This window comes from Suricata suricatta, chromosome 12 (assembly GCF_006229205.1).
Source record: "Suricata suricatta isolate VVHF042 chromosome 12, meerkat_22Aug2017_6uvM2_HiC, whole genome shotgun sequence".
Taxonomy (NCBI): Eukaryota; Metazoa; Chordata; class Mammalia; order Carnivora; family Herpestidae; genus Suricata; species Suricata suricatta.
In genome coordinates, this window is record NC_043711.1 from 15,389,334 (window position 1) to 15,456,324 (window position 66,991).

The 66,991-nt window shown below is 50.5% G+C and overlaps 2 protein-coding genes across 2 annotated transcripts in view; one reads left to right on the top strand and one right to left on the bottom strand.

The window, feature by feature from the left end:
- Nucleotides 1–14,976: 14,976 nt before the first annotated feature.
- On the bottom strand, nucleotides 14,977–29,579 carry LZTFL1 (leucine zipper transcription factor like 1). The gene is made up of 10 exons (XM_029917600.1): nucleotides 29,428–29,579; nucleotides 27,044–27,168; nucleotides 24,619–24,813; nucleotides 23,100–23,160; nucleotides 21,675–21,746; nucleotides 20,244–20,309; nucleotides 20,080–20,157; nucleotides 17,656–17,832; nucleotides 16,392–16,495; nucleotides 14,977–15,385 (listed from the first exon to the last, which is right to left on the bottom strand). The coding sequence occupies exons 1-10, from the start codon at nucleotides 29,428–29,430 to the stop codon at nucleotides 15,367–15,369; spliced, it is 900 nt and encodes a 299-aa protein (XP_029773460.1). The 5' UTR covers nucleotides 29,431–29,579; the 3' UTR covers nucleotides 14,977–15,366.
- A 36,718-nt stretch (nucleotides 29,580–66,297) lies between these two features.
- CCR9 (C-C motif chemokine receptor 9) overlaps nucleotides 66,298–66,991 on the top strand; it is a 16,577-nt gene continuing 15,883 nt past the window's right edge. The window contains exon 1 of the mRNA XM_029918582.1: nucleotides 66,298–66,406. The gene's annotated coding sequence lies outside the window, so the exon portion shown is untranslated. The remainder of the gene's footprint in view (nucleotides 66,407–66,991) is intronic.

Below are 66,991 nucleotides of genomic sequence, written 5' to 3' on the forward strand. Positions count from 1 at the left end.
CGCTCGGCCCTGGGGTGGCCCCGCGCCGCCGCCGCCGCCGCTGCAGCCTCGCTCGCTTTTTAATTGCTAATCTCATTAACGCGCGCCCGCTGGAAGGCGAGGCTGGTAAATGGATGACAGCGGGCCCCACCCCGCGGGCCGCTGAGGCCGGGAAGGCCACCGGGATTGCGCGGCACGAGATGGGGGGCGGCGCCCGGGGCGTGTTGCTGCGCGGCAGCTCTTGGGAGCCGTCAGGTCCGCCCAGCCCACCTACCCATCCTTTACTGGGTGCCTACTGGGTGCCAGGCTTGGCCTGGGGACGAGGCTGTGAACAGTGGACATCATCCCTGACCCTCTGGGAATGGGCATTCCCAGCAGGGAAAAGCTTACATTGGACGGGATAAAATGTCCTACAGAAGGGACAATTTCCTATTGTCCTGGGGCAGGAAGAAGACAGCTGAGGCAAAGGAAAAGGGTGAGCAGTGCCGGGACATAGGCGGGGGTGGTCAGGGAGGGCTTCCCAGAGTAGGAGAAATAACGTTTGACCAGAAACTGGGAGGGAGGCACTTTCCACCGCTCCACCCTCCAAAGACACACACTTCCAGGAGTCAAGAGGCGTCCAGGCTTCCCTCCATCTGCAGGCAGGCCCTACTTGCCTACTGCGTACGGAGCAGGGAGTTCTGCTCTGTAGTGCAGGGTGGGGCCAGGAACCCTGTCTGAACAACTTCTGTGAAATAGTCTACTGGTTGGCTGAGTCTAAGGGCTAGAGATTCTGATTCATGACACTGACATTGAGGCCTAAGAGACCAGTCTGGAAAGGTTATTTGGTTCAGGGTGGTCACTAGACATGTCTAAGCCTGGTGCTTTGGAGAAGTGCCAGAGCTGGCTTTGAGTCTCAGTTTTGCCACTGACTTCGCTGTGTGCCCTTGGGCAAGTCACTTAACCTCTCTGAACCACTTTTGCCTCATCTGTAATGGAAACAAACCTATCCCCCTCCTGAGGGATCATGTGAGAATTAATCGATTGCTTTTAGGTGGCATTACAGTAAGTGGGCGGTGAAGGGGCCACTGTTCTAAGTCCCCAGTAGTGTGGATGAATGAATGCATAATGTGCTAAATCGGCTCATTAATAATATAGTTTGAACAGTGCCTGGCACATAGTCAGCGCTATGAAAATTCTTGATACATAACTAAAATTAAAGAGAGATGATGGTTGGAGTCGCTAGGGGAAATCTTCCTTGAAGCCAAAATGAAATTAGGCTGGCATCTGCCCGGCTGCTGGGAGAGAAGGCAGTGTGGTGAGGAAGGCGGAGGCTTCTCAGACGCGCTACCCGCCCTTGAACTTTCTGTCTCCAAAAGGCAGAGCAGAAAAAGTCCACAGTGCAGCACAGGGGGGCGGGGGTGTACTATTTTTATTTTTAAACTTTGGATTCTGGTATTTTTCCTACAATTGGCCTCCTCCCCAGAGGGACCCACCACCCCAGGCTAGTTTCTGCTGCTTTTGCACGTGAACATGGCACACATGAACCCGTGCGGAATGTGCACCGCCCTGCCTGGCGTTCTCGTGCGATTCAGTCCTCTGCAGCCAGCGTGCGGTTCTAAGGCTGTTCTTCCTCACGGCTACACAGTATTCTATGCTGTGAACATACCCTACTCACTGACCCCAGGACGTTTGAGGCTGCTGTGACCAAAGCAGTGAGGAATATTCTAGTACGTGCCTTTGGGCGGACGAATACACTCAATGCTGGGAACTTCCGGGCCAGGCGGCAAGTGTCTGTGCAGCTTTGGCAGCTGTTGCCCAACTCTCTTCCCGAGAGGTAGTGCCGGCTCACGCTCCCATGGGAGTTTCGGCTGCTCTGTGTCCTCACCAACGTCTGTCATTCTGTTCTCCAAGTGCCACCCAGTTTCGGGGGTGGGCGTGTAGTGATAATTTTCACCTCCCGAATACTAATGAGGCTGCATGCCTTTCCATAGGCCAGCTGGGTCCTCTGGAGAACCTCTTTCACAGATCGCACGGTCCTCCGCCGCTTTGTAGTTGGCTGGTCTCTTTTCCTTCTGACCTAGGACATTCTGGACGAGCCCTCTGTCGGGTTTTACGCACAGTGGGAATGTCTTCCCTCCGTCTGTGACTTGCCTTTCTATTCCATTAAATTCTATTAAATTCTTTGAATTTAACAAAGTGCAATTGGCCAATCTTTCCCTTTTGGTGGTCTCCGTTAGTTGTTTGTTTGTTTGTTTGTTTGTTTGTTTTGACAGAGGTCCTGTTTGAGAGATGTCTCCCTCAGCAACGCCGAGGTCGTGAAGGTATTCCTGAGAATTTAAATTTGTGGCAAAAGAAGGCAATCTGTAGACGGGGCCACCGTTTGAGTGCTGCTGGCGAGTTCAGACAGAAAGCACGTTGCCGCCTCTAGCTGTCTGCTCGGCGCGTTCTTGTCCCCGTAAATGAGTTTTCCCTGGAGGGTGCCCGGCCACTTGGCGGCATTCAGGAGCTGGGCACCCCGGAGGGATGTCCGGCACAGTTGCCCGCCACCTGTGAGCTGTTGGGGGGTCATCGGCTTGACAAAGGCGAGGCCCCTCTGCCCTTTCCCACCCACTGGTCTGCAGCCTGTCCAGGGCGTGAGGCCCTGGGTGGGGGCTCTGGGATGCACGAGGCGGGACCCCACGGTAGGACTGAGTGAATCTTTGGGGGCGGATGCTCAGAGCTCCTGCCAGGGTCCTCACACCTTCCTGACACCCGCCTGCTGGCTCTCTCTAATCTGGCAAGATGAGTTGTGCTGCTAGAAGCATAAAGAACAGGGCTCCTCAGGAGCCCAGGGAGTGGGAAGCGGTGGAGGTTAGTGGGGGCGGATGCTGAGGACCCTGCTCTCTCTGGACTCCGCCTTGTGGCCTCACCGATTCTGCTGGTGTCCGTACTCCCACCGCAGCCACTTGCAGGCTTCCGGCGTGGGGCTGCGGCCCGTGGAGCTTTGCGGCTCTCCGTTACGCATGCGCGCAGTGCACACAGCCTCAGGAGTGTGATGGAGGGGTAGTAGATAGGGAGTGGGGGCGTTTGAGTATTGTTGCTTCTGTTTTAAATCATTCAACTGTTAGTTTCCATAACTTAAGTTTTAATAATGGCTCTGTTTTTTTTAAAACGTTTGTTTGAGAAAGAGAGAGAGGAGAGAATCCCAAGCAGGCTCCGTATTGTCAGCGCACAGCCCAACGTGGGGCTTGAACCCAGGAACTGTGAGATCATGACCTGAGCCAAGATCAAGAGATGGGTGCTTAACCAACAGAGCCACCCAGGCACCCCAATAATCGCTGTGTTTAACAATCAGCTCATGGTTGGTCTCTCAGTCAGTGGGCTCGAGCCCTGCTTTGGGCTCTGTGCTGACAGCTCAGCGCCTGGAGCCTGCTTCGGATTCTGTGTCTCCCTCTCTCTGTCCCCTCCCCCCATCGTGTTCTGTTTCTCTCTCTCTCAAAAATAAACAGTAAAAACAATCAGCTCTCAAAATTCTGGAAGAGGTTTCAGCTGGCTCCCACAAGCCCCCCACAGGGCCTTGGGGTTGGGGGAGCAATGTGCGTTTGTGTGGCTGGGGGTGGAGGGGGTAACGTGGGGGGGGGCTAGGAGATCAAGTTCAAGTGCGCAAGGGCAGCAGGGTTCTAGGCTTGGCAAAATCCTGCCTGAGTGCTCCCCAGGGGGTCTCCCTGCCAGAATGGGAGAAATCTTCCCCTCTGACCTGAGAATCTGTCCCGTCTCATCCCAGGACCCGTCACTGAGGACACAGCTTGGGAAGGAGAGAAGGCCCGCCCACTGCGGTTGGTTATCCGGTTTGGGGAAACAGATGGAGAAGGCGGGGCGGTCCTGACTCTGCGCGTAGGTGTGGTCACGGATTGTAGGATTCCCGATCCTTGCCCCCCTTCTTGGCGCCACGCAGCTTTCAATCATGTGCTCGCCCCAGCGATAATGCTCTTCCTCACCCCCCACCCGTCCCTGGCTCCCCACAAGATAAAGTCCAAACTCCTTGGCCTGCTCTGTAAGGCCCTGAGGAATTTATTTCTTAATGGGGCCAAGAGGAATTTGATCCTTGCTCACCTAGCTTCCAGAGAAACTAGACTTTTCACCTTCTGGAATACAATGTGCTTTTTTATATTGTGGGCATTTCCCTTGGCCAGGAACACCTTCTCCCTTCTTGACCTGGGAAAAGCCTCCCCCTCCTTCCTGACCCAGATGGAAGATTACCCCTTCTGGGGAGCCCAGCACCCCACGCCCAGCCAGACTATAGTGCTGCCTCTGGGCTGAGTGTGTGCCTGCATGAGGATGTGTGTGCACATGCCTGTGTGCACATGTATTTGAGTGTGTGTGCGCATGCACGCACATGTGGTGCTGAGGAGGCAGGAATTACCATGAGACCTGAGCCTCTCCCAGCTGCGAATGGGGCCCCGGGGCTCAACCCCTGGACTCTAAGTGCGCTCTGCAAGCATCCAGATGCCCACAGATGCCCTGAGTTATCATTAAAATGCAGGTCTTTGGGGGCACCTGGGGGGCTCAGACACTTAAGGATCGGACTCTTACTAATTTCGGCTCAGGTCATGATCTCACGGTTCATGGGTTCGAGCCCTACATCAGGTTCTGTGCTGATCGTGCTCTCTCCCTGCCCATCTCTCTCTCTCTTTCTCTCTCAAAAAATAAATAAATAAACTTTAAAAAGTATGCAGGTCCTGCTCGGGCCGCCCCAGGATGGGGCCTTCACGTATGCAGTTCCAATCAGCTGCCATGGGGCCCTTGCTACCGGCCCAAGGCCCCGTGTCCCCACATCAGATCCTCTGTGCTTCCCACACTACAGCCATGTCTGCTATTTTGTCACATTTGTGAACCATGCAGGCTATTATTTTATTATTTTCCTTTAAGTTAATTCACCTTTTCACTGAAATCCATTTAAAACTGTTTTTTAACATTTATTCATTTTTTTTCAAAAAAATGTTTTATGTTTTTTATTTATTTTTGAGAGAGTGCAAGCAGGGTAGGGTCAGAGAGGGAGATACAGAATCTGAAGCAGGCTCCAGGCTCTGAGCTGTCAGCACAAAGCCTGACATGGGGCTCGAACACACAAACTGTAAGATCATGACCTGAGCCGAAGTCGGATGCTCAACTGACTGAGCCACCCAGGTGCCCCCATTTTTGAGAGAGAGAGAGACAGAGCACAAGCAGGAGAAGGGCAGAGAGAGAGGGAATGCTGAATACCACACTTTCTCCTTGCACCTGGGATATGCCCCAGGGAGCTCTGTCCCCTGAAGCCATTCCAGCTACAAGATGGAAACCCCAGCCCCCACCTCTCCCACTGCCTTTCAGTCCCTGAGGACCAGGATCCCTGCTTCCTCAGTGTCTCCCTCTCTAGCCTGGACCTTACGGTCAGTCAGTTCCATGTACTGCCCTCCTACCCGTCTCCTACCCCCAGTTCTTTTGCTGTTTCTCAGCCTTATACCACCCAAATTCGAGCCTCTCTGGGCTTCCCAGACTGCTGGTGGATGCTTCTGGAAAAACCTTGTAGAGCTGGGACTGGGTCTGCTGCAGATACAGGCCGGGGGAGGGGGGGGCTTTGCTGTGGCTTGTTGTGCTGATGTCCATGTCCTGTCTCATGGCCCTGGGCCGGGGCCCAGATCTTCTCTTTGTGCCCCTCTGTCCATCCCCCCTCTTCCCACTGATGACTTAACGTCTACCACTAGCAAGATGTGACATTTTCAAAGTCGAACACAACGAATAAACTACCTTCAAAAAACTGGAAGCAAAGATTGATAGGACCCCGGGGAGAAAGGGACATATCTGCCATTAGGATAGAGGTTTCTATCTTTGTTGGTCCATGATTCATAGTCAAAGCAGGAGATAGAAAGTGAGGAGCAGAGAATGGAAAATTATACAGATCATTGGAATATGAACCAAGTGGAATTTCTAAAAATAAAAAAATGCCATAAAAATGAGACATCAGAAACTCAGTGGATGGGTTTCAAAGTGGGTTAGACACAGCTAGAGAGAGAGTCAATGAATTCGAAGATACATCAGGAGAAATTTCCTGGAACCCTGCTCAGAGAGACAAAGTGGTTAAAAAAAATTATAAAAGATTAAGATATGTAGACCAATGAAGTAGTAACATATGCTTCCCTAGGATTCTAGAAGAAGGAGAGGGAGAAATTGAGACAGAGCAATATTTAAAGTATGAAGAGCTCAGCATTGCCCCCTACAGACTCCCACAGCCTAACAAATCTCGCGTAGGGTTAAAAAAAAGAAAAATAGATATGAAAAAGTACCACGACGCCGGAAGCTCATGGTCAGCCCTGAATCCACACCAAAGATCTCACTGCAGAAGAATGTTTCCTTCGTGGGATTTTGAAAAAATAAAAACGTAGAAGTTAAATCCTGGGCCCACAGCTTTGCATGACGAGCGTTACAATATTCTGAGGAGGTAACTTCAGACCTGGTCAAAGGATGCAGCGTGAACGTTTCAGGGAGATGTCCCCACATGCCATTTTTTGGCCATCCAGGAGCTGGGCAGGGTTCACACATCACATGCAGTTTTGCAAATACAGCTGCTTTTAGGATGGTCTCCTCACCTTTTTGTTTTCATGACACGAACTTTCTGGAGAGGCCCGGTTAGTGGTTTTGATTGCAGAACAGCCGACACTCAGCGTCTGTCTGATTGTTTCACGGGGGGTCATTTCAGACTTTTTTTTTCCTCCCCAAAACTTGTAGAAAATGTGTTCAACTTAGTCCCAATGTGGCACATGAGACGTCTATTACAGCACGGTATGAGCACTCAGGCAATTAACTGTGTTGTTACTGATGGACTTTGGGGGGAAAACCGAGCGTATAACCTTTCTGAGTTCACATTGTACATTTGCAAAAGGGGAAAGACCCCTGGCCTCCCTCGCTGAGCAGTCCCAAGCAAGTTAGACCGTCTGGCCAGTCATGGCACGGCCGTGAGCCCCCAGGATGGTGGAGATACGCCAGCTAGACCCAAACGCCTGCCTCTTGCTGTGACACATGAGAAAGTAACAGACAGAGATGACTTCGATGGCAGCCTTCAAAATGAAAGAAAAGAAAGACGAAAAGAGGCCTAAGGCTTGCAAGCAGAGGAGATCTGACAGCGATGTCGGAAATGCTCAAGTGAATGGTGTGAAATCCTACGCTTTAGAGTGTATGCATGCTGGTGAAAACGCGGAGCCTGGAGAGACTCGGAGTAGGGTTAGAGAAAACATGGGAGTTAACACACGGGGTCCCTTAGTCCGCATGAGCACTTTCCAAAGGACAGGTCCCTCTGCAGAGTAACCTGAAGGGATCGTCTGTAAATTAGTCGCTGACTTGCGGTGTCGGGAGTAGCTAATTTGCGTGAACACCACCGGGTGGGCGTCCTTCCGAAAAGCCCTGAGTGGAACCGACGGGCGTTTTTCAGGCCAGAGAAAAAAGATGCAGAAGTGGGTTGATGGGGAAACACTGCGGCCTCCTCCCACGATGGCTCAGCTGGTCGCCCGTGGGGAGAGGCAGCCGCGTGCTCTGAAAACACTAGGCCCCGAGGCGCGGTGGAGAGTCCCCTGCGTCCTTCCTGTTGGTGTTGGCGGAAGGTACCTCTTGGCCCCGCATATTTGTGCCGGGAACAAACACTTGAGAGCAGCAAGAAGGCGTGATCTGCTGAGGAGGAACAGACGGGCCGTTGTGAAAATATTTTCCAGCGCCGGAGCCGACCTGGGGCCGCGCTGTCCCGGTCGGCGACCCCCGAGGCCCTTCCCTGCGGCCTGCTGGGCTGCTGTGCACTCGTGCTTTGCTCTCGCGGCGGGAGATGCCCCCCACATCTCACTCTGCCAGGACACACCCGCGCTTCATTGCTCAGGCTGTGGTTCAGGTCGTATTGGATTTCTTTGGCCTGTTGATACTCAGAACGTGGTCTATGGCCGAGCAGGGGCACCACTGGGGCGGGGGTCCCTCCCCAGGCCTCTTAAGTCAAAACCGACCTGCTCTAGCAGGACCCCCGGGCAGGGGCGTTGGCACGTTAGAGTCTCCAGGGCACACTGCGTCCATACACCCCGCAGCCTATCAGGACCATTTGCGGAGGTTTTATATTAATTAAAAACAAATGTTTTGAGAGAGAGAGAGAGAGTACATGAGCAAGTTGTGGGGGGAGGAGCAGAGGGAGAGAGAGAGAATTAGAGAGAGAATCTCAAGCAGCCTCCATGTGCAGTAATGAGCCCGACTCTGGGCTCGGTCCCATGACCCTGGGATCATGACCTGTGCCGAAATCAAGAGTCAGATGCTCAACCGATGGAGCCCCCAGGGGCGCCCCACCTATGGAGTTTTAGGACAGAGTCCCCCTCCATGTGCCTTCCCCCACCGTTCCGAGTGCTTCTTTGTGAAAGGCCCCCTTCTGCCCGGTTTTCCTACCTTTTCAGCTTTCACTACAACAATGTGCTCAGAGTCAACACGACCACGTCGGGCTGCCTTCTGCCCAGGGGAAGACCAGATGCACGGGGCTCCCCACACAGTCCCTTTGCTCGACACCACTTCCCCCAATGGCTTCTGCCCTGTTTGTTCTTGTGTTTATATCGGCTCTTTGATGGCCAGACTCGGGAGGCATGGATAGTGGCGCAGGCTTCTCTCCTCCTGCACCAGGCCCACCTCCCCCAGGCTGACGGAACTGTCTTGTCACGGTCACCAGTGACCCCTTGTGGCTCAGTCGAAGGTCGGCTCTGCCCCGGGTGATGGCTGCGTCCCCAGGTGCGCCACCCCTCGGTGGGCACCAGCGAGGGCTCCTGTGGGGGCTGCTGGTGTCCTCTGCGGAGTCTTCCTGTCTCTGAGGTCACACGACACTGCAGCGCCCCGGCTTTTCACCCTCGCTCACCCCTTCCGCGCCTCTTCCTCTCTCCTGGCTTCAAGCCACATACACACAACACCCACACTGTCTCTCCAGCCCCGCTCGGGCCTCAGGCATCTGTTTAGACTTGAATGCCTGCCGTCTCTCCCCCATCCTCATTGGCCCGTCTGCGAGGCACAGGCAGAATTCCCACCTTCACCTCCCTGGAGCCTGCTCCTCGTCTCCGCTGATGCCAAGTGTCACCGAGCAGTTGCTCAGGCCGAACCCTCTGGAGTCATTCTGGACTCCTCTCTCTGAGACCCCAAGAGAAATGTCTGCTCTCAACCCAGCCACAGGCCTGTCAAGTTTTCTCATCCCAAGGCTCACTCCCAGCGTTTCCTTTCAAGTAAAGTCTCGAATCTTCCCAGTCGCCCCCAAGGCCGACATGACCCAGCCCCGTGGCTCCTTGCTGCCTTTCCACAGGCCGGGCCACTCCCGTTCAAGGCCCTCGTCTGCTGTTCCCTCGGCCTGGGGTGCTCATCGAGGAGGGGACCCCCACTGACCTTGCACTCAGCATCCCCAGCTCTCTTGTTCTTCCTTCTTTGACTCCACTATTGTTCCTTTCACCTAGCACCTTCTTCTTCCAACACACTGCATGGCCCGAATGCCCCCCTGCCAAATGTCCACCCAGATGCTAGGGCTGTGACCTCACTTGGAAAAGAGCCTTTGCAGGTATAATTAGGGATGTGGAGATGAGAGCATCCTGATTAGGGAGGGCACGAACCCCACAAGTGTCCAAGGGGAAGTGCAGACAGGGGCAGAGATGGAGGTGATGGGTCTACCAGCAAGGATAGCTGAGCGGAAGGAGCCAGATGTAAGAGAGCGTATGATGTGATACTGTCTGAGCTATCACGAGAGAAAGCGGATCTCTGGGCGCCCAGGGCCCAGGAGAGTCCCTGTACGGGACAACGTTTGGGGGCGATGAGAAGGGCCTATGTCCTGCCTGTGATGTGGCACACGGGGACCCACGTTTGTCCAGAATCATCAAGCCAGGCATGCGATTGTATGTAAATTCTATCTCCAGAAGGGGGTATAAGAAGGTGGCTTATTAGTTTGGAAAAACGTAATAATTATCTAGAGTAAATACCCACCGTGGACCCTGGGACGGGTCTAAAGATGTGATTTTAGAATCTCAAAACATGTGGCAAGGATGTACAGTGCCAGGAAGCGAAAAACATAAAACCGAAGGGTCTGAAAACAGACGGCGCTGACTGTTTGGAGCCTGACCCCAGACACACCTGCGAGATGGCGCCGCTGGCAGAGTCCACAGTTCAGACCGCGCGCCTGCAGCCCAGCGCGCGCTGCGTCAGGTGCCTGTGGGCAGCCCCGGCCAGGCAGGAAGGCCCGCACTGGGTTGGCAGCACAGCTGTCCTGGGGGCCCTGGCGCAGGGGCTTCTCACCCCCTCCCCGTTACTCATCTATCTAGTCTCTTCTTGGGGGGCGTGGCTCCAGGCTGACAACAGATCACCGATTTTAGTTACAAAGTGGGAGAAGCACGGGTCAAGGGATTCAAAGGTTTTGTTGCAAGTGAACCGGGGTTTGGTTTGGAACGCCCTTGGTGGCTTTCAAACACCAGCTGTTTGACGAAGAAGGTAAGTCCACGTCGATCGCTAACGTGAACATGGATGCAAACCCCCCAAATAATAGGAGCCAGCAAGCTACGGAAGGAAGGTGCCTCGTGACGGCAGCGGGCCGGGCCCGCAGGGGCAGACTCTGAGGCAGGTTGGTGGACAGGACCCCAGTTGGGGGGGAGGGTCCCGGGCAGGCCCGGTGGAAAGGCTCTTGACCCCGGGGTGGAGAAGGGGTGCCGAAGGGGGGTGGGAGGGCCTGGCCTTTATACTTCTGCACTGACCACTGTCAGATGGCATCGCCCTGCGGGGTGTGTAAACCAGGCCAGGTGGTCGGTTCCCTTTAGCTGGGCAGCTTGCAAAGAGGGAACAGCAGAGGACCGACTGCCAATGACATTGCCAGTAGCCGGGGCCACGGTCCTGTCTTTATCCTGAAGGGGATCACCAAGCACATGGCAGCAGCCAAGGCGGGGCCAAGTCAGACAGTGAGGTCACGATTTAGATTCCGGCAGTGTGGGCGTGAAAGGAAGAGGGCGAGGCAAAGGTGCAGGCTCCCTGGGTCCTGCCCCCACGTGCCTCCGGCTCCCATCACAGTGACCAAGAATGTGGCAGGACTCTGAGGACAGCTGAACACCAGAAAATTAAGTGGTGTACTTTGCGATATTAGTGGAGGGGTGGAGAGAGGGGGGGGAGGGGAAGAGAGAGAGAAAGAGAGGGAGAGAGAGAAGTCTGTCACCTCCATAGATGCAGAAAAGACATCCGGCCAACTTCAATACCCATTTCTAATTTTCATAAATGCTCTTAGCAAACTGGGAATACAAGAGAACGTCTCTAATCTGGTAGGGAACATTGCAAATCCTGTTCTTATTCATAAAGCTATTTAAAGTGTTGCCCTGGAGACCGGGAAAGAGGCAAGTACGGCCTCTGTTACCTTCTATTTGACATTGAACTAGCGTTCCCAGACAGTGCAATAAGGCAAGAGAAATAAATAAAAGACATACTATTCCACTTATCCAGACTTATTTACCTGCAGATGGCAACTATTTAATGCAAATCTCGCAGGTTAACGTTCTCTTATAAAAAGCATCTAAGCCAGTCTCGGAGTTGTCAGGATGTACAGGTCTATGCACTTCACTCGTGGAAGAGGAGTCCCTTGAGCCCTCACTCTGGGGACACACAGAATTCTAATAAGCTTCTCTTTTTGTCTTGCAAACCCACACCACTTAGAAACAGCCAGCGATCGGCACGCTGGTCAAAATCCAAGTGTGCGCAGCGTGATAGGAAATGACAGGAGTGGGCGTGGGTGAGCCGTAACAAAACCAACACAATAGCTCAAAAACACAGCGCTCGCAAACCCCTTGTTACCGGGGCCAACGGCGCTCGAGCCGAGGCAGCCCGAGGCCGCTGCAGTACAGGACAGCCGCTCCCACTTGTGAGAGTGACTTCACGTTGTCGGGAAAAGATAAAATCGTGTTTATGTCTCACCGTCTACAAAGGATGGGAATTATGCTCTTTTTCTAGCGGCAGAGTTTTCAACAATTTTGGTCACTGGTATGGGGAGATTTTGGTATTAGAAAACTTCTAGGTGGTATCTAATATCTCGAGCCACCCACCCAAGGGTTTTCATGGCTTAAGCAATGCTTGTGCAGGAAGCAAACACTGGGATTGAGCTCCTGGAAGGGGCCCTCATGCTTGAGTCCCAAAGGGGAGGTCTGGTCTGTGCTCAGTCCAGGGATACCCTCTCTCTCAAGAGCTGTAGCTATGGAAGGCAGCTGCGGCCTGGCCGTGTGAGCGCACTGGGCCGAGGAGGGTTTGGGATTTCTTCTCTGATTTGCTCTTTCACCGGGAAGTACTGACAGCATAGAACGTCTGCGGCGTCTGGCCTTCTGGGTCCTCAGTTCACAGCACAAGCTATCAATGCCCCACACGCATCCACTGCACCTCGCCTGGAGGTGACCGGCGGAAGGTTCTTTGTGTCTCTTCACTGGGAGGCCTTTCTTGGGCCCTGGGGCACGCTCAACCCCGGTGCGAGAAGTGGGGGACGTTAAGGCTCCGCCTGGTAAATGGGGCCAGGGTGCCACCCTAACCGCCCCGCTCTTGAGTGGGAGGGAGGCCGGCGGGGCCTGCAGGTGACCTGTGCGCAGACACGCCCTTTCTTGGCGTTCTTCCCTTCCCGCCTCGTGCCCCCATGCCCTCACCGTGCTTCCTGGTATCCCCTCGCAAGTCAACTGTTCAAACCCGAACCCTCGTCTTAGGGGAGCCGAACAATGGACCCGGACGCCAGCTGGAGGACACAGGAGCCCACTGCTGACCTTGAGTGCGGCGGTGAGGCCCAGAAGCGTGCTCCAGCCTGGGCAGACGGGGGTGAAGGAGAGCGCGGGGGGCTCTGGTCAACCGACTGTCACCACAGGAGGTGCGTGACAATTCAGATGCCCCAGGGCACACTGAGAGAGACCCACATCTCCTACGTGCAGAAGAACGTGCTGAGAATCAGGCCAAGGGGGAATCCGGGTGGTGAGCAGGAAGTGGACCAGATGCGCAGGCCTGGAGAGTCTTGTTGGCTCGAGCCAAGGTTAGGAAGGAAGGGGACTCTGAGATGTGACGGCCCGTCCGGGCGGATGCCCTCGAGAGCCTGGCCATCCCAGACCCCCCAGAATGCTTGGGGCTAGCGAGCAGCTCATGCCTGTTCCAGAGGGCAGCCTCCCCTCACCTGGGAATCATCTGAAGGCCTCTCTTGACAGAGAAGAGTGGCCAGTGGCCCTCCCAAGGTCTGTCCCCGCTCGCACTCATCACTCCTGAGCCAGACAACAGGGGCGAGCACCCGCAGGGCCTGTGGAGAGAAAGCCTGTCCTGCTGGGGAAGGAGGTGAGCTGCTCCCCAAGGCGCGGAGGACGCTGGCCGACGCGGACTGGCACGGGCCGGGCGTGCGGGCGCCGTGGGCAGAGGCCGCCCCGCCCTGGGACAACGCCATGCCATGCCGAGAGGATCGTATTTGTTTACCTTCACGTGGGATGGTGAGGTTTTAAGGGTTCAGGGACGCTTCTGGGTTTATTATTGATCTGGGACACACTACACAGAGTATTTCAAAGTCGCTACCGAAAACCAAGTTGAAACCCCAGTTAGCGATACAGGCTTCTCAACGCCGCGTCCTTCCCTGCGGGCATCAAACAGAGGAGGGTGCAGGGAGAGCATGATGAGAGGGTTTCTGACCGATAGCCTAGCATGCCGTTTTCCAAATACCCTGGGCCTTAAGTGGCGGAATAGATTTTTGGAAAGAGGATCAGTTTTGGACTAAAGAAACACGCGGGTGAGTCTGAAAGTTCTAGAAGGAACAGAGATTGAGGAGTGACGTCCACAGTGAGAGGTGAGTGGGGAAGGAATGCACCATAAGGCTGGCCTGTTGGGTTTCCCCCTCCCTTCTCTCATTCATCCAACTTTTTAGGACTGCCTTGCGTGTCCTTCTTGAGGTGGGGATGGGGGGCGGGGAGATCTGTCTCACCCCCCATCATCTGTTCCTTCGATATTTCAACAGAAAGCCTACGAGAAGAACAACAAATTCCAGGCTAGTATTAAAAGCGCAAATAAAAATGGTTAACGGGCCTTATCATGTCATCAGTAAGCTCTTGGTGAATAAAATCTTCACGTTTGTGGAAGGGAGATGGCCCCGTAGCAGAGGGCAGTCACTTAGGGCGTGACACTCTGCTTTTGGAAATGGAACAACTACTTTCTAAATAACGTGGTAAGAGTACGTGCTTGCTTCCTGACGCGTTGCCGCTCCGTGGATCGTATTTTATCGGTCCTTCTGGCCTGTCGTTGCACAGAAGACACCTAATTTCTGATGACTTATCCGAAACCACTCAAGGAAAAGCAGAACCAGTGGAAACAGAATCAGAACTGCTTGAAAGCGCAGTTACTGTGGATGCATATAAATAAACTATGATCAAAAGTTGAGTCTTTGGTCTGGGAACTGAGTTCATGTTGCACAGAAGTCATTTTACAAGTATTCTTATTTAACATGTAATTTAAAAGAATATCCTGGAAACTGATATTTATTCTGAATCCAGATACTTTTTTAAAAAATATTAATGTTTATTTATTTTTGAGAGAAAGAGAAAGACCGACCGTGAGCAGGGGAGGGGCAGAGAGAGAAGGGGACACAGAATCAGAAGCAGGCTCTCGGCTCCGAGCTGTCAGCACAGAGCCTGATGTGGGGCTTGAACTCACAGACCGCGAGATCGTGGCCTGCGCTGACGGCGGGTGCTTAACAGACTGGGGCACCTGGGCGCCCCCCTGAGTCCAGACACTTTCTTAAACTGGGCGGCGCAGGACGGATCTGACGGCTCCAGCAGTAACGCAGATTCACGCAAGCTGCGTTGCAAAAAAAGTCCGCCCCTCCTCTGAGAAACACGGCGTCTCACTGGAGAGATGGGCGTTAACTGAACCGTGGTGGCTGTTCATTTTCCTTTTAACGGGTAAAAGTGCTGCCTACAAGAGCTGGTGGTCACATTTTCAGGGCATTCATGTATTTTTTTATGACACAGAGAAAAGGAATTAAATTTTGAAAAATAAGGTTTATTGGTAGTAACTATCTTTAGTAACTTTTTATAACACTCAGTGAAACGGTGTGCACTGTGAGCTAATGCGGAAGGAGAAGGCTCTTCCTCCGCTCTACAAAATCTCTTCTGCACCACACAGAAACCTCACTGCACTGGAGAGCTGGGCAAGGGGTCGGGCCATCGGCCGGGATCGGCCCGCAGGCTCCCCTCTGCTCCACCAGGTAACTGAAACGGGGGGTGGGGCTCTGAACCGTAGGAGCAAAGTCTATATGTTAGAAAAATAAAGAGAGGGGATATAACAAACTGCTTCAAAGTACGTGCCTGAGGGGAGAGACCGCTTGGATTTCTAGCTGTGGCGGCTTCCGGGAGAACTCCTCTTTGGGTTTTAATCTTCAGGTTCGTATCTGGAAAGAGATAAAAAAAAATTCAGTGAAGACCATGTCGTCACGATACTTTCTGTTGTTACCGTCGTCAGCAAATGAGTTTATGCACCACATCTCCGGTGACCAACCCAGTGACGTTCATTTTTCACTCGCTACCATGGCTCCAGGGGAGCCCGGCCCAGCGCGACGGGGACACCGAGGCGGCTGGCAGCAGGCGGGAGAAAGGAGCGGCCGAGCGTGAAGACACCTCCGGGCCCCACGTGGCCCTGGCTGGCACTGAGGCCCGTGACAGCTGAGCCCGGGGGGGAACTCAGGAATCCCCCGGACCGGCAGATGGACAGAGGGCTGATAGGGCCAGGCGAGGGAAAGATGACCAACGCTCTTCTTTAAAGATGAGCTGGGTCTTGGATTCACTCTCCAGCCCCGTGCCCCTGGGAGCCAGGTAAAGGTAACGCGCCGCTGCGTTTCCCGCCAAGGGAAACGAGCGTGCTGAGCAGACCCCATGGGGACGGGGCGGCTGCGGCTGCACGGTGCCCACGTGGCGGGGACTACAGCTGCAGGCTTCCCTGCGCAGGGTGGGCTCCTGGAACCGGGCCCGGCGCTCCCTGGGCGTCGTGCGGAGCCGGGACTCCTAGGCCACGCTGGCCACGGTGCCCACCCGCTGGGGCTTCAGCTCTCTAGCGCCCAGCGGTCACAGCGGGGACCGTGCGGCCCGGTCTCAGGCCCGGTCTCTCCCTCCCGAGGAGGAAGGCCCAAGGCCTCGCGTGAGCCGGCTGGGTTTCCTTTCTGATGTTCTGCTTCAATGACGCCCTGCCAAGAGCGGCCTAGCGTAGTCGTGTGCGCCTCTGGTTCTAGCCCCGGCGGGTGGTCCGGACAAGGCTCTCCTTGAACGCAGGCTGCTGGACAAGATGACGGAGCCACCAGCCGCTGGCCTGACCTCTCTGGACACAAGCTGAGATTTCACGAAGAACAAGCATCAGCCCGGCAGGGGGCAGACCCAAGAGCCACACGGGATCGGGAGGCTTACTTGGCCAGTCTTCTCCTCAGGTCTTTGATTTGGTCATTCTTCCTGGTGAGAATCTCTTTCATGTTTCGATAAGCTGCTGTCTGTTGGAATTTCTTGTCTAATTCCTGTGCAGTGAAAAAGGGCAGTGCGCTACTAAGAGACGGTAAAGGAGAGAAGGAACACATCTGATAAAAACACATATTTTGGCTTTATTTTTACTAATACTCTTATGCTTATGTTGTTTTCTAATTTCTTTCTTAAATTTACTTATTAAAAATACATTCCTTCAAGTGAGAAGGAACACTGTCAGCATAGAACTGCATATGCGTACAACGTTAGCGGAGCACTGGGGCGAACTGTACCCTAGACGCGGGGCATCTGGTTGAGACAGTAAACGCCTTCTCAGGAGAAAGAAGCACGAGCTTCCCCCAGACCCTGCAGTCATGTCAGTATTCCTGGAGGATTTTTCATTGTTACATGTTAGTGCCCGGACGCTTAAGAGTCTAATTCCTAAACTGAAGAATCCAGTTCTCTACACGTTTCATATAAATTAATAACAAGGCATAGTATCCTTTAAAGTCTGTTTATTTGTTGGGACACTTGGGTGGCTCAGTCGGTTAAGCGTCCAGCTTCGGCTCAGGTCATGATCTCACAGTTCGTGGGTTCGAGCCCCGCGTCGGGCTCTGTGTTGACAGCTCAGAGCCTGGAGCCTGCTTCAGATTCTGTGTGTCTCCTTCTCTCTCTGACCCTCCCCTGCTCGCGCTGTCTCTCTCTGTCTCTCAAAAATAAATAAAAGACATAAAAAAATTTAAAGTTTATTTGTTTTTGAGAGAGAGACAGAGAGAGCAAGCAGGGGAGAGGCAGAGAGAGAGGAGAGAGAGGATCCCAAGCAGGCTCCACACTGCCAGCATGAAGCCCAATGTGGGGCTTGAACTCACAAACTGTGAGATCATGACATGAGCCGAATGAAATCAAGAGTCAGATGTTTAGCCAACTGAGACCCCCCAGGCGCCCCAAGGCACAGAATCCTTTAAAGAGAAGTCGCCCATCCCTTTGCCATGGGGCACGGGGATGGGCAGGGCGTGGGGCGGTGCACGGAAGCCATCCGGGCAGGAGTGCTTTGCCACACCGGAGGAAGGAGTGGAGACTTTTTGTTACTACAGATACTTATGTGCCAGAGACACGCTGGCTGCCACCTTGAGGAATAACGGTAAACCCGCAGCTGTCCTCCACCCCCGTCACCCCCGCCCCCACCTGGGCGGACCCACACGGCAGCGCATCTGACCTTCTCAGCCATGCTCAGCTGCTCCTGAACCCTGAGCAGGTCGTGCTTGGCTGTTGCCAGATTCTCCTCCAGGGACTTCTGGTTTTCTGTCTGGTCGTTAAGTGTCTTCTGAAACTCACTCTTTAAAGCAGCAACTGTGTCTTCCAAGTCATTCAAGTCTTGGGCCTTGATCGAATCCTATGAAAAACACACCCGCTGTCACATCCGATCAGTAACTTCCACAGCACTGATTCAGCCTCGTGACAGCAGGGCAAATGCTCCGCGTGCGCACGCCGGCCTCCCCTGCCAGCCCGGGGAAGCTCCAGGTCCCTGAGGGTCGCCGGCGTGCCCAGTTCACCCTCAGCCCCAGTGCACGGTGTCCTGGACGCGGCAGACACCCAGGGGTCCCAGATCTCCAAATCTGCAAATTATCATCTGTGCATGGCTGGAATCCCATAGAGGAACAGAGAGAGGCGCGATCTGAAATCTGATGACGTGTGTGTCGGGGGTGGGGGCCGGCGGACAGGTGTCAGGTTTGCAAAGCCAACTTAGAAAAAATCCTGAAGAACGCTGACTGGTACAGACGGTGAAATAATCAACTTGATACAAAAATTTTAATACCAAAACTTTACATCAAAAATTCAATAGACGTATGTCTTAGTCATTATTCACATTAAAATATTGCAAGAGCCTAATTAATGCTCACTGATTATATGGTGTGCTGAATTTATAGGATTTTTAAGTTTTTTTAAACTGATGCGCTCTCGTGCTTGCACGTCTGGTCACCGTGATCAAAGCAGCCGGGTCTTGTTTTTGACTGGATACGTTTATAACGGAAACAGCTGTTTTACTAAGACCGGAAAATGGTCAATAACTGCTAACTATGAAGAAGGAACAGAACCCCGAACACCAGAGAAACTCCTGACTCATGTTTGAAGTCTGGTCCTTACAAAGATTTTACTTCCACGCAGCGAGTGAAAGCACGCACGTATTTTCTTTGGCCCAAATTTAAAGTTGAGGCAAAGTCCAGAATGGCTTTTAAGGTACATTCTTCAGCCAAAACATGTTTGCAACTGTTTTACTCTTGAGAAATTATAAAGCTGTTCTAGAATATTTAGTTCTGTGTTTTCTAAATCTATGGTCCTTGATACAGGATTGAAAATCATAGATCTCTCCTTTATTTTTTTTAGTCACCTCAGAATGATCCTATTTTAATTTATTTTTTATTTTTTTAAATGTTTATTGATTTTTGAGAGATAAAGAGACAGAAAGACAGAGCACAAACAGGGGAGGAGCAGAGAGAGAGGGGGACAGAATCCCAAGCAGGCTCCAGGCTCTGAGCTGTCAGCACACAGCCCAGTGTGGGGCTCGAACTCACGGACCATGAGGTCATGACCTGAGCCAAACTCGGATGCTTACAGACTGCCACCCAGGAACCCCAGAATTATCCTATTTTAAAGATATCTCCAGACGAAATGATGTTATATCTGAGATTTGCCTCAAAAAAGCCCTGCGGGGAGGGGCGAAGGAGAGGGAAGCGGGCAAGCAGCCTGGCCAGCCCCAGGTGACAGGGAAGTTGTGTGAGGGGCACCGGGGCACATTACACCGTACCCTCCACTTCAGTATGAGTGTGAAGTTCTCCATGAAGAAGTGTAACAATAAAAGTCCAAAGACGCAAGTGGGGGCACTTTAGCAGACCCCTGCAATGACAGTACACCCCAGAAAAGCTGGTGCTCCGCTGGAAATTCCCTCACGCCGTCCCGCGGACAGGACGTCTGCGGCAGCGTCTAGTGCCCCCAAGGCCACCCGCGCAGTACTCGGTCCCACCCCTCGGACAGGCCCGGGGAGCCGCCACCGGGTGTCAGTGCATTACAGGAGTGCCTCCAGCCGGAGGTAAGCTGGAAGATGCAGACCCAGTAAATTCACCCTGTTTTGTCACACTCGCTGAAGGCCAACGTCATCAGAAGTTCTGTGTAATAAAACCGAATATGAATCCAATGAACTGAAAACTCCTCCTTTCTTCTTTCCCTTTCCCCCTACTGTAATCGGAACGTCAAGGTAAAAGGGGGAAGAGCTAAACAGGACAAACGTCAGGACATCTTGTATGCTGGTGGGCTCTCGGGCCCAGGAAGCATGTGAGTGGCGGCCCTGCCCCTGCGGCCCCCACCCGGCCTTTGCTGGACAGGGACGTCCCCACGCAGGACAGTGGTGGGCTCCCTCGGGAAGAGGCAGAGTGGGGCAGAACGGAAGTAACTAACTTCACGTTAGGGCTGTACCTTTGTGCTACTAATTCTATTAGAAAAACAAGCGGAAGGTAACTGACGTGTAACATCCTACGAGCTTCAGGCGACGATGGAGTGATGCGATGTTTCGCACCGTCCCGAGTGGGTCACCAACCGTCACAGGCTGTTTCGGTGCCATCGCCTGCATTCCAGCGTCTCTCACCTGCTGACTCCCCTGGTCGAGCTGCAAGTCCTGCAGTGCTCTTTCCAGTTTTGACTTCTCATCTAACGCGTGTGTTGCCTGGAATCCGAGTTCAACAAAACATCCTCAGTATTTATTCTGGAAGCAGCTCTCTCAATGGTTTTGGTAAAGCATTTCTCGGTTACCTGTATTTCAATCGTCCTGAGCCTCAACTTCAATTTCTCATTCTCTTCTTGAAGTCGTACGATTTCCTTTGTGAGTAAATCCAAGGTTTATTATTTTAGCTACCGTCTCTTTAATACTTCAAACTGTTTTGCTTAAAAGTTTAATTTCAAAACTAAACTTAATTACTGGTCAGCTCTGCCCGCATCTGTGTGCCCCGGTTCCTGGCGACATCCAGCTCCACCCAGCCCACCGGGCCCCACACCGGAGTCACCTGCGGGCTCTAAGCCTGCCTCATGGTCAGGCCTCTGCTCTCAGCTGCTTCCACAGTCTCCCTCTCTCCCAGCTGGTCCTGCAACTCTTGGGGCTTTTCCCGGCCAATACCTGCACTTACCCTAAAAACACAGCCTTTTTTTTCCCCTTAAGTTTTAAACTTCTATTTATTTTGAGAGAGAGGGAGAGGAAGAGAATCCCAAGCAGGCTCTGCACTGTCAGCAGAGAGCCTGATGCAGGGCTCGATCTTGCAAACTGTGAGATCACGACCTGAACTGAAATCAAGAGTCTGATGCTTAACCGGATGAGCCACCCAGGCGCCCCTGAGGACACAGTCTTTGTCAGTGGACAGTCTACACCCAAGCCCTGAGGTGCTTCTAACTGCACTCGGCCGCAGGCCTTTGCTCGGAGCAGCTCCGTCACGAGGGCCGGCAGGGAGCCCAGCCTCCTCCTCCCTCCGCTAGACACACGCGTCAGCCCAGAGAGCAGCGCACGGGGTGCCAAACCACGGCGGCCTCCCTCGGGCCCCTCACTGCTGCCCCCGCCAGTCTCCGGTCTGCCACGTCCCCTTGTCTTCCCGAGGACAACTTAATCTGTGTTTAGCCTCTGGCCCAGCTCAGAGCCACCTTCCCCCAAATCTGTCCTCAACCTCAGTCCGGAACTGCCTTCTCCGCCACCCTGGGGCACACAGGGTTAGCCTTCCCCTATCTGTTTCTAGAATATAAACTCTCCCTTCTCAATGAGACTATAGGGTTTCGGAGGGCAAGAGACTACGCACTACACTGCTTTTTATCTAATAGCATCCAGCGTAATGCTGAGAAGACAGGGGTCATGGAAAGCACTCGCAGCTTAGTGATGAACTTTCGTTAACCTCCTAATAAAAATCCCATCGCTGTAGCTGCAGACCGTAAACTTCCAATGTCCACCAACAAACACTGTCCCAATCGCCATGCCCTTGGCTTGACCATCAAAAGACGCAATTAAGAGCTACTTCAGACTTTCTGGAAGGCGAGCGCCCTGTTCTGGCCCACGGGATCCATGAAATAAAGCGACTACAGTGGACCGATCACCCTCCGAGGACCAGGGCCCGACTCCAGCTGCTGCTCCCTCAGTGTCCCCACCCCACAGTTGTGCTGGCCCCGGAGGAGAGGGCCTGCCTTGCTCAAAGCGAGGGACGCTACCTTGTTCAAGAGTTCCGTTGTTCCGCCCTCATTAAGTGGAGCAAGTTTCGGCTTCATGGGGTCTATGATGGGCTGGCACAAAAGAGAGAGAAACCAAACCGAATCACCACAGAAGAAACCACGTAATTACTCACTCAACATTTGCACTTCTTTTTTTTTTTTAAATTTTAATTTTATGTATTTATTTGGGGGGGAGGGAGAAAAGGGCAAAGAGGGAGAGAGGGGATCCCAAGCAGGCTCCACCCCATCAGCCAGAGCCTAAGGCGGGGCTCGAACTCACAAACCCCAAGACCATGCCCTGAGTCGAAGTCGGACGCTTAACCGACTGAGCCGCTGCCCAGGCGCCCCTCAACATTCGCACCTTCTAAGTGGAGAGCACCATGTAAGCATACCCACTGGGGTGTCACCTCCCCGGGGGGTGGGGGGGTATTGGCGTGGTTCTCTGCTACGTCCCAGTGATGACCACAGTGCCTGGCCCACGGCGCCGCGGACAAGTCAGAGATGCAAACAAAACCCACCCTCCCGGATCCTTTACAAAACTACAGGTGGAAGGGAAAGGTGGGGCGAAAGCAAGGAGGGAAGGTGCTGGAGGCCGGAGCACGGGGCCCAGGGTCCGGGGACAGGAGTTCCAGCCTGTGGGGCCCCGAGTTTGGGAAAACTGCATGAGGCACCTACAGCACGGGCAGAGGAGAACGTGGCCCCAACATCCCGGCCGTTTAGGAACCCGCTTTATCAAGTGACTCCGCGCCCTCTGACCCAGACGTGAGCCCCAAAGGAGTGAGTGGCAGGTTGTGCTGTGAGGCACGGCGTAAGGACTTGGCGCGCGTCCTCGGCATGGAGTAAGGACACTGCGTCCTCCCCGCGGCCTGGACTAGACACCGCGCACGTCCTCAGTGTCCTCAGCGCGGTGTACGGACGCGATGCGCCTCCTCGGCAGGTCCGCGGATTCATCTCCGCGGTATCCTTGTCTGCCACCAGGGGGTGCTTGTGCCACCTCTAGTTAAGGGCTCCTTGCAAATAAGGAGGATGACTGGAAAGAGAAGTAGGTCACCAGTCACCACTAGGATTGTCTCCAATAGGGCGCGGCTGTCTCAGGCCACCCGCTAGAGGCTGTGCGGCCATGCTCCGCGTCCTCTGAGCAAAGAGCTTGTATGGCAGGGAGGGGGGTGGGCCGCAGGGACTGTGTGTGTGTGAGTGTTGTGAGTGTGAGAGTCTGTGTGTGGGGGGGGAGGGGGGAGACAGAAGCAGTTATCAGTTACTTCCAAAGCTTTATCTTCTTTTGCCTAAAAATAGAATTTTTGAATCCTGCTCTTGAATCGCACGCTCTCCCCTGCGGGTTTGCACTTTCACCTCTGAATGCTCTGAGCAACTCGAGGGGGTCAACGCTGGCTACGGAGGCGTGGACTTAGGGCAATGCCAAATTACCTTTTTATTTGAAGACGTAAATTCTGCTTTTTCAAATTCTGCGACTTGTTCTAATAATTCTCTGGAAGATACGAACATGAAAAAATATTTGTTTAAAATAGATTTGTATCCCTGACACAGAAGAATAAAATCACCGGTGCTCATCTCCTACGACAGGCCTGGGAGAACAGGGCCAGCACCCTGTCACAAATGACATTAGTTACGAGTGGCCCGAGTCCGACCCACATGGAGTGGATCTGAAGATCCCCAGCACCCAGGCCCCTGCACCCACTGTGCACACCCTGTAACAGCCAGAACGAAACTACGATGTGACCACAGATCTGCTCTGTATTTCTGAGGTTTCGAGGGAGACACTCTACAACATGATCTACATCTATCGTTAGCTACGCTAGGTTCCAGAAAGGCAAATTAGCTGTAATAAAGTCGTCTGGGGAAACGGGACTAGCTCCCGGAACCCGCTGCAAGAGCCTCGCACCTGCTGGGAAGGAAAACACTGTCTCTCTGAGGAAGGTGGTTTGGGCGTGAACGAGGCACTAGGCTGTCCCCTTTCCGGGCCCCGCTGTGGTGGGGTCCGGGTCCCGAGGGCCGTCTACGCGGGCACTGGGGAGGGGATGCGGTAACCACTCTCCCAACCAGTCTTCCTTCCCCACTGGGCTTGCAAGGCCGGCCCAGCGGGACCCACAGCAATGTGGCCAGGCTGTCCTCATTTCTGGCCCAGCTTCTCTTAGACTAAGTTTTAAATGCGTTTTACCTTTATTTGTTGTTGTTTTTAATGTTTGTTTATTTTGAAAGAAGGGAGGGGGAGGGAGCATGTGTGTGTGTGTGTGTGTGAGGAAGGAGGGTGGGGCAGAGAGAGGGAGAGAGAGAGGGAGGGAGAGGGAGAGAGAGAGGGAGGGAGAGGGAGAGAGAGTGTGTGAGTGAGTCCCAAGCAGATTCTGCCAGCACAGAGCTGCAGGGCTCGAACCCAGGAACCGTGAGATCTTGACCTGAGCTAAAAACAAGAGTCGGATGCTTAACTGACTGAGCCACTCAGGTGCCCCTCATTTTACCTTTTTTAAATTAATGAGCTCTTTGATGCTGTTGAGATTATAAATTGTTTTTTTTACATTTCCTATTTTAAAGTGTATAACTTAAAATGTAATTATAAGAAAGAATTGCAGTCCCATCTGAATTGATGGTATTTGAATTAATTTTTCATTTGTTTCATAATCTCCACTCCTCATTGACCTATTATCTCTAACGGATCATTACAACGCAAAGAAACGGGCAGGAATAGCGAGTACCACGCTGCAAGGCCATCCCGTGCATCTCAAGTGCCTTGAGAGCACGTGGCAGTCAGAGAAATGAAATTGTGAGGACACCGGGTAGCACAGGAGGTCGCTTTCCTGCTTCCCGCCCCCCACTTCCTCAGGCCCCCTGCCCTGAGACAAGAGAGAAGAGGAGCACCGAAGAGGTTCGCCAACTCTTGAGGCCACGCCCGGGCCTCTACCACCCCAGCTGCGGGTCCGAACGCGAGCACCTGTTCTCCAGCTCCGAGATGTCCGTCTGCAGCTTGAGGAACCACTTCTCGGCTTGAGCGAAGAGCTGCCGCAGGAGCAGCACGTTGGTGTGCGCCGTGTTGATGAGCTCGGACTCCAGCTCGCTGTTGACCACGGCCTGCAGCGCGCTCAGGACCTCGGCCACCTCGTCCGCGGTGAAGGTCTCCTCCACCAGCCTGTGAAGAAACCACGGGCCCTGACTTCCGGATGATCAGCCCACACCATTTACAAAAGAAAATAAGACTGAGAAGCCCACATCCAGGTCATCCGAGGGGGGACAGGGTTACTGTGGAAATCTCTTTGGGAACAGTCTCCTTTATAAATGAAACATGCTGAAGATACCTTCAGCTCAGTTAACTTTTCTTGTAAGCTCAGTTAATTTCTGGTGTCGGCTGAAATGATCAGACTGTGGGGGTGCACATCCTCTAATGCAACGTCTGTGCTCAAGAAACATTTCCCCCAGACTTTTACTTTTTTCTTTACTTTTTCAGTTTAAACATTTTTTTACTTGAATCTCCACTAAAAATCAGTCTTATCACATTCAGCAGTTTCAAAAGCCCCCTAGAAGGTATTATTTTTCCTTTCTATTATTTGTCTAGCATCTCAATAATTGTATGAACCAAATGTTAGTAAATGATTATAAGAAAATAATTATATGTTGCTTCTCTTGGCATTCTTTTTTTAACCTCATTTATTCATTTTGAGAGAGACAGAGACAGCATGAGTAGGGGAGGGACAGAGAGGGAGAGAAAATCCCAAGCAGGCTCCACAGTCAGCGCAGAGTCCGATGTGGGGCTTGAACTCATGAAATCGCGAGATCATGCCCTGAGCTGAAACTGAGCCACCCAGGTGCCCTTCTCTTGGCATTCTTGAGGTCCGAATGAAAAACCAAGTCCAAACCAAGACAACTACCTTAGGTAAAGCTCCTGAGTCCTGGCCATCCCATAAAAATGGTCATCAACAATAAGAGCATTCAAAGCCACTCTCCCACAGGGAAGGTTTGGGTTGGGAGGGAACTTCAGAGCCAATGTCTTCAATCCCCTGGTGTCACAGATGCGGGGGGGAGGGGCTGCAGGCTCAGAGGGTGGAGGTGACAGGCCCCTGCTCCCATGTGGGGGTGACTCAGACCCACAATCATCTCCAGGAATCTTAGCAACATGCCCAACAGCCAAATCCCAAAAAAGCTCCTGATGGAAAGGACAGTTTGACAGTAAGCCCGTCTCTCCCCGCCTGGCCCCAGCCCTCAGCCGCTCAGGGGATAAGCGTGCTGGCCCCGGCCCTGGTTCCACGTCTTCCTCACATCCAAAAGGACACCGTGAAGAGAGGTGCACCGAAGTCTTCTCAGAGTCATTCTCAAGTTAGCAGTATTTGATACCACTGTTCAATGTTGCACTCAGCCAGAAGTTAGCCAGTCTCAAAAAAACCAAAACGTCCACTATTTGTAGTGAGCATCCCGATTCAATATAGCAACGATCTTCCTCTGTTCTTTAATAGAACAAACCAAATCTGCTTCAACTTTTCTTTTTTGGCAACCCAAGTTCATGATTATGAACAGCAATTAAGGTACCCGCTATATAAAGTGAGTGATGAAGGGTCATCTCTGGCTCACAGCCGGGCCAATGAGATTGTTGCTTTCCCCTGCTGGGGTCAGGAAACAGCGGACCAGATTACCTTCGTGGGTGGGACCCAGATGGGTCCCAGCCAATGGCGCCCGCCATCGCGTGCAGCACGGGGCTTCGTGACACTCGTGGCTCACGTGGAGGCCTTTCTCATTTCCATCTCATCTGCTATTTAACTGTGCCAGAGTCTGATCCCCGAGTAATCGGATGGCTCTTTATTACTTAGGCCTTTGCTTCCATTGGTTTCCCTATGTTTCTCTAGATCAAACGTGAATTTTCTATGGGCTTTAATCATATCCCAGGACTGGCTCAACCAAACGAATGCCCATCTCTTGCTGGACACCCACGAACAGTTTGGGTGTCCAAACCTTTCCATGTTGTCTGCTGTCCCCCACTCCGGAGTCCTCAGTATGAACGCTGTAGGTTTCGTCTTGCGCTAGCTGTCATGCCTTACAGCTCTAATGCTTTAATTACTACCTCAGGTAATCAAAGTTCTGGGATCTTTAATACAGCAAGCCAACCATTAACCTACGTGCCCTTCACCACTTCCTGACGGCCCTTTGGAAAGCTGGCAACCTCATAATTACCCTGTGGACATGCTTGGTAATAGGCTGCTCCCGCCACCACCCGGTTTCCTGCGTCTCACGCATCCATGGGCCCGGTGCACCTACTCTCAGCGAGGAACCGGTCACGATAACCCCGGCAATGGTTTGGACGGCCCCTGCCCCGCACCGGCTCCCAGGAGGCATGCACGTTTCCCCGGGTGCTCTTTCAAGTCCTCTGATACCTGCTCTCCTTGAGGTCCTGGAAGCAGGAATCTACAGTTTTGAGTCTCAAGCCTCTTTTTGAACGAGCAAAACGCATGTAATTAATAACTTCATTTTGATGGTGCTCATTTAGGCCCAACTCTGCCTACGAGAGAGGAAAGTAATTGTTAGTCTTGGAGGCGTGATGAAGGAACCAACGATGCAAATACAACAGACGCTGCGACATGTCCACGAAATCCTGCTCCTCCCTTCTTCCCAGGCAAATGGCTGCCCAACTAGACAATACTTCCCAGCCCCTCAGGCAGCCAGGTGTGGCCACAGGACCACTGCTCTGTCCTGGGCATGAGTGGAAGAGATGTAGGTTACCCCCAAAGCATGGGCCTTCCGACAAGGTCATGTCTTCCCCACACCTATTTCTCTGAAGCCCGGAGGGGTGGTGACTCGGCTGAAGCTCGCAGACAATGTGCTGGGGGTCAGGTGGGCAGCACGATGAAAGAGACCCTTACCCCTAACTGCCTTGGTGGACCCACAGACCTAGGTGAGCAGCGAGAGGGCCGTGGAGTGAAAAATACATGTCGGTATTCTTTAAGCCACTGTTTTTCTGGGTATCTATGATAGCAACTTAACCTTCCCTAGCTAATACAGCTTTAAAAAGGTACTGGGTTTTTGAAATAGTCATTCATTGGTCCAATATTTTAAACCACATGAGATCTTGAAAACTTTGACCTAGAGATTAATGAAATTTTTTTTTCCATTTTATAGCTATGCTAAAAAGAAAAGGGTGTTACACAATTGAACATCTAATGTACGGACTATATGAGTCAGGGATGATCTCTATTTTAAGAATGATGAACCATCACAGCCTTCCTATAAGAGATTAAGGTCTACCTTCCGAGCCTCTTTTTCAGGCTTGTCACTCCCTCCAAGTGTCAGAAGCTAATGCCAAGGCCAGCCAGCACAATCTCCTTCGGCCCCCATGTCCCTCACGGTGGCTTTTCTGCATCCCCTCTGCAGTCTCAGTTTCCTTAGGACACAGGTCTCTGAAGCTCAGGACCTTGCCCACCTGGTTCCCTAAGGTACTGCCACCCTGGGTGCTAAGTACAGGGCCCCACAAGCAACAGATGTGCCAACAAATGAGCTTAAAGGGCATTCCTCCTTTTGAAGGTCACTTCTTCGGACCTTATTCGGTTCTCTTTCAAACCCCCGGAGGACTTTATTTAACTAATAATTCTCCCCTCTTGACATTCTATAGGTTTCTTCTTTCCTTCAGACTCCAGGGAAGACTTATTCAAAAACACACAAAACCCGTCAACCCCGAGAGTCCCTCTAACTACCCTCGCATTTCCCCACCCCTCTACCCTGGCTATCCCCAATCACCTGGTCCTTAAACCCATACCTACCCAAATTGCTTTTGTAAAGCTCACCAGCAACTTTTTCTTTTGTCTTGTTTTGTTTTAGAATTACCCAGGGGTTTTACTTCTTTATTTTAAAAACTGTTTAAGGTACCTCCTTAGCGCAGTAGGCAGCGCCTCAGTCTCATAAAAACTGTTTAAATTTGGGGCGCCTAGGTGGCTCCATCGGTTAAGCATCTGACTTCTGCCCGACTTCGGGCTCTGTGCTGACAGCTCAGAGCCTGGAGCCTGCTTCAGATTCCGTGTCTCCCTCTCTCTCTGCCCCTCCCCGGCTTGCACTCTGTCTCCCTCTCTCTCTCTCTCTCTCTCAAAAATAAATAAAACATTTAAAAAATTTTTTCTAAATTTGAGTACAGCTGACACTGTTACTCTCGTTTCTTTGCCAAGGCATTTCAGTGGCCCATTTCAATGATGCCCCCCAACTCTGGCTTCATCCTTTCTTCGGAGCCTAACTTGTGCACTGCGCACTGACCTAAGTACGGCTGCCCACGCCGTATTCGTCGGAGAGACGGATGCGGACGTTTCCGCACCTCGGAAAACCTGGCCTCTTCTGAACAGGTCAAAACCAGTTACAGCACCCAAGTTCCTTCAGCTGTGCGACGGAGGGCTTGGACTCTTAACGTCGCCCTCGCATCCGAAAGTCGGATTCAATCACGCTCTCGTCCTCAACTCACTGTAGTACACAATGGTTCGTGCTGTCCGAGGCGGGGTGCGTTGGGAGTTTTAGGACCAGAGCGAGAACCCCGCCCTGCGCGGTGTGCTGTGTGTCCCCTGAAGCTCCCTCCACCGCCCGCCACCTTCGAGGTGTGAGTTGGCCGGGCCGGCGCAGGTAGGGCTGAGGCCAGACCCGACGCGGCGGGGAGACGCTGCCAGCACGCGGGAGGGGCTCCGGCCTCGGGTAACGGAGCCTCGGCGGCCGGGAGGCCCCGGGGCCGCACTGGGCCCGGCTCGGCGTCTCCTCCGCGCACGGCGGCGCACGGCCGCCTACTCACCATGGCGGCGGCGGGAGTCACAGCCCAGGGGAGCGGGAGAGGCCCGGCGGAGCCCCGCCAAGCCCGGGGGTCGCCGAGGCCTGTTGGGCCGCAGAAGAGGCGGAGGGAGGGCAGCTTGTTTGGAAGCCTCCGGTTGCTAATGGGAACGGAGACACGTGACGCCCCACTGACGCACTGTTATTGGTCCTCAAGATCACGCGACAGGAAGTGCAGGGTGAGCGGCCAACCGCCGCATGCGCACTGGCTTCCAGAGACTGCGAGTCCCACCTACTCGCGCCACGCAGACTGGGCGGCCGTTGCCGTTGCCAATGGTAACGGGAGCGGAGAGGCCGCCAGGACCCCCAGGTTCTGGCGCGCGCCCCCCCATCCCCCCACACTGCCAGCCACGGAGCCTCGGGGTGCGGGGAAGGGCTGGCGCGCCCTGCCCAGGCTTGGGGGTGCGGAGGGCTGTGGTTTGGACGTCTGACTCCCCGCGTCTCCGTGGTCTCCCGGGGCCTGGCCTGGGCGCCCAGAACTGCCTGCTTTTCTCTCCAGGCTTGCCTGCGTGGCTGGGCTAGGCCGGCCGCCCCAGCGCTGCCAGGTGCCAGGATAGGGCTGTGAACGCCCCCCTCTCCCCGCCACGCTCATTTTTTTTTTTTTCTATTACAGTCCTGGCAAAACTGTCTAATAGCACGTTTGCCATTAACAAATTAAGTGCGAAAGGATTGGTGAAGGAGCAGCGACTTCAAGCTGTTATGCCTAGAATCACCAGGGAAGCTTGCTAAACAAACGCTCCCCAGGTCTCACCCTCGGAAATTGGGAGTCCGGAAGTCTAGCTTGGGTGCTCGGAATCTGCAGTTTTTATCACATACCAGGACCGATTAGGCACCACTCTTTAAGAAACGCCGTCCTAAATCATCAGGGAAATGAGAATCAAAACCACAATGAGGCAAGACCTCACATCTGTCCGAATGGCTGGTCCACAGGAAAATACCAAGTGTTGACAAGGATGTGGTGGGGAAAAAAAACCAAAACCCTTGTGCACTGTTGGTGGGAAAGTAAATTGGTACACGGTGCACCGTGAAAAACAGTATGGAGGTTACTAAAAAATTAAAAACAAGTATCATAGGAGCCAGTAATTCCACTACTGGGTATTTACCCAAAGAAAGCCAAAAACACTAATTCCAAAAGATACAGGCACTCTTTTGTTTACTGCAGCATTACTTACAAGAGCCAAGATATAAAAGCCACCCAAATGTCCAATAGATGAATGAATAAAGAGAATATGGTATACACACACATATGCACACTGGAATATTATGCAACCACAAAAAATGGTAAAGTTTTGCCGTTTGGGACAACATGGATGGACCGACAGGCTATTATGTATGCTAAGTGAAACAAACCACAAGAGAAAGACATAATGCATGATATTACTTACATGTAGAATTAGGGGGGAAATGTCAAACTCCTAGAAACAGAGTAGAAAAATGATTGGCAGGGGCTGGGAGATGGGGGAACTAAAGAAATGGTGGCAAAAGGGTACCAACTTTCATTTATAAAGCGAGTACGTTCCAAGGCTCTAATGTATAACATGGTGACTATAGTTGATAACAATGTATTGGGTAATTGGAATTTGCTGAGAGTAGAGCTTAAGTGTTCTCACGAAGAAGAAAGAGAAGGAAAAGAGGATGAGGAAGAAGAAAGAAGAAGAGGAGGAGGAGGAGGAGGAGGAGGAGGAGGAGGAGGAGGAGAAAATAAAAAAGGGAAAAGTATGTGAGGTGGTGAGGGGGTGGCTTTGTTAATTCAAAGAAGGGACTCCTTTCGCAATGTATAACAAATCAAATTGCACACTAAGTACATTAGAATTTCCTGTGTTAATTTTTCCTCAAAAAAGCTGAAAGAAAAAAGGGGAAGAAAGAAAGATGGAAAAAGAAAGAAAGAAAAGGAAGGAAGGAAGAGAGGAAGGAAGGAAGGTCTTAGAAGAGGCAAAGTTGCAGGATGAAACAGATTATTCAAATACCAGGGGCCTGGGGCTGGGTGGGTGAAAACAGCTGAGTGGGCACAGGCTACCGAGTGGCCGTGTCAGCAGGCTCAGAAGACAGAAGCACGAACCACACTCAGGAGGCAATGAATAAGCTAAAAGTGAGCTCAGCATGATAGACCCTGAAATAAGAAGGGGAACAGAGTGGGGACCTTCCTGTGACTTGGGAGCCTTAAAACAGAGATGCTGTTTGGCATTAGTCCTGACTCGTGAGTAGATAAACCAGCTTAGATAATGCCTTGGGATTTGGTTTGATTTTGGCCACTACACAATTCAGTTTAATATGGGTCACAAGTTGGACCTGAAAGTCTAGAAAGGATTTTACACTCCTGCTTCTGTCTGTTTAATTTATGGATCCTGGGACTGAGAGCAAAGGCCACGTGTCCAAGTCCTCTGAGAGTGAGGTGGAGGCATCTGAAATTGGAGTCGGTGACGAAGCTAATACAAATATGTTTTCAGGAGAAAAACCAGAAAGCAGGTGTGAACGATTCTGGTCCAGGAGGTGTTAAATCACATTCTGGTTTTGAGAATTTCATTTTTCTTTTCATTTCTTGCCACATTCATTTAATTCAAAATACAGCATGTACCGCCTTATGTACAAGACTTAGTAGCCGTCCTGAGGAGTGAGCTCAATGCTCTTAAAAATAGATTTGAAACTTCCATTGCTGGAACGGAGCAGTAGCAGATAAATTCTGTAGAATTTACCAAGGGATGAGGGCTTTAGAAGAAGAGGCAGAGTGATGAACACACATTTATTAAGTTAGGTGGCCAATCCGGTAAAGTGGAAATAATCTAAGTGGATAAGTTTCAAGTCAGACAATATAAGAACTAGGAGGAAACAGCATTTTCAGATGAGGGAAGACAGCTCAGAAAAGGCAAGTGTCTTGCCCAGTAACAGAGGCAGCGGAGCCGGGTCTGGAATCCAGATCTCATGATCCGTGATGAGAGCTTCTCAACCATTTGGACCCACCCAAAATAGGTGTCAGGACTTTCTCTTTCAATTTTATTCCCAGCCCTGTGAATGTGAGGCTCCTCACCCACTGTTTAGGGGAGCTTCTGAGTGTCCCATGGCTATTGAAAAGTAGGGGAAGAAGATGTGGTTTTCCAGTTCGGATGAGTCTTGGTAAAGCCTTGGTGAGCAGCCAGGAACCCTTCACATAAATGGTCCAAGGATGATATACATGCAGTTGACCATGGAAAGACTGTGAGCCTGAGGGCCAAGAAGAACAGCGTGGCAGGCTGCTCCTGTGTATGATCTGGAGCATGCCCAGGCACGGAGGGATGTTCTGGAGCATGGCGTGGCTGTCCTGCCTCGCTGTTGCCTCCTAGAGGCATCTGGACACTATCTCAGTCTCCCCGCAGCGCCCATTAGGGCAGGTTCTCAGTACCCACCTGCTGTAGCATGACCCCCTCCAAACTCAGTTCAGTGTCTCCCTTCTCATGCCATCTCTCCCTTTCCCGTTGAGTGAGTGAGTGTTGAATTTGATAATGGTGTCCATTACCATCTCTCCCTTTCCCGTTGAGTGTTTGTTGAATGGTGTCTGTTACTTAATGGTTTGTTGAATGGGGTCCATTGTTTGGTGCCCACTATGGGCTAGGTGCACTCCAGCCTCACAGTTAATCCTTGCAATCTTTGACTCTTTCTTACTACAGGAGACATTCATGAGTTTGCATACGGGGAAGGTCACTTTGCTGGGGGCTGTGGAGGCAAGATAAAGAATGGATTTCATAGCCACTTTCGTGACATTTAAGTAAAAGCGTTCATCAGTGTGCACACCTAGGGAAACTTGGGTGTGTTTTCCCACGGGCGGTCTCCTGTGCTCTCTAAATACTCGTTAGTGCTGGGGGGCAGAAAGAGTGGGTAGATAATGGAAATGTGTCACTTGTGAGTATGCTTGTGGCTTGGGGATTTTTCAAGTCGTTCTGTGAAGCTGCATCAGGTAGTTGTTCTAATTGAAAATTCCATTTTGATCTAAAATCTTCTGCATCAAGCATGTTACGATGATCACGGTTAGCCCGTCTACCCAGCGGGGTCCATTGTTGTTACATAAGTTGTCCAAATAAGTGGCAGCAAACGTGAACATGTATTTTTGGCCTTAGATTGATGAATTTGGCTCACAAAGAGGCTGAACTTGTGCTTCGGGTTGTTTACGAGCTTGAGTTGATTACCAAAGCAAACAACTCGAGCTGCGGGGGAGAACTCCACCCTACTTTGATAGCGAACTTCTTAGTCTCACACTTTTTTTTAATTGCTGTGACCATTTTAAATGTGTGTGTGTGTAAATTTGGAAGGAGTAGATAGGAGGCATCCAGACGAGGTCACTCTATACTTTTCAGCGTAGTTCAACATAGATAAAATAAAGATAAACTCTGTGTTGTCAGATGATTAGAAAATGAGACCCTCGTGGGCTCACAGGTTACCAGCCCATCCCACTGGGACCACCAATTTCAGGGCATTTGCAACCCACCCTAGGAAACGGAGGAATGGGAAGGTAATCATGGTCTTACTAGCAGTGTTGATAGATTCACTGATTCTCGTCTATTTACAGAGCCCCTTCCCCTGGTGTGTGTACGGTTCTGTGGCTGTGATTGGTGAGGATTGGAGGGGAGAAATGGGGGGTCAGGAGGCCCTCACTTTCTCTACTCTGTAGATCTTTGATGAAGGCTGGGATGGGGAGGGCGAGACCAAATAGTAGAAAAAAGGATTTAGCAAAATATGATACATGACACAAAAAAAGGCAAAAATCTTGACGGTGATGTGGAGAAGGGGGAAGCCACCCCGAACTGGTAACAGGTGAGGGGCGGTGAGGGGAAAGTCGCTGTGGGGGATTCTCGAATAAGGCAGAATCTTTGGAGCAAGGCTTCTTGCATGTAATACTACCAGGGTCCTCTCCAGTTTCCTCAACGCGACCCAGTTACACCTGAGAAAGGAGCCAAGACTTTAAAGAAGGGAAGAAGCCAGGAGTGAAGGAGAATTTATGGGAGTTATGGCATCCGAGAGGGTCTCTCGTGAGCAAGATTATTTTTCAGTTCATCTGCTTGTTTACTTGCTCAGTCAGTTGGTTTCAAAATGCTCCAGTGACTGGAGAGTATTGTAGGGTGCTGACAAATTCGACCAGGAAAATCACTATCACATGCATTTAAAGAGGTCAGGCAAGGAAGTGGTTCACCATAAAATACTACAACTCCCTTTAAGATTATGTAGATGACAGCAATTTCTTAGCTCAAATGATAGATTTGTTTCAGTGATTATCGCCAGAAATGAACACCCAACCCATCAAAAAAGTGAAGCCTACCTAAAGAAAATGTTTGGAACTGGTTGTGGAGAATGCCTTCTTAGGAAGTCCAAGAGAAATTGGTTGTAAATAGGGGGTATGTCCCGAATCCTTATTCCACACCCCCATATGCACAGATCCGTTTGCATTAGATCTACGGGCTCTGTCTTGGTCTCTGGGGAGTGATTGTTCATGGAAGATGGAGAAATGCATTGTGGGGAAGGGAACATTGGGCAAGATGGAGTTTGTCCCTTTCAGGTCTGAGTGGGTGGGGGATGTGGGAGGGGCAGCTCGACAAAATCATCGACAAACCTGTGTGTGTGTGGGGGGGGTAATTTTGAACATGGAACACACACAGGATTGATACCCTTATGGTTAGACTGGAGACGAATGGTCTCGAATTGCTCTTAGCCGATCAAATTTGGTCTTGTTTAAAAACAGCGAGATGTGAGCATAACCCCAAAGACAGCACAAACTTGAATATCTGTCTGCATGGTATGGAAACACGTTTGCATTTTAAGAAATTTAAAGTATGCATTTCTCCACGTGACTTTGTGTGAGACAGCATGGAGATCACGGAGTTAGGTTTTCACTAGAATCTCTGCTTGTATCCAATAAGCAGGTTCTTCTGGCTGGATGTTGAGAGACTGTCCGCATGCTCAATGTGTCTTGTAAAGACTGAGAATTTACAATATTGTGAAGATTTGCTTCTTTAAACTGGATTTATATAAAAGCCCTCCGTGAGGGGAGTCAGACAGCTGTCATTTGTTGCATACTTACTGTGTTCCAGTAACAAATGCTTCCTGTGTAAAATGCAGTATTTTCTTAAGTTTGTTTATTTATTTTGAGAGAGACAGAGAGAGCACAAGCGGGGGAGGGGCAGAGAGAGAGAATCCCAAGCAGGCTCTGAGAATAGTGACGGCTCAGAGGCCACCATGGGGTTTGAACCCACAAACTGTGAGATCATGACCTGAGCCGAAGTTGGACACTCAACCAACTGAGCCACCCAGGCGCCCCTGAGGACTCTCATTCTTGAAGGGACAAGATGGAGGCTTAGCGAGCATGGGCAACTTTCTCAGGGTTGTGTCACTAGTTGACGGCGAGGCTGGGATATGGATGAATCTGTGGAGGGCAGCAGCCAGGAGCATGGTCTCCCAGCCCCTCCGCAACTTGTCACCGTCATACCTCCCAACAGCACGGCCATCGCGGGGTACCAGGACACCCTCACCCAGAGGCTCCACATGGACCATTCCTTCCTTCCATTTTCTGATGCTCTGATTCCAAACCGCTCGATGCAGTTGATCTACATTTAATCATCTGAAGGTCCCTGCCTCGCTTGTTATCTGTCCTCATCAACACTCACCCTCCACAGCTCGCTCTGTGCTTTCTAGAATATGCTTCCCATTTCTTGATGGCCCAAGAGCCTCAGCTCTTTCCTTAAACGCTCCTTGTCTGAGAGGGGCCTTCCTTCTTCCCTGGCTCCTCCCCTCAGGTCACATCCCCAGAGCAGGGCAGATGGTCTGTGCCTCCTTTGTGGTCACTTACCCTTGAGCTAAGTTTTCCTCAACTGGCTTTCTGTCTGCAGGGACCCCACTGCCTCCTGTCTTCCATCCGCCACCTTCCACCAACCCCTGGATGGTTCACTCGTTTGCGCACTCTGCTCGTGGCTCGTGACCTGTGGCCCCGTCCCTGGCACTGCCTTGCCGTCCCTGGCACTGCCTGACCCTGGCTCCGTGAGCCGCAGCCTTATGTCATGCTCTGCTCTCGACCCCCTCCACCCCGGCCGCTGTCCCAGCGCAGCGCTCAAGGCTCGACCTCAAAAATGTCCCTCTGGGATCCTTAACAGCCATCTGAGCTCTGCTCCGGTTCTGTCACTGTCCTCCAGCCTTGCGTCCCCCACCCGATCTTTTCCACCTTCTGTTTTCTTCTCTGTCATCCCTTCCCTTTGACTCGCTTCTCTGGGTTCCAGCTCGGAAGCCGCATGTCATCACTCCAGCATGGGCTGTTTCTGTTTGTCACCAGCTGAGTCACAGTTAACAACACCAACCTGAACAATTCCAGCATTACATTCATCTTGGGACATAACCAACTGTACTGGCTTCATAAAACCTTTCTGACCTCCCCACCCCCACCCGACCCCAGCGTTCTCCGGGCCTTACCGCTGCTTAGACATTCTGGGTCATCTCCTGTCCCTTTTCACCCAAGGATCTGTCCCTTAACATTTTCCTAGTCCTCAAATATTCTTCCATCTCTCCCTCTTCTCTCCCAACGGATGAGTCCCCTTCTGTTTTTCCAGAAAGGTAAGCGTCCTTGATGTCCCTGCATTTCTGTTCAAAGTGAGTTCCTTCATCAACAAGTGAGGAAATACTTCAAGATTATGAACACTCAGTATGGCCGAAGGCATGAGGGGAAAAAAAACCACACACACACTGAAAAAAAAATTCAATAGGAGGATGAACGAGTATGGCTACTTTTGGGGTGGGGGGTAGGCCACTGGAAATTAGTATCAAAACTGAAAATGCACACGCCCTCTGACCCAGAGGTCTGCCTGCATTTTTAAGCACTTAAGACAAAAACAAGTGTGCAGAGATGTGTGTACGGAGATGCTTACTGTGGTTTTGATGTGGTTAAAATCTTGAGGTGGGGTGAGTGTTTCGGGGGGCGGCGACTAAAGCATGCTGCAGTCAAGTGGGGTCTTCCGCAGATCACAAAAGTATGACGAAGAATCCACGCATGCTGACGGGGAAAGGTATCCGCAATACGCGACAACGTGAAAAAACCACGTTACAGAATTGTGGTCGTGGGGAGACCTTGCGTACTTGGTCATTAACACACACGCATTTGGCAAGGGAGAGTCATAAGTTCTGCTCAAGTCTGGACTGGCTGATAGAATCGTGACAGGTGTGAGTGTGGGGGGTCGACCTCTGCTTTATACATGCCTGTAATTTGAATTTTGTTATTACGTGGGCATTTCTTATATAATTCAATGATGTGAAGAGAAAATAAAATCACGACTGGTATAAATAAGCGACTTCAGGTCAGAAATTTTAGGATAGAGGCCACCCAAAGATCCACGCCCTTTTGAAAAATATTTTATTTTATTCTTCACTCCAAACGTTATTGCTAATGTTTAGATGCTTCCGCTTTGGTTGGAGCCCTCTGCCGTCCGCTTTCTTCCTTTTTCTCCAGATGGACCAGCAGAGCCAGGCCTTCCACACTGGACTGGTGGGGGGGTGTGTGTTGGGGGGGGCAACAGGAGGGCTCCGCCCGTCCTGAGGGTGTCATAACCTCGTTCATGACCCGTCTGACGAGGAATATCAAATTTCTGTCTGATTTGAATTGGGTTCACTGGGCAGGTCCCATTCAGATATCGTATAGCAAAATCAAAATCAAACAGGAAGCTGGAATAGATCTTTGGATACAAAGCTACACGCTATGTGAACATTACAAGCATGAGGGTCATTTTCTTTACTGCTTTATTGGGAATATCTTTGATGGAAAAGGTGTATTTCCATTTTGGTGTGACTTACTTTGAGAACAATGATTATCACTCAGGATTTATTATTCCCAGTCTTTCTTTTTAAGTTTATTTATTTTTTGAGCGAGAGCGAGAGCGAGCAAGCGAGAGAGAGAGAGGGAGGGAGAGAGAGAGAGAGGGAGGGGGGGAGAGAGAGAGAGAGGGAGAGAGAGAGAGGGAGGGGGAGAGAGAGAGAGAGAGAGGGAGAGAGAGAGGGAGAGGGAGGGAGAGAGAGAGGAGAGTGCACAAATGGGGAAGGGGCAGAGGGAGAAAGGGAGAGACAAAACCCTAAGCAGGCTCCTCACTGTCAGCGCAGAGCCGGATATGGGGCTCAAACTCACGAACCACGAGATCGTGACCTGAGCCGATGTCAGACTCTTAACTGAGTGATGCCACCCAGGCGCCCCATTATTGTCAGTCTTCTTCTAGAAGAAGAAGACAAAACTATTAGGTGTGTGGCAAGAATTGCAGGGGCCACCCGGAGAATCCAAGCTCTAGCTTCTAGAACATCTGTGTAGTTCTTGCCTCACTGATTCTCGGAGGGACTCCCGGACAGGGGTAACTGTGATCCACTTCTCCTGTCCCTTCCAAGCCCTCCTGCTTTCCGCAGGGACCCAGCTCCATTCATTATCCCTAAAGATGTTTTGTTTTTTTTTGAAAGCTCCTATGCCATCATTGTCTTCCTCTCTCTTTGACCCTTCCTCAGTTTACAATCATGCTCACGTTCTCCTGCATGGCACAAGTGATCCAAAACAGAGGCACCTGAGTGGCTCGGCTGGTTAAGCGTCTGGCTCTTGGTTTCAGCTTAGGTCATGATCTCATAGCTCGTGGTTTCAAGGCCCACGTTGGGCTCTGTGCCGGTGACATGGAGCCTGCTTGGGATTCTCTCTCTCCCTCTCTCTCTCCCTACTTTTTCTCTCTCAAAATAAATAATTAAAAAAAATGAACTGAAACAATGACAGACATTAACCCCAAACCCACTCTCCGTTTGTTCAAACTTTTCTTATTGCTGGCTTCCCTAACTTGTCCCTGGGGTTTATTGCTGAGCTCCTGGAGAGAGGCCTTCCCGCTGGCTGGTCACCTCCCCTGTCAGCCACGCCACAGTGTGGCGTTCGTCCTCGCCTCCCACTGGCACAGATTCCTCCAAGCGCCCGAACGATCACACGATCATCTAATGATCTCCTCATGACTGAACTTGATGGCCGCGACCACAGCAGCCTCTCCCAGTGAAACTACCTCCTCCTCCTTCACACTCTCCTTGGCTTACTCTGCTCTCTCCTTTCTGTTCCTCCTCCCCCTCATGGCTGGGTCCGCCTCTGCTCGCCTCTGACAACGGTGTCCCCTGGAAGTCCGTCCTCAGCGCCCCTGTCTGCCCACGGTGCCCTCCTGGCCTGTGCCCTTCCACGGACTCTCAGGGTTTCGTCTGTCGTAGAGGAGGGTGACCATCAGCTCCGCGCCCCCGAGTTGTGCTTCTCACTTGTGTACTCAGCTTACATTCCTCAGAGCTCGTAGTGTTCAAAGTGATCAGTGAATGACACGACACGCTTGCTTTTACACATTTACCGCGTGTCACCGAGGTAACTCATTTCCATCCCTAACATCTTTTCTATCTTTGGTTAAAGTTACAATCACATGCCGTATTTCATTTTTGTTGTCATCGTTGTTTCTTAAAGTTTGTCTTTTTAATTTATTTTCGAGAGAGAGTTTGTGAGCAGGGGAGGGACAGAGAGAGAGAGGGAGAGAGAGAATCCTAATCAGGCTCTGTGCTGTGAGTGCAGAGCCTGACGCGACGCAGGACTCGAACCCACAAACCGTGAGATCATGACTTTTGCCAAAATCAAGAGGCGGATGCTCAACTGACTGAGCCACCCAGGTACCCTCACACCCCATATTTGGTAAACTGGACTCATATGCTATATACACTATAGAAACAAACACTAAAAAAAAACCAACAAAACCTCAACTAAAAAGAAGTAGAAATCTTGAGAGAATGCGAAGGTAAAGGCATACTTCTTTGAAAGTCCCTTTGTTTAGAGCCAGAGGAAAACAATAGGCAATTGTGTTAAATTTGGACCCCTAGTTTATCTCATCATCAAAACGTTGAGTCGGTCTTCACTAAAGGAGCAAAGAGTTTACTCATAATGCTATCATTAAAAAAATAATTCTAAGAATTGTTGGTCTGAATCTTGAGGTTGCTTTTTTCTAATGGGATGTTTACTGTCGACATCGGTGTTTGTTCACTTAAAGTTATAAACTGTGGTTTTAGAAGGGGTTGATTTACTTCATCATCGTTGAGATGAACCAACTGACAATAAACAGCGAGCCTCCGGGAAGCTCTCTGAGAAGCAGGGACAGAGGTGGAAATATTGTTCCTTGTAAAAGTTATTTCCAAGTAAAAATAAACAGGGCTCTGGCAGTTGAGTTGAAACCAAAATGCAGGACTTGCCTCTTTGGACAGTAGAAGTTGACACTTCAGCATAGAGGTTAGAAATGGGAACTGATCTCTTCCTGTATTTTATTCTATAGTTTTCAGTTTTTATTTAAATTTCAGTTACTTAACATGCAGTGTAATGTTAGTTTCAGTTATGTGTCTGTATTTTAGAAGAATCTTCTGTGCAGAAGTAATTTTTCATCTTGTAATTAACCTGCACGTCTGATCTGATATTTTTTTACTCTGCTCACACCTATCGAGGGATCCGTGACCGGGTCCTCAGTGTTTGCTGATTCTTTGTCTTTCATTGACAACAGGTACCACTGGACTATGTTCTCATTTTCAAGCGGAGGAAGTTAATACATGAATGAATGTGGATCTTTCACAGAACAGCACATGGAATTCTTACTGAAAAGTGTAAAGGATTGAAATAAAATTCACTTCTTTTCTTATTAAAAATTTTTTTTACATTTATTTATTTTTTGAGAGATAGAGAGAGACAGAGCATGAGCAGGGAGGGTCAGAGAGAGAAGGAGACACAGAATCTGAAGCAGGCTCCAGGCTCTGAGCTGTCAGCACAGGGCTTGACACAGGGCTTGAACCCACCAACCATGAGATCATGACCTGAACTGAAGTCGGACGTTTAACCGACTGAGCCACTCAGGAGCCCCACTTCTTTTTCGATAAATAAGGACAGAATGAAACCTTACCATTTGCAATGATGTGGATGGAGCGAGAGTGTATTATGTGAAGCGAAATAAGTCAGCCAGGGAAAGACAAATACCATATGATTTCACTCATATGTGGAATTTAAGAAACACAACAGATGAACATAGGTGGGGGCGGGGGAAGCAAAGCAAACCAGGAAGCAGACTCGCAATGGTTGAGAACAAACTGAAGGTTCCTGGAGGGGAGGTGGTGGGGGAAGGGCTAGATGGGAGACGGGCATTAAGGAGGGCGCCTTTGGGATGAGTGCTGGGTGTTGTGTGTAAGTGAAGAGTCACTAAATTCTACTCCTGAAACTAATATATTACACAGTATGTTAACTAACTGGAATTTATTGTTTTTAAATTTTATGTACTTATTTTGAGAGAAAGAGAGAGAGCATGAGCAGAGGAAAGGCAGAGAGAGGGAGAGAGGGGCGCAAGCAAGCAGGGGAGGGACAGAGAGGGAGAGAGAGAGGATCCCAAGCAGGCAGACACCCTGTCAGTGCGGAGCCAAGCGTGGGGCTTGAACTCACAAACTGGGAGATCGTGACCTGAGCCGAAATCAGGAGTTGGACGCTTCACCGACTGAGCCACCCAGGCACCCCATTAACTAACTGGGATTTAAATAAAAACTGGAAACATGAGAAAACAAGAATTTGGGAAACTTGAAATGGAATGACATATTAACTATATACCAATCACAGAATATGGTGCTAATAGTCTAAAAATCACGGCATGAAGAACAGACGCTGTTATTTTAGAGGGAGAAAATGAACATTAATGTAGATTTAAAATTTTGCACCTATGAATGATAAGTTATTCAAGAAATTATACCAAGAGAATGAAAGAGGAGTGTGTGTCCATGATTGTGTATGTGCGTGTGCATGCATGTGTATGAGTGTGGGCATGCGTGGGTCTGTGTGCTGCGCGTGGGTGTGTGTATGTGTGTGGCTATATACGTGTGTAGGTGGGTGTTGTGGATAGAAGTGGGGGGTGCTGGGTGTGGGTGTGTGTATGTGTGTGTGTGTGTGTGTTGTGTGTGTTGCATATAGGAGTGTGTGTATGGGTGCTTATGTGAATGTGTGTGTATGCATGCACACGAGTGTATGGGTGTGTGTGTACGTGTGTGTGTTAGTAGGGAAGAGCAGGAAAGAAAAGGAAGGGACTTTGGGATAAATCCGATGGTGGGTGAGCATTTATCACAAGCTTATATGTGTTTTTTGTGGGTGAGGAGCAGAAAAGCACCAGCAAACGTGAGGACTCCACCCGGCAGGTAATGGAGTCGTGGGGTTCTCTCCCGCAGGAGGTTTCCTTTGCCTGAAATGGCTTTTACTGTTTTAGATGTTGGCAAGGTAGTCAGGCCAGGCACATATTTCTCTGTAAAAAACCGCTCTGGGGGCGCCTGCATGGCTCAGTCGGTTAAGCGTCCAACTTCGGCTCAGGTCATGTTCTCATGTTCATGAGTTCGAGCCCTGCGTCGGGCTCTGTGCTGACAGCTCAGAGCGTGGAGTCCACTTCAGATTCTGTGTCTCCCTCTCTTTCTGCCCCTTCTCTGTTCATGCTCTTTCTCTCTCTCTCTCTCAAAACATAAACAAACATTAAAAAAGATAAAAAAACAAAGAACAACCCCCCCCCACTGTGTGCCTATCCAAGCAGGGGAGCTGGGAGCCGTGTGGGAAGGGGGGCAGCGCACAGGGAAGACTGGCCCCATCAGCGCCCAGCCCCCGCCCGAGGAGAACTTGGCTCACGGGGCTCCCACGCTAATTATGGAGGGGGGGCTAGTCAGCAGCATGCGAACCTACTCCCTCCTTGCTTAAATCCCTCCCCTGATTTCTGGCCCCAACCAGTGCCAACCGCTGTTGGTGTTCTTGTTGTTTTGGTTTTTGTTGGTGTTGTTCTCTTGCTCATCTCCCCTCTGGGTGTATTACCTCTGGGTCTTTTTTTTTTTTTTTTTAACATTTATTTATTTTTGAGAGAAAGAGAGAGACAGAGAACGAGCAGGGGAGGGGGAGAGACAGAGGGAGACACAGAATCTGAGGCAGGCTCCAGGCTCCAGGCTGTCAGCACACAGCCCGATGCTGGGCTTGAACTTATGAACTGTGAGATCATGACCTGAGCTGAAGAGGGTAGCTTAACAGCCTGAGCCACCCAAGTGCCCCTCTTCTGTGTCTTTTACTGGGGATTATCTTTGGACCCCACTGAGCACAGGATCCAGGGACACGGGCCTTGCAGGAGTGCACCAGGCCCGGAGAGGCGGCCTTCATTTCTGGGAAACAGAGAGAGTGCCAAGAGGAGTATTTGTTACAAACCGCTGAATCTCAGTGGAGATCCCACTTGTGGGTATTACAGTTATTTTGAAAGAACGCAGAGGAGCAAAAAGGGAAAAAAAAAAAAACGCCGTCAGAGATCAACGCTACAGAGGGCAAAAGTTCAAGGAGGGGATTTATTTTTAATGTTAAAAGGGAAGATGGATGATGAGTGAATTCGAGAACACTGACAAAAATGTGAAAGCTCAGAAAAGCCCCAAAGTGCTGTTTGGTTTACTAAGTGTTTGTTTTTTCTGAGCCAGAAGCCGAACATTCTGCCTGTTTCCTAAAAGGTTTTTCTAAGTGGTTGCCAATCTCAGATAAAAACCATTTGCTGTACAGCTTTAATCAGTACAGGATTGAGAGAGAGAGAGAGAGAGAGAGAGAGAGAGAGAGAGAGAGAGAGTGTGATGTCTGTTTATGTGTAGACACAAAGAATGGAATCACAGATGAGTAAGGTCCAACCTAATACTACTGGCATTTTATTACAAGATAAAACATATAACCGACTTGAGATCCCTCACTTTCTTAGGCTGCTCCAATTATCCCCGCTCGGTGGAACAGCCTGGAAGGATTTCCTCACCCCTTACCTACGCAAGACGTCTCCTTCCAGAAGCTGGAAGCCATGAGGGACCTTCATGTCATTTATTCAGAACCTGTCTTGGAGGACAGCAGAGAGCCACGCGACTTGCCCAAGGTGCCCAGCCACGGTCAGACGTTCCCCCCCGCCCCCACTTGTGGTTATTCTGATCATCATTGTTTTCTGAAGCTCATTTTTCATGAGAATGCAAAAATGATACAAGGCCGGCTACGGACTTTTGGACGCCAAGGTCATTGAAGCGTTCGCCATATGTTTACTGAAACCCAATATTTATGTCGGGCACACCTTAGGCTGTGGGGTTACAAATAGCCAGGAACACAGACATGCTCTCTGCTCCTGGGAGGTAATGTGGGTCCTACGCCGTGAGGATTGGTTCTCAGGTTTTGCTCTTCTGTCGCAGAGACTCACAGACGAATTGCAGGCCCGGCCGCCTGTGTTTGGAGCCACCAGGGACGGGAGGCAGCAGGCTGGAAGGCGGTCTCAGGCTCTGCCGAAAGGGGACGAAGAGTGGCCCCGCACGGGGGGGGGATCTGGGGTGCCTGCTTCTCTTCGGCAGGTGGATCTGCTCCCCGGGGGAGGGGCCGACGGTGACCCAGGACAAAATGAAAAGGCAGACGTGTGAGGCCGTGCTGACTGTTGAGGAGAGAGGGCTCCTGGACACACCCTCCTCAGCAGCTATTTTAACAAAACCGACGCAGCACCGCCTCCTGGTTTCTCCCGCAAACCCTGGCGGGGAGACCGTGGCTTGGTGAAGATGGGCGCCCTGCGCCCTGTTTCTACCATCTGTTATGTGAGAAAGAAGGAGCCTCGCGGGGGGGCAGGGAAGAAAAAACAACTAGTGGCTCCTGTGGCCTGGAAGCGTCTTAAAGTACAGGTCAGTCGATTGACTCTAGAGCAGGAGTGTCTCCGAGCCGCACCGCTAACCACACACGCCTGTCGCCGACCGTCGGGAACGTGACCCAAGTTTGCAGCCTTCCTCTGGGTGCACACTTGGATTCTCCCGCATCGTGAAGAGGAGGAGAGGACACATATATGAATAAAAATGATAACAATAGTGTATGAGATTATCTGGCCACTGTTCTCTTAGAAAGTAGCGCTTCCTCTTTCCAGAATGTGTGCAGGTTATATTTGGACCCACGCTTGTTTTGCAACTTGGTTTTAAATGGAACTTAGTTTAGGCTGGGTTGGGTTCTTGATGAGAAGAGTCTTATCATGGCGGCCAAGAATAGCTCAATGAAAACACACCCAGCGAATATATGAAACTTTGTGAATCCGTAGAGCGAAAGCCAAAAGAGATCATCTGAGGGCAGCAAGTACTGACTCTTTCTTTGGAAACTATGTAATTCAGGGGAAGTGCGCTTAGCGTCTTTCCATTAGGAGCTGTATGTCAGGGTAACCAACCAGTTCCAGGTGAAAAGATGCAACTATTTTACGGGAGAATGCAAGCCAACTGTGCAAGGACGATAGCCTTAGAAGATCGTCATCTTGTAATTCCAATGAGAACGTAGATCAGAGCAAGGACTACCTGTCAGCTTGTGTAAAGGGTGTTAGCTGGATAGCTGGTGGTGCCCGGGCATTGACACAGATCCAAAGTGGCACCACAGCGATGAGGTTTGGAGCAGCGGGAGAGAAGCACAATTGTAAGATGGATGGCTCAGATTGTCAGCACCCTCACTGACAGTTGATCTTAGCGTCAGAAGTGGTGGCACCATCAGATTCTCCATGTTCTCCTGGTGTCGTGTGTTCTGAGGTCCCAGAATCACCTGGGGTGTGGTCTAGCCAAAAAAGATTTACCTGGGGTCTAATTGCCTTGTAAATGTAATTTCTGGGAAATAACAGAGAAGAGAGGAAGAAGTTAAATGATCCTATAGATTAAGCAAGTAGATGCGTGTGTGGGGAGGGGATCTCTAACATGGCCCACTGGCTGTAGTAAGAAGTTTCCATAAAGAAAGAGACTTGTGCCCAGATTAAATGACAAGGTGGGGGCGCCTGGGGGGCTCAGTCGGTGAAGCCTCTGACTCTTGCTTTTGGGTCAGATCATGACTTCGTGGTTTCGTGGGATCGAGCCCCGAGGCGGGTTCTGTGCTGACAGCGTGGAGCCTGCTTGGGATTCTCTCTCTCCCTCTCTCTGACCCTCCCCTGCTAGTCCTCTCTCTCTGTCTCTGTCTGTCTCTCTCTTTCTCAAAATAAATAAACATTTAAAAAAAAAAAAAGGACAATGAGAATATGTCACAACCAGGTGTAATCTGTGTTTTGGTTCCTGGGATGGACCAAAAGGCTATGAGAGATATTTTGAGGGACGTTTGGGGAATTTGAAGATATATTGGCTGTTAGATGATGTAAGAGTATGATTGTTAATTTTAGGTGTGATCGTGTTATTTTTTGTGACACGGGCAAGTGTTACGAATTTATGAGAAATGCATCCTGAACTACTTACGGGCTATGTCACAATGTCTCCGCTTTATTCTTCACACACACACTGTGTGTCCTACACAGTGGGACATTCTGTGTGAAACTGTGACCTGCAGGGGCCCCATGGAATGGGTGAACACACACAGACTTAAGCCACCACACTTGTCAGAGATCGGTAAGTAATGGGGTAATTATAAGTTGTTATCAAATAATGAGTAAAAATCTCACAACATTTTCTGAAGATCAAAGTCTTTAAAGTGAGTGATGTGAAAAAGGCTAGCATGACTATTCAGAATCATGAGGAAGCCATTATCCTAAGAAGATAAGTAAAGGGGTGCCTGGCTGGCTCAGGCAGTGGAGGGTGACTCTTGATCTCAGGGCTGGGAGTTCGAGCCTCACGTTGGGTGTAAAGATCACTTAAAAAGAAAAACCTTTAAAAATAAAAGAAGATAAAGTTTTTAAAAATGAAGACCTGATAATTAGCTTAATTTTAGTATTGTCACCAGAACCTAATTTCCCCTGGTTGCAATTAAAGAGTTTTAAAAATAATTTTTATTCACTTAGTGCTACTCAAAACATTCACCTACTAGTAAAAATCCATCAGTCGTAAGGGAATGGTTAGATAAATAATGGCGCGTCTATATTGGAAATATTGCGAAGTCATCACCAGGTAAGATTGGGATTTCATCTAACTCTGGGACTAGTATTTAATAACATGAACATGTTTATGATCCAACACGAAGTGCAGGAGATGTGACGCTTGCACAAAGGAGTCATGATTTTGTGTGTCAGTGACTGAGCCCCCCGTAACTGCTAAAAGATGATAAAGAGGGAGCGTCTCATGGAGTCCTGGTAACACTGAGGGTCACAAGAAAAAGAGGGGGGAACCCCACAGAGGAGACAGGACAAAACCGGAACGGGGCCGGGCTTGGGTTGGGTTGTTGTCTGTTTCGAACAAGAAAGCAGTCTCTCACCACGTCGGGCAGAGGTGGTAAGTTTCCTGACATGAGAAAAAGAACCCCCCATTTTACTCATCTCCAAAACTGAAAGTTGAAGAGTTGAAGCCCTTTTGCCCCTCAGAACAACTAAGCTCAAGAGAGCCCCGCCCCCTCAGCGCAGGGCGCAGGACCAGACGGTGGACTGGAAGGGCAAGTCTGGGGTGACAAATACGGGAGAAGCCCGTGTGCCGTGCACCCAGCGCAGGGCAGGGCTGTTCACGCATGCGGCCAGCCTCGTCCTGTTGCCGCTGAACCTTCTCTCACTCTCCAGGAGGGCGGCCAGGCCCACGGTGCCCCCAGGACAGCAGGATCAACTGAAAGAAATGGATTCCTTTCTGGGGGAGGGGCAGCCTTCCCTCTGTGGGGGGAAGAAAGAGGAAGTTCACCAGGTGTCACATCCATTTAGAATTTTGAGGAGACCTGCCCCATTTCATGAGGTGTGTAAGTGAAGTCTGGCTCAGTCAGTTAAGAATCCAACTGTTGATCTCATCACAGGTCTTGAGCTCATGGTCCTGATTTCAAGCCCGGTGTTGGGCTCCACACTGGGCATGAAGTCAAGTAAAAAAGAAAAAGTCTAACCGTGTGAAACAACTTCATGTTAAATAATCTCAATTATTGAAGTAGGATTGTCAGCAATGATTCAAAAGACTGAGGTAGAGCTACGTGAGTGACAAGGAAAGATCTCCAGACTTAAGTGTGCGCTGGGTGAAGTCAGAACCAGGGTGCCAATCTCACAGAACCCCACTCACACACCCCAACACGCATATACAAAGAAAGCCTCGCCGTGTACGCATGCCAACATTTTAATAATGAATATGTATGAGGAGCTAGAAAAGGAATGGAATAAAAGAGAACTTTACTTTTTCTTCCTCTATATAGCTCTGAATTAAAATATTTTTTTCTCTGTGGAGCAGCAGATATCCATGTGCCTTCTAAAAAGAAGCAAAGGTGGGGGCGCCTGGCTGGCTCAGTCGGTGGAGCATGTGATCTTGATCTCGGGGTTGTGAGTTTGAGCCCCACAGTGGGTACAGAAATGACTTAAAGAAAAGCCTTAAAAAGAAGCAAAGATGAACGAGCACGCTCCCAGTAGAGATGTGAAAATGGTACAGTCACTTGAAAACGGTGTGACAGTTCCTCAAAAATGAAACACACAGTTGCCACGTGACTCGGCCATTCTAACGCTGAATGAGAAAAAGGAATCTGTGGATCTCATGCTTACAGAAGCATGTTTGTGACAATAGCCCCGAACAGGTAGCAATCAAAATGTCCCCCGGCTGCTGAATGGATAACAAACTGTTACCCGCATCCCTGAAAATGGCTCAACCATAAGAGGAAACAACAACATAGCTCCTTGGATGAATCTCAAAACAGCGACAGAAACTGGATAAAAAAAGAATGGGTGCCGTGCATTTCAACGTATCCAAAATTCTAGAAATATGGACCCAACTAGGGTGACAGAAAGCAGCTCAGGGGTTGCCTGGGGAGGAGAGATCGGGCAGGGTGAGAGGAGGGACTTACTTGTAAAGAAGCACAGAGACACTTTCCAGAGTGATGGATACGCCCGCAACCAGCACTAGGCTGATGGGCTCACTGGTGTCTACGGTACCAAAATGTATCCCACTGGACACTTTGTTTTTTTATTTTATTTTTTAAATGTTTATTTATTTTTGAGAGAGAGAGAGAGAGAGACAGAATGTGAGCGGCGGAGGGACAGAGAGAGAGGGAGACACGGAATCAAAAGCAGGCTTGAGGCTCCAAGCTGTCAGCACAGAGCCCGACTCAAGCCCATGAATGGTGAGATATGACCTGAGCCAAAGTCAGATGTGTAACCGATTGAGCCACCCAGGCGTCCCCCAACTGTTTACTTTAAATAGGTACAGTTAACTGTGTGCCAATCATACCTCAGTGAATCTGTTAACAACAGCAACAACAAAAAAAGCTGCACGTGTGTAATACAGAAAACTTGGAAATAACCTAAGAACAAAGAAGAAAAATAAATAGTGCCCTTAACTTCCGTGAGAGACAGCGACTGACAGGTGGGGGCTTTTCCTTCCAAGCAATTTTCATGCCAGACTGTCAGCCCCGCAAGGTCAGGTTCACCCAATTCACAGGCTGTATCCCCAGCACTGTGGTGGCTAAGGAAATGTTCGACAACTATTTTATGTAACTAAGCGAAGGGATAAATAACTTACTCTATTTCATATCCTCTCATTAGTACTTCTTCAAGTCACTAAAACTTCTTTGAAAATACATTTGTGGCTCCACACCCTTCCACTGTCTGGATATAGATTAATTTTGATTTTACGCTTGGGTGGGTTATCATTTTTCACTGTGCCCATGATATTCCACTCTGTGTATACACCTTTGGGTGTATGGCACGGACAATTCCCAAACAATGAATGGATCCAATGAAGCAGGCTAACAGGTTAGTTTTACGTCACACACGGGGGTGCCTTGGTGGCTCAATCAGTGAATGTCCAGCTGAGGCTCAGGTCCCGATCTTGTGGCTCACAGGTTCAAGCCCCGCGTTGGGCTCTGTGCTGACAGCTCAGAACCTGGAGCCTGCTTCAGATTCTATGTCTCCCCCCTCTCTCTGCCCCGCCCCAGCTCATGAACTGTCTCTCTCTCTTTCTCTCAAAAATAAATAAACATAAAAAAATTATATCGCACAGATACAAGTCAGGCAGTTAAATTTTCCATCTGTTAAATTCATTTGTTGGTTAACTTCTCCTTCCCTCAGTTTGCTCTTCTGTAAAATGGGAGTGTGATGGTCTCTACCTGTCAACATGGCTGTGAGGATTCAAGGCAAGGGTGCGGCACCGGTGCCCAAGACGATGCCGGCAATGTCCGTGTCAGCCAATGTCAATGCTGAGGGATCCAGGCTGGTGCATACGGGCTGTTCTTGTGCTGCCGCTGCTGTTGGTAGTCCCCGCTCAGTTCCCTCTACGAAATTCTTTTTCTTGGGAATTGCCAGTTGAAAAGCATCTGTCAGCCTGGCTGGAAGAATCCTTTGGATACGTTGGAATTAAGTCCTAAGCCCTGCAGTTGACATAGTTACCATTTAGCACCTCTTTAGATAAACATTGGCCTTCCTGGAATGGATCCCAAGTTCCAGATAGAGCTGGTGATCAGAAGGATTCAGTGAAGCAATTTTCTGCCAAGTGGATTTCCCCAGCTTTCTGCAGAATCTCTGGGCTAAGTGACTCCGGGTTGAAACCAGTAGCTTGATCAGGTTGTGGTAGCCACCTGCAAATCATTCTGGATTTCTCAAGCTCTGTAAACCTTAGAAAACCAGATGACACTTACCAGAGCTGTTGGACTTAACAGTTTTGGAGTGGACTCTTAGTCAACCTCTGGTGAGTTAAACACACACACAAATAGACCCAGAGAAGATGAATATATAAATATATATTGACTCAGACTATCTATGACTGTATCTTTGCTGAAACGCTACCCTCCCATTTTACAGCTAATGAAACTGAGACTTAACAAAATGGTGTGACTTGGTCAAACTGCTACTTAGTAAGTGGCCAGAGGGATAAACCCAGCTCTCTCTGAAGCCGGTGTAAGTATGTCATTTATATAACAGAAAGTAAGAGCAGTCAGCGTTTTCCTGCACACCACGGTTTGCAAACCCCTTCAGTGCACTGTTTGGGCCCTGACGGGAGGGCACGCCATGCTGTCAGGGCGTCTTGCTCTGAATGTAGAAATAAGAAGAGGTAAGAGCGTTCTCCGACTTGGTGCTCTGCCGAGCGTGGTCCTGGCCCAGCAGGGTGGACATCGTCGAGAGGCTTGGAAGAAATGCAGGATCTCAGCTCCATCCAGACCTAACAAGTCAGAGTCTGCATTTTAAACAAGATCCACAGGTGACTTGTAAGCACGTGACCACTTGAAAGGCCCTCTTGTCAAGAGAGTCATCAAAGGTACACGTCCTGACCAGAGCAGAGACACACAGAGTCATTGAGACAGAGGGTCCCCCGGGCCAGCCTGTCTTATGTGACACTGGCTGAAAAGCTAAAGAAAGTATGTATGCCTTGAATCGGGCTGGGTGGGCAGGGGGGGACTAGGAAGGGAGGTCACGGTCAGCCCAGCCGTGCTCACAGAGGGAGGCGTTCAGTGAATGGTCAGCGGAAAGGTCCATCCCGCCGTGTGGGATCCGAGTCTGTGGACACCGCACCTTTGCAGGAGAGAACTTGGGGTAACAGGAGAGGCAGACTCCAATCCATTTGTATTGTTCAAGCTTCACGAAGGCCTTTCTAGAAGGCAGGGCAAGGAGGATGCTGCACCTGCCAGATATGTTTAAAGCTCCTCTTCGCTTACAAATCACATTTCTTTGCTCTTTTATCTCTCTCCTGGAGAGCACTGTCAATGTCCCCAACGACGGCCGGATATTCCCTTGCGCCCTGCCTACGGTAAGACACGCCACGAGAGGGAGCGTACCTCCCGTGGTCTGCCTCTCCTTGCGAAGGGAATGTGTCCAACCTGAGCTTATGGTTTGCTCCTATCATGGATGATCGCCTCCTTTGTGGCCGGCGGTGGGAGGCAGTGTGGGGACCGTCAGGAGGTGGTTTGGCCACTGCGCCGGTAGGAAATGGAGACCCCGAGAAGGCTTTGACGGGTCTCTTTCTGCTACCCTAAAATCCCCATCTCCTTGGGGATACCTCACCTCCCTATCTCCCTTCCTCCAAAAGGAATTCGGATTTGTCAGAGCCAGAGAGGGGGGTGGTCCCAGAGTCTGGTGAATCCCAAGGTGACATTGAACTCCTCTTCTTACTGCTGGTGCAAAACCATCTCAAGGTTTCTCATTTGGCTTCTCCAGCGGGTCTGCCCGTGGAGAGCGGTCCCACCCACAAAAGTGCTCAAGTTCGCGGTGACATCTGGGCTTACACTTTCCTCCCAATCTCCACGTCTGTCCATGATCTCCACCCGCCTCATGAAATGGGCTATGAATGGGAGCGTTGTAATGAGGAGTTTCTGTGATGACTTCTGCCAGACCAGTCACTCCGTGGGACTCTTGTTATGGTCCCGGTGCCCGACTGAAGCTCAGGCTGTTGGGAGGGATGGGCCAGAGTGTTGCAAGGGATGCTCGTGAGGCCATATGGGGAGTCATGCGGTTTGGGGTCAGGAAACCAGGTGCCTGCTCTCCGGCTACACCCACAGACTCAGGCACTACCACCAAGCCGGGGGTCTCTTCATTTCGCAGCTCAGAAATTACGAGCTGCCAGTCAGGTGGCCCGGAAATCTGTAAACAAAGTTATCAGTTAATCAGAGAAGTCTGCTTGGATGTGGTTTTAGATATCCAGAAAGTTAGCCCAATGTGGCATAGGGTGGAAATCGCTGTGCCCGGGGTGTGTGTGTGTGTGTGTGTGTGTGTGTGTGTGTGTGTGGTTGGCCCCAGAAAACCAACCTCTGTTCTCAACTGTCAGCTGAACGAGGAGAGATGTGGACAAACGGGATAGTTTGGTGACAACTTTCTCCAGAGAACTAATCATATATTTGTACAAATTCGAAGTCTACATTCCAGATACACTACAGATTTTTTGTGTGCACCCCCAACAGGTGGGAACACTTATTAGAATCCTAAAATGTTTAATGTTAATAACATCATTATGCAATTTGTTCCTAAATACACTGTCATAGGAAAATATTCAGTGATTATAGACAAAGCTAAACTCTTTCTGACACCCTCCCCCCACACCCCCTAACTTCTTTCCGGACGTAACCAGTGTGGTCATTTGGGCATGAAAGACTTTTCTCTGCAGCAATAAAACATGTATATGCCCTAGACAGATAGATAGTCATTTTGGTGTTTTGTTTCCAACAGAAATGCCATCATATTGAACCTATCATCTACAATCTGCTCTGTCCCTTTAGAAACATACCTTGGGGATCTCTCCCCACTAATAGGTATAGATCTACCCAATTCTTTTTAAAAATGTTTATTTATTTTTGAGAAATGCATGTTTGTTTGTTTATTTATTTATTTATTTATTTATTTCAGAGTGCAAGCAGGGAAGGAGCAGAGAGAGAGAGGGAGGGAGACACAGAATCTGAAACAGGCTCCAGGTTCTGAGCTGTCCACACAGAGCCTGATATGGGGCTCGAACTCACGGACCAAGAGATCATGATGTGAGCTGAAGTCTGACGCTCAACTCACTGAGGCACCCAGGCGCCCCTCGATCCACCGGATTCCTTTTGAACTGCTGCATCGAATTGCATGGCATGAATATACCATCCTTTATGAAATCATCGTCTTATTGATGGACACGGAGGGCATTTTCCATTTTCACCAAAGAAAGTACCTTTGTTGCAATACATCCTCAAGGGCATGCGCTAATGTTCTCTGAAGCGGGCAGCATCCTGGAATTGCTGAGACACAGGGATGCAAGCTTTACATTTTAACACACCCTCCCGTCACCTGCTCGCAACGGCTGAACCGACTCCCACACCCTCGGAGTGTGAGCGTGTCTAGCACCCTTCCCCAGCGCTCCGCGTTCAACTTGCAGAGATTTGCCTTTTGAAGAGTGAAAATACTGCTGTGTAGCATGCATCTCCCTGATCACAAGACGGAACGTCTTTCCAGGTGTTTTTCTTTCCTCATTTAGGAAAGGCCTCTGCACACTTTTGCACATTTTAAAATTGGGGTTATTTGTCTCTTTCTTTTGGGTTTATAGGAGCGATGCTTCTTTTTGAAGAGGTATTGCAAAACCCAAGTCACACAGTTTCTTCCTTTCAGAAAGTCATAAAAGCATCTGCTCGTGTAGAAACAGAGGGGAAAAAAAACCCCTGTGGTGTGTCTGTGCACGTGTTTTTTTCCATAGCGTGACTTTAACACCCACACACCTTTAGTAAACGGAGTGGAGCCCCCAGAGATGGCAACAAAGAGAAGTAAGGTCGTTCCTACGAGACGCTAAGGAGCAGGGCAGGCCCTAGCTGAGGGCTGGGACACGCCCGCGCGGTCTGCAGGAGGCCGGTGTGCGCTCCCGGGGCCAGCTCTTTCCCGGAGACATCTTGTCCCCAGCAGCGGCTTGGGATTTGGGCTGGCACCCACCAGCTGCTCATCTGAGGAAGTGACGTAAGCCTGTGGCCCCCGTCTGGGTTATCTGAGGGGCTCATCATTCCTGGCAGTGACAGAGGGGCGCCAGGTGATAGATGACAAGGAGTTAGCAGCCCAGCTTCTCGACGTACCCTCAACCGCAAGGAACTTTATCTCCACGGGGCATCTTCCTGGGTGAAAGCTGAAGTCTCGAGAAAGCAGGGCACCGAGGGGGCGCGAAGGGGCTGGGGAGGGAGGGGGCAGGAGATCCATCCTCTCTGTAGGTGGTTCTGAGCTGTGTGTGGATGAGGCCAAGGAGAGATGTAAAGATCATCTCCCAAGATGGGGGTGGTGTCCAGTGGAGAGTTGGATACCGTGACACAGTCCCCTAACCCTCCCATTTTACAGATCCTCCGAAGAGAGTCGGTGGGGGAGGCTCCAGGCATGTTACAAAAAACAGGCTTGGGGGCGGTCATGCTTCCAGCCTCTGTGAAAGTGACTCATGAGACAAAACCATCGCTGGGAACCCCAGGCAACGGGGGCAGCGAACTGCGGGACGCAGGCGACAGCTCGGCCCCACACTTTCTGACTCAGTGGGTGTGATGTGCCTCGCAGCTAAAACAAATGTCTGGGCACCGCTGCTGATCTGCAGAACACACTTCGACAACCACTGGGCAAGAGAGAAGTTGCCAGAAAACCTTCAAGCAGGGAGACCCACGATGCCGGGAGTGGTTTCGGGCAGCTGTGTCTGTGGTCTCTCCTTAGGCTGCAGGGGGAGGGAAGTGAGGGGAGAAGGATCAATGGAAACACGTGCTCCATGACAAAGTCTGCAGGTGGCCGGCGAGGGTCCGCCCCTGCCTGAGAGGCTCCTAAAGGCTAGTGAGGTCCAAGTTCACGGGGCTACCGGCTGTGGGGTATGATGTCTTAGAAGAATCACGCTAGTCAAAGCTGAGGGCCAGCTCCAGGATTAGATTAGGCTGGGGTGGAGAATGAATATTAGTAGGAAAGAGACCACATTCTACCCAGATACTTATTAATTTTTTTAATGTTAATTCATTTTTTTGAGAGGAGGAGGCAGATAGAGAGGGAGACGCAGAATCCGAAGCAGACTCCAGACTGAACTCTGAGCCGTCGGCACACAGCCCCTCTCTGGGCTCAAACTCACAAATGGTGAGATCATGACCTAAGCTGAAGTCAGACACAATCGACTGAGCCTCCCAGGCGCCCCTACCCAGGCATTTAGTATTTTGACCATGAAAAACCTGTAAAACTAAAATAATATATAACACACACATGGCTAAATAAAGGTCAAGTAATATTTTGAAGCCTACCGATGAGAGACTCCTATTCCCTGTTCCTTTTTTCCCCACTTCCCATCCTCTTCCCCAAATCAACATTTCTATGCTTTTCAAACTTTACTGAGTGCACGAATCCTGTGGGGATTTTTTGACTCCGTAGGTCTGGGGTGGAGTCTGACATTCTACAGTTCGAAGAAATCCCCCAGGTTGGTCTGGGGGCCACACTTTGTATTGGAAGGTTTTAAATGTTTATTTATTTTTGAGAGACAAGAGGGGGTGGGGCAGAGAGAGAAAAGGGGACAGAGGACCCAAAGCAGGCTCCATATTGTCAGCAGTGAGCCCGATGTGGGGCTTTATCTCCTGAACCATGAGATCATGACCTGAGCTGAAGTCAGATGCTCAACCGACTGAGCCACGCAAGGGCCCCTTTATTGGAAGGTTTTCAATCATTCTTTTAATTCTGTGTTTTGGTAATCAATCTTAGACATTATTCATATGCTTCTTGCTATAATAGATGAGGATTTCCTTCCTGGCCCTCCAGCCTCATTCCTCTTACCATCTTTACAATATAGTTTTATTCAGTATCTTTATCAATATTAATAAACCATGTTTATATTATAGTAACAATGTAAAGTTGTTCATGGAAAAGCCAGGTAGTGGCTCTTTTCATTTCATTTCTTCTTTTTTTAATTTTTTAATGCTTATTCATTTTTGAGAGTCAGAGAGAGAGAGAGACAGAGTACAAGCAGAAGTGGGGTGGAGAGAGACAGAAACACAGCATCTAAAGCAGACTGCAGGCTCTGAGCTGTTGGTACAGAGCCTGACGAGGGGCTCGAACTCATGAACTGTGAGATCATGACCTGAGCCAAAGTTAGAGGTTTAACCGAGTGAGCCACCCTGGTGCCCCCATTTCATTTATTATAAGGCCTTTTGTTTTGCCTAGAGTTTTGGATTGTCTTTCTTTTCTTCTTACAGCATCTTGCTCAAAATCATCTTCTGTTTCTCTTCCAAAAGTTCACTGTAACAGATACTCTATGAAGGGCCCTTTTCTCTGGAAGACTTCCCTATCTCCACGCACTTTAATTCTTCCCCAAACTCAGAACAAACCCTTCCTGCCTCTGAGCAGCCCTCAAACCATTCACTCCTCCTAGAAAATCATCCTGCTGCCTAAAATCTCCTATGTGCAACTCATTGCTCAATTGTAACACAACCTTCCCAAGCCATTTAGCTTTCTTACTCCTATCAGTAGAAATGTGTCTGTCTGCTTGTCTTTATCTCCCTTGTTCCCCCATTGTGCATCTGCATGTATATGAGCTCAGGCATGCACACACAGGCATATTTGTTTACATAAATGTGTGTATACATATGTGTGCACATCTCATGGTGTTTTCCTATTCTGCCTTAGGTTACTTATTTGGCACTTGCTTTTTCTCATGCAGTAGACAGCGACCTCAGGTATTCATGAATTCTTCCAGAATTTACCAATGCCTTACTGCACATCAGCGTTGTTTCCACCCTTCTCCTTCCGGCTCTTCCCCCTTTCTTGTTATCATTCCCTGCCGTCTGCATTCTTCATGAAGACACTTTTTGCTTCCTTCTTTCTTCCATGTCCCTATTTTACGAGATATATTTTTCTATGGAACCAAAACTAATTCATGAAAACAAAAGGCACTGAGAAAGCCTTTCAGCTTTCAGCGGCCATGTGGTGGTGGAGCGGGGGTGAGAGGGGAGCACACTGATGCCGTGTTTACGCTGTGCTGCTCACCTACACGCCCGCTGTCTGTCCTTCATCTAATATATGTCTACCCAGTGGATTGGTGTGCAGGAAATGGACTGTAGGGACTGTATCTTTCATAATAACGTCTTAGAGTAAGCTCCTCTCTGTGTCTTCGAATGGCTCTGACTTTCATATTTCAGCATAAATGTCGTCCCCTTGGAGATGGCTTCCCTGTCTTGCCCTCTTTCCCAAAGTAGCTCCATCCTCTCCCTTTCCCACCAGCCAACCACCCTCTAGCACATCACCCTGTGTAGAAGGTTGATTTCACTGTGGTCCCCAACCAGTCATGCCTCGTTAGGCCTACTTACCCTTTGGAATGGACTTTGCAGCTCTATCAAGAGGTAGTCTCTTTCCTCACTCCTTGAATCTGGGTTACACTTGTGACTTTGACCACAAGGATGTGACAGAAGTGGCAGTGGCCAGTTCTGAACCCAGACCTTGAGAGGCCTTGTGCGTGTCTTACTCTTTCTTTTAGGACCTCATCATCAGCATGTGTGCAAACCCAGGCTAGCCAGCCAGAGGACGGGGGACCACGTGGATGAGACCTCAGGCCATCCCGCACAGCTAGCCCTGGCCAACTTGTTAGTGGACACGGACCTATGAGCCCGCCTGGCTTGGTTGGTTGAGGGTGGTCGAGACCAGAGCTGTCCAGCTGAGCCCATTTAAATTGTAACTTACAGAATCGAGAGCGAAATAATAAACATTGTGGTAAGCCCCTAACTTGCGGAGTGGTTTGTTATTCAGCAGTAACCAACTGATACACCTTGTTTATTTCCTTTAGAGCGCTGCTCAGGAAACTCAGCTAGCTGCTTGAAGACTCTGCTTCCTCGTCTTTAAAAAGGATGTGCTCTGTATTGTAGACTTGTTATAGGATTTAATGGGATGCTGGTTGTAAAGCAGCTGCACAAACTAGGTGCTCAGGACATTTATTTATTTTTTCTTTCTCTGGAGAAGGGTGAGGATCGCAGGCAAGAGGAAGCCTGAGCTTTTCTCCCCCAGGAACAGGAGAGAAAGCCCTGAGAGACTTTGGAGCTACAGGAAGAAAGGTTGTTGGGAAGGGGAAGCCAGACAAACAAACAAAAAGCAGAAATAGGCCCAAAAATACAGAGGACCAAGTGATGGTTGCCAGAGGGAAGGGGGTGGGGAGATGGGCATGAAGGGTAAAAGAGAATGTGGGGAGGCTAAAGGGGAGCCCAAGGTGACAGCACGGTAGGCCTGCTAATTCCTTTGAATCTGAGTAATGTTCGCGTATTGACATTGATGGGATTTCTCTGTAGTGTTTAGAAATGAAGTCTTTTAACGGAATAAAGACCAGCACTGTGGTTTTGGCACCTGCAGAGTGCCAGGCGCCCCCTACAGCAACCCTAGGGTGTAGCTATCAATGTCCTGTTTTACACAAGGGTAAACTGAGGCTCTGAGACACAGAACACACTGTGAGTAGTGCAGCTTGACAGACCCAGATACAACCAGGACGCCGGGACAACGCGGGGCAGCAGCGGGTACTTGTCATGGAGCGTGGGCCTAGGCCCCGGCTGGGCTCTTGCCCCCATTAGCTCTTTTTGCCCTGATGGCAACCCTCCAAGGGATGCTGTTCCCACATTTTACATTTAAGGAAAGTACTTGCCCGGACACACAGTCCTTGGCCGTCACTCCAGCCCTGCTCTGCTGACCGTGGACCTTTCCCTCTCTTTCTTGGTCATCTTGGGGAAGGTTGGGGGTTCATTCGAGAAATTGGGTAGGTAGTAGGAGCCCCAGAGAAATAAGCAAAATCATTGAAGGCGACAGGAAGGAAGAACACGTCATCTCAGTGGTGATGGCGGGACGGAGGAGGAGAAGGGACCTGTCCCCCAGCCTCTCCTCAGAGCTGCCCGGTTGCAGGACAGCAGGCCTCTCCCCCTCCTGTCGCCTGGCCCATAGGGGGAAAAGGCTTCATCAATACACGGCAGAGGAGGGGACGAGGGTAGGGGTCCCAAAGCCCTACAGCCTGAGGTCCGCCGAATAAAGCGCTCAGCACTACTGAAGGACAAGTTCCAAGTTCAAAAACCATCAAACAGGTTTCTTTTCTGCAGGACTCCTCAGGACCTTCAATGTGCTGCTTTGCCTGTTTTGCAAACAGTTGTACATTTTGCTGATACCTACCCACACGCTGGGCCATACGTTGTTTTGGGGATGTATTTTTTCCTAAATGTGGTTCATATCAGAAATTGGACGAGTGTTTCTTAGACAGAATTCTGCACACGTAACCCCAGGATGGCGACTTAATTCGTGCTTCCCTGCCTCTCTCCACCTGCGTGCTTGACAGGTGTGCTGCCGAGAAGGAAACAGGGCCTTGGAGGCCTCAAGCCAACTGCCCCACCCCCAACCCCCACCCCCAAGAAGCTCTACTTCGGGCTCCGTTGTAGGGACCTGATCTTTTGATGTGGTTGTTTTGATGTGGCCATTTTGAAACTGAGGACATTTTGACACAGCTATTTTAATGCCTTGGAAATTTTCTGATTTTTTGAAAACACCAGCCATTTTGAACTTTCAGCTTCTGAAAAAAATTATCACGTATCAGTGCATCATGGGGTCAGGGACAGGGTGAGGGTCGACATTGTGGAGAACACAGGGCAGGATGAGGCTGTGGGATGGAGGACACTTTTATTTACATTTCTCAGAGGGAAAAAAGAGTTAAGATTTTAATGGTCTGATATTTTTAGGATCACTCCAAAGCCTCCAAGTTTATAAAGCCTGACGGTAATCCAGACAGGGTGGTGTGGGTGAGAAGAATCGACGAATAGATCAATAGAACCAAACAGAGAGCCTGGTGATACACCCCCGTAAATACAGTCACTGATCTTTGACAAAGGAGATACAACGGAGCAGCGACAGACTTCCGAGCCAACTCCCGGAAGAACTGGACATCCCCGTGCAAAAAAGGAAAAAAGAAATGAATCCACACACCCACACACAGACCTTTCCCCTTTTACAAAAATTCACTCAAAATGTTTCCCAGATCTAAATACAACACATAAACCCATAGAACTTCTAGAAGAAAACACAAGAGTAAGCCCAGGTGACCTTGGGCGTGGTGGTAACGGCTCAGTCGCAACGCCAAAGGGCAGCCCGTGAGCGAGACCACTGAAGAGCCGGACTCCATGAAAATGAAATAAAGCTTCTGCTCTATAAGAGACAAGGTCAAGAGAAGGAAACTAAACCAGAGGCCAGGAGAAAATATTTGCAAAAGACACCTCTTGTAAACGCCGGTGGTCCAAAATTATACAAAGAACTCTTCAAATTCGCCAACAGGAAATCATACCACCTGATTTAAAAACGGGCCACAGGCCCTAACAAATATCTCACCAGAGAAGAGACACAGATAGCAAATGATCACCGGAATCGTAAATACACGACGAGGTGTTGCCACCTATGAGAGCAGCCCAAATCCGGAATCCGGAAGATACCAAACGCCGGTGAGCCTGTGGGTGACGGGAATGCTTAGTCACGGCTGGCGGGGATGCAAGAGGTTTACAACCGCATTGGAAGACAGTTTGGCGTTTTCTTAAAAAGCCAAACGTGTGCAGACTATCTGATCTAGACATTGAGCACCTTGGTATTTACCCAAAGGAGCTGAAGACTTATGTCCACCCCAAAACCCATGCGAGTGGACACTTATGACACTTTGCTCGTAATTGCCCAAACGTAACTGCCTTAACCACGACCCCCTTAGCACAGGTGAATGGGTCAGTGAGCACCGGTCCATCCAGACAACGGGATATTTTTTCCAGTGCTGAAAAAATAGGAACCAAGAAGCCATGAAAAGATGGGTGGGGAGCTTAAGTATATTTTACTCGGTGAAAGAAGTTGATCTGAAAGGGAGACATGAGGGAGGGTTCCAACTGTATGACATTGTAGAGGAGACACATTAGGGAGACCATGGAAGGATCAGCGTTGGCCAGGGCTCGTGGGGAGGGAGGGATGAGCAGGGGGAGCACGGAGGCTGTTTAGGGCAGTGAGATTATTCCATATGATACTCTAGAAGCTTACACATCATCACAGTATACATTTGTCCAAACCCATAGAGTGTGCAGCACCAGGGGACCCTAGAATAAACTAGGGACTTAGATGATCATGGTATGTTCATGTGGGCTCATTGATTATGCAGGTGCCCCCCCCCCACCCGGGGCGGGATATTGATGGGGGAGACATGGGTCCTCTGTGCAATGGGGGATATGCAGGGACTTTCTGTACCTTCCGTTCGATTTTGCTGTGAACCTAAAAGTGCTGTAAAAAATAGTCTTTTTTATAAAGAAAAAAAAGCGCCTGTCAGCACAGCTGGCTGTATAAGTTGTCACCATTTACTGCATAGCTCAGCCTTCCCTCTTGAGGCGGAAGTCATGGAGGGGAGGGCAGTGGGGGCAGGGGTGGGGGCTCTGCTTCTGCAATGACCCAGCTAAGGGGAAGCTGTGACAGCTCGGCCGGTGGGAGCTCAGCCAACAGCCGGCCCAGAAAGCTGGTCTTGCTCTTTCTCCTCAGGTTTCCCACACAGCAGCCTGTCATCTATCAGAAGTGGAACTTGGGTCATGTTGTTGCCTGCATGAATCTCTTCGAGGACTTTCCATCACACCTAGCATCAGATCAAAACTACAGCGTCTTGGCCTCGGGTCCCCAAGAGATCTGGCCCTTCCTGTTTCTCGGGCTGCCCCTTACACCTTCCTGTCCCCTGGCAAGTTGGCCTTCTCCTCCTCGGACGAGGCAGACTCTTCCTGTCACTTGTTCCCACTGCTGGGAATGCTCAGCCCAATCTTCACCTTCATCAGAACGTCCTGGGATTCGGGTCTTCAATGTTGCCTCCATAGGGAGCCCTTCCTAACCACCCCGTGTGAAGGGATCTCTCTCAGCACCTCCGTCATCTCTCTCTGCTTCAATTCCCTGTAATTTTATTTAGAACTGTCTGTCTTGTTTACCACTCCATCCCTGCCTCTGAGATCATTAATAGATGGAGCAAATAAAACCACAAATCCTGCAACTGATCTCACAATTCAAATGCCACGGGCACCATATCTCAGGAGGTGTGGTAGAGAGCTTGTGTTCCGCAGGAGCCTGGAGGCTGCGCAGGGACTCCTGACGTGCCCGGGGCTCTAGATCCCTTCGCTTTCGTACGTCTGCCATTTTACATCCAATGCCATGGGCATCGCTGTCTGCTAAAACCCACATTTCCGCTCACGGGCCCGCTCCATTGAAGGCACCCACGTGTTTCTGGAGCCTCCCCATGATCTTGCTGTCCCGCTCCTGCAACATCCCACAGTTCGCTAGCTTGGGTGGGTCACACGCCTCTCCATCCCTCTCATTCCTTCTGCTGCGATGTGGTGTGGCCCCCACTCCTTCTCCCCCCTCCTTCCTCCATCTCTCTCTGTCTCTCCAAATATGAGCAATTAAAAGAATCTACGGGTGTCCCGCAAAACCAGTGGAGTGAAAGCCTGTGCTGGATTTAAGCCTGCTGGGGCAGAAGGGACTCCCCTTCATGCCCCTCTGCGAGTTAGGAGAGGAGCGTGGTCTTCCCTGAGCCGTCCGACTCCGGCATGTAGCAGACTGAGCCCATCCTAAACTACGGATATCAGCTGCAGCGCCGACCGCTACTGTCCTGGCCGCTCTATGGCCACTAGCCCTATGCAGTTATTTAAATTTAAATTTAGGGGCGCCTGGGTGGCTCAGTCGGTTAAGCGTCCGGCTTCGGCTCAGGTCATGATCTCATGGTTTGTGGGTTCGAGCCCCACATTGGGGTCTGTGCTAACAGCTCAGAGCCTGGAGCCTGCTTCAGATTCTGTGCCTCCCTCTCTCTCTGACCCTCTCCTGCTCGCACTGTCTCTGTCTCTCAAAAATAAATAAAAACCACAACAAAATTAAAGAAAATTTAAATTTAAGCCCATTGCAATAAAACAAATATGGTGCAATATTGTATGTCAGTTTCTCAGGCACCCTGACTGCCGTTTGGGCCCGCATCAGCCACCTGCGGCTGGTGGCTGCCCTTGAACGGTACAGATCCAGAACGTTTCCACTGCCGTGGAAGAGCTGAATTACCGGATGGCACTGTGCTATACCCTCAGCACTTCTGCGAGGCTTGTCTTTCCCATTAATGTAGTCAAAAGATGACTAGTAAGCTCCTAGATGCACCGTGGCTGGACGCCATGGTCCTCATCCTCACGGACAGAGAAATGCCCTCTGCAAAAGGGAGTCGGCAACCTCCTAGGCAGCCAGCTCCGGACTCTCCCTGTGCATGGTGAAACAGGGCGAGGGAACAGAAGTCAGGGTGCTCCCTGCAAGGAACACGCCTAAACCGGATGGCGGCAAAAACAATCACGTTGGTCTTGGCTCCTTTGAGAAATCGGTTCTCTCTTCTATTTCATGCCTCCCTGCCCGCCCAGCCTCCCCTCTGCCCCACCCTGGTGCTGTCTGAGTATCCCTACCTCACCCGGACCCGTGAGGGCCCGCACAGCGAAAGACCTCTCCCCACGACAGCATGCTCAGCCCTGTCTTCTTCCCTGAACCTCCTCCCTGACCTCCCTTCCTCTCGCCAGCCTCACCCCAACCGTCTCTCTGGTGGTCCGCAGTATCGACCTGGGACACCCTTACCTGGTGAAGAAACAGCTTGAGTCCGGAGGAGAGGGAGATGCAGCGTCTTCCTCACTGGGGGCTCTTGCGCCTGGAGCGATGTCTCAGCCACCTAGGACTCCCCACCCCCCCCAGGTCCCGATCCAGCCCTGGGGACAAGCAAGTGCCCTGCTCCCCCTGCCCTAAGACAGCCGAGCATGCGCTCGGCCAGCACGTGCTCCTCCCTTCTGCCCCTCGCTTTCCTGTCCACATCTGCCCATTTAGAAGTGAGAGGACCGGAGCCATTGGCTAGTGAACCGTTTTAGACACGATATTCAACGAATGTGGGCCAAGAGCAGGGAACTCACGACTCCCTCGGGGCGGCTGAATCACCCATGGCTTTCATTCTTACTGCTCATGGTCTGTAACTTTCAGATGTGCTGTTCGTTGGCCTTTCCCATTGAGATAGCCATCCAAATGCATCGAATGCGTCACTTTATTCTGTATAAATGGACGGTGATTGATGGGCCATGGGACCCGGGAGACCCACCCTGCCGGAGAGCACTGCCGGGTCCGCAGGACCATAAAAGTACCGAAAAAGGAAATCAGCTTCACTTGTGATTTTACCCCAGAACAAAGAGGAAAGAGGTCTCTGTGTTATCACAACAAGGAACAGACGGGGGTCTTTTCTCTGTTAGAGACAGGAGAAGTTATGGGTGCGACTTCTACCCACAATTATCCCCTAAACGCCCTCCAGCTGCCAGGCACAGCACCTGACCGTGGGGCCCAGGCGGGTGCGATGGTGTTGGGACCGAGGGTCCTACCCTAGCCGTGCGCAGCAAGACCTCACCTGTGGGCTTCGTTAGGAATATAACTTGGTGTATGCTTAGGCTTAAAAATTTTTTATGGTTTTATTCTATTTTTTAGAGAGAGAGAGACAGAGTGCGAGTGGGGGAGGGACAGAGAGAGAGGGAGACACAGAAACCAAAACAGGCTCCAGGCTCTAAGCTGTCAGCACAGAGCCTGACGCGAGGCTTGAAATCATGACCTGAGCTGAAGTCAGACGCTTAAGCCACTGAGCCACCCAGGCCACCCTGTGTATATTTCGGCTACTAAAACAATGTCATCTAGACACCTATCCTTAATCAGATGAAACGTGCTGTCAGTGTCCATGTGTTTGATGTGCGGTGGTTACGTGAAAATGAAATCGTATTGTATCTGACCCCAGGTTTAAGGTGCTTGTGACCCTCCAGCATTCCCTGGGTTCTTAGGTGTGTGTCACATCCGTGACTTTCTAAAGGAGTACCACCATTCGGTAGGATTTTTAGAGACCTGTGCTGTCTGCTATGGAAGCCACTAGCTACATGAGGCTCTCTAGCCCTTGTAACGTGGTTGGTGTGACTTGAGGAACCAGTTTCATTTTAATTAGTTTGAACGGAAAAAGGCACATGTGGTCAGTAGCTACCGTATCGGGTGGCCCAGCTCTACGGGCTTGGGTCCATCTGTCAAGGCCAGAAAGGGGTTCCGTGGTGATGGACAGAGCTGGGGGCGATGGCCCCGCTCAGGCCTGTCCAGGCAGCACCCCCCAGGATATTTTACACACACACACCTGCAGCCCGGCAACGTTGGCTTTTCCAACAGCCCCTCCTTTCCCCTTTTCCCTGGAGAGGCTGTGCTGTCTAGGAAAAGAACTTTCTGTCGACCGTGGGTCTGTATGTGCATCTGCAGAGAAGATGGTTTCCTTTAGCCCAGCACTTCTTGTTTTTTTCGCTTCTGGTTAAAATTGTCAACTCTGACAATGGCTGGAACTGCAGCTGGTGACTCCCCGCTCCCCACCTCCCGGGTCACCCCACCAGTGACAGCATAGGTAGGGGTGGCCTGACTTCCTTTATAATGTTTTTACCGATATTGCCTGCACCGCACTCTGAGAAGCCTTGCGCCTGACCCCAGGCAGAGAGCAGCCCAGCCCGTCCCCCCGGCAGAGCTGGGGCCCGCCTTCTCCTGGAGCCTCTCCCGCGGCCCTCCACCGTGAGTATCAGCCTTCGCCGCCTCTCCTGCGCCCCCCACTTTTGTGCATCCTCAATGGCTTCCAAAACCCGGGGTTTCCACTCGTTTGTTCAGTGGTCACGAGCCCCAGGCACTTTGCTAGAAGCTTCCAGGAAGGCAAAGGTGAACCCGACCGTGGCCGGCCCGGGTTTCCAGGGATGAGTAAGAAGCCCCCGCCCCCACCCACACGTGTGAAGTAAGGGTTCAAGGCAGCCAGGTCTGTGATTTGTAACTTACAGGAGGGAGAAGCGGGTGCTCGGGGTGACAAGAACGGGCTCAGGACTGGGAAAGCGAAGCCCCAGGCGGCCCTGGGGGCCGAGAGGCTGCCCCCCACAGAAAGGGTTTTAGGGGCAGCCTTCTCCATAGCAGTGAACAGTCAGAAACAAGCAAACTCCGCCCCACGAGGTGGCTGGTTAGGTGAACTGTGGCACTGCCAGGCAGCAGAGTACCCCACGGCCGTCCGGTCTGACAGCCCCTCGGTAACTGGTGTGAAACGTGGGCCAGAAGGAGGGTTAACGAGAACCCAAGAGAGAAAACTCGAGGAGGTCGGTCCGATTCCCTTCCCAC

Coding starts and splice junctions, on each gene's coding strand:
- LZTFL1 (XM_029917600.1), bottom strand. Junction 20,310..21,674: donor CAACGGAACTCTTGAACAAG/GTAGCGTCCCTC, acceptor TTACTCACAAAG/GAAATCGTACGACTTCAAGA. Junction 16,496..17,655: donor AGCTGAGCATGGCTGAGAAG/GTCAGATGCGCT, acceptor TTCACTGCACAG/GAATTAGACAAGAAATTCCA.